This window comes from Zingiber officinale, chromosome 2A (assembly GCF_018446385.1).
Source record: "Zingiber officinale cultivar Zhangliang chromosome 2A, Zo_v1.1, whole genome shotgun sequence".
NCBI classification, from domain to species: Eukaryota; Viridiplantae; Streptophyta; class Magnoliopsida; order Zingiberales; family Zingiberaceae; genus Zingiber; species Zingiber officinale.
Genome location: NC_055988.1, coordinates 137763317 through 137835405, shown reverse-complemented (window position 1 = coordinate 137835405; position 72089 = coordinate 137763317). Strand labels below are relative to the sequence as shown.

General features: G+C 35.0%; 1 protein-coding gene and 1 long non-coding RNA gene across 4 annotated transcripts; one reads left to right on the top strand and one right to left on the bottom strand.

Moving 5' to 3' along the window:
- Positions 1-15780: 15780 nt before the first annotated feature.
- LOC122042420 (putative rRNA methyltransferase YlbH) lies at positions 15781-50444 on the top strand. Of its 3 annotated transcripts, XR_006129220.1 has the most exons (10): positions 15781-16018; positions 16118-16218; positions 16298-16408; positions 30348-30452; positions 30918-31022; positions 35103-35241; positions 36126-36241; positions 36313-36369; positions 46455-46643; positions 50376-50444. XR_006129220.1 is itself a non-coding variant. In XM_042602537.1 (9 exons), the coding sequence occupies exons 1-9, from the start codon at positions 15802-15804 to the stop codon at positions 50433-50435; spliced, it is 1011 nt and encodes a 336-aa protein (XP_042458471.1). In that variant the 5' UTR covers positions 15781-15801; the 3' UTR covers positions 50436-50444. The 3 variants fall into 3 exon arrangements, 2 of the variants coding, with proteins under 2 accessions (XP_042458471.1, XP_042458470.1); XM_042602537.1 differs by lacking the exon at positions 46455-46643; XM_042602536.1 differs by lacking the exon at positions 50376-50444 and having other exon boundaries at positions 46455-46868.
- Positions 43991-47599, bottom strand: LOC122042421. Its single transcript, XR_006129221.1, has 3 exons — positions 47377-47599; positions 45509-45679; positions 43991-44317 (listed from the first exon to the last, which is right to left on the bottom strand). It is a non-coding gene; the product is annotated as an uncharacterized LOC122042421 (long non-coding RNA).
- Positions 50445-72089: the final 21645 nt, after the last annotated feature.

Sequence of the window (72089 nt, the reverse complement as noted above, 5' to 3'; positions counted from 1 at the left end):
GCATGAAGGAACCAGCGACGCTAAGGTAACGAAACAAGATTTGTTATTGAATAGAATGTTTTAATATAAAAATGCAGGAAGGAGAAACGGCAAGTCAGCTGCACGCAAGGATCAAGGATGTCCTCAACGGACTTCACGCGATAGGCCACCAGATGGAAAATCAAGATCTGATAAGGTACGCGTTAAACGCATTTCCGCGCAATAATTTGTGGGCATCTATCGTGGATGCCCACAAAATTTCTAAAAATTTATCTAAGTTAAAATTAGACGAACTATTTTGTGAATTAGAACTACACAAACAGACTAACGCTGAAACCGAGAAAGGTATTGCCCTGTTTGTAGGTTCCTTCAAGGAAAAGACAAAGAACAAGTCTGAACCCGATGAAGATTCTAACCATGATTCTAAAGATGAGGAGCACCTAGTGAACCTGGTAAGGAAAATGTTCACCAGGAGGAAGAAGAGCTTCAACAAGAAGGACCTGCAAAAGATCAACTCTTCAACCGAACCAAGGAATGTGACGTGCTTCGGGTGCAACAAGAAGGGTCACTATAAGAACGAGTGCCCAAGATTGAAGAACGACAAACCAAAGACGACAAAAAAGAAGGCCCTCGAAGTGACGTGGGACGACTCTTCCTCAGATGAATCGGAGGCCGAAGATCAGAAGCACCAGAGTCACCTCGCGCTGATAGCCTGCGAAGCAGAGTCGGAGGACGAATCGGAAGACGAGTCCGAACCCGAATCGAGCCACGAGTCCGTACTCGTTTCCAAAGGTTCCGAAGAGGTATACCAAAATTTAAATCAAAAGTTCTTTAAAATTATTTCTTGTTTAAATAGGAAATTAGATAAATTAGAAGATGAAAACAAATTACTCCTTGAGGAAAACAAAAACCTCAAGGAACAAATTACAAAAAATAATCCAACTCGAAATCTAACACTTGAGGAGGAGAATTTATCACTAAAAATAGAAATTAATAAATTAAAAGAAATGTTAGAAAAATTTACAACAAGATTTAAAAATTTAGATTTAATCTTAAATAATCAAAAAGCAATTTACAACAAAACCGGACTTGGCTATAAGTCAAGTTCAAATAAAACATTTAAATCATTAATACCCAACATAAACCAACGAGTAAAGCTTGGGTTCCGAAAGCGTGCTTAACCACGCAAGTAGGACTTAACCAATACTACATACCTAAAGAAAAAATATACTATATAAAATCAGATAATTCAAATCAAAAACCTAAATACAAATCTAAATCAACAAATTCAAAAACCAAACATTTTAAAACCCACCAAAACTTAGAATATCATGAAGTTAAATATAATTACAAAAAGAACAGATATAAATCAAGAACCAAAAATTAAATAAAAGTCAATAATTCAGGGGAAGGCTCCAGAATAGCTGGCACCTCCAAAACTAACCTACCCGGTAGGGTAACCCAAACTAATCTACCCGGCAGGGTACTTAGGACTAATTAAGAAAAGGTTCAAGTTTAACTTGACCTATGGTACTGGTGAAGTTTTGGATGATAGTACGTTAGAGAAACTTAGTCTATGCATGTCTAGGAAGATATGACTTCTACCTGGTGCATTTAGCTAAGTGGAACTGACCGAAACTACCCTTTATGGATCCTAACCAGTTAGACCAAGGTTTTGTACTAAATTCAGTGGATAGGACTATTTGGAAAACCTCGAAGGCATGGTTACTCTAATGATGTCCAAGTGACTTATCATAGCCTAGAAGTTTATTCAAAGAATGCCTATTTGTTGTACCGAAAGCTAAATCTGAATCTAATACAAAGTTAAACTGGTATCAAAATTGAACTTAATTCATCTCACAAAAGTATAGGATTCCATGATTGAAAACGTAGATTTGGTGAGATGACTAAGGACTCAATTAAAATTAAAATTAAAATTAAGTTAAATTAAAATTAAATTAAATTAAATTAGATTAAAATTAAATTAAATTAAATTAAATTAAATTAAATCAAAAATCAAAAATCAAAAATCAAAAATCAAAAATAAAAAATAAAAAATAAAAAATTAAAAATTAAAAGTAAAAAAATAAAAAATAAAAAAATAAAAATTAAAACCAAGGGCATGAGGCAAAAATTTGTCCCTAACATCATTTCGCCGCGTGGAGTTTACTGATTGGCTCGGCTACGTCACAACCAGGGCGCCCTAATGGTTCCAGGCACCCCAAACCTCATATATAAGGAAGGTCAAGGCTGGAGTCAGAACATCAACTCAGAATCTACTCTCGTGTGCTCCTGCGACGCTGCGAAAAGATCTCCGACGAAGTTTTATTTTCTTTCCTGTCTTATTTTCTTAATTGTCGGTTTTCTTTCATTACATAATTACTATACGTAGTTTGTAATAAGTTTTAAATTATTAGTGATTGCCCATCAAAAGCACCCTTGTGTGCGGGCCTTAGAGTAGGAGTCGTCAAAGGCTCCGAACCAAGTAAAAAGAACTTGTGTTAGCCTTGCTCTTCTCTTGCTTATTCTTTTTCCGCTGCTTAACTCTTTACGAAAGTTTTTAAAATCATTATTCACCCCCCTCTAGCGAAACTCATGATCCAACATAGATGTCCAACTTCGCTTAGGAAATTTAACTAGGTCAGAGGAATATAGAATTTAAATCTTTATCTAAGAATTCAAAATTTAGAAGTAAAATAAATGTTAAATGGGATAAAAAAAAAAGAAAAAATAATTGGACCAAATGATATTCAAATAAGGGTTTGGAAAAACTTAGGAAAATAAAGCATGAATGACTTATGAACTTATTTAATTTGATATTGAAAATAAAGAAAATGTCTTATCAGTAGAGGGTAGTACTTTAGTCCCTTATATAAAATTAAAGGAGATTTACAAAATTGTATGAATTATAGGCGTATTAAGCTAATGAGTTATACCTTAAAGTTTTGAGAAAGTGTGATAGAAAAAGATTAAAAAAGAAGACCAAGATAACTAAAAATTAATTTATATTTATGCTTGAACAATATAAGCTTTAGAAATAATTAACTGAAAAATATCGAAAAAAGAAGCAAAACTTACGCATGATATTTATTGACAAAAAAAACTTATAACAATTCTAAAAGAAATTATGTGAAGAATTTTAAAAAAGGTTGTTAGCATATCCTAAAAAAATAATTAAGGATGTATATAAGAATATAATGATAAGAGTGAAGACTCCAAATAAATTAATTGAAGCATCTCCTATAAAAATAAGATTACGTCAAGAATCAACTCTAAATGATATAAAACTCAATAGACACATCCAAAATAAGTTATCATAGTGCATGTTATTTATTGATTGTTATTATTCATCAATTGACTGTTACTGCACCCAACTTGACTCAGAAACCTTTTCTTCGTTGTAACAATGTCATCAGTTGAGTCCCTCACTCGATTGATACAATACTTGAGTTAATGAATCAATTTCTAGATATTATGTTTGTTGCAATAGTGTCATGAGTCAAGTCCTTAACTTGATTAATAAACTCTATCAGTCAATTAATCAATCGCAAACCCCCCTCAAACTTTGAATTCGAGGTTTAAGGGTCACCAGTTGATTGCTACTCCATAGCAGTTGACTAATACATTTGATTTCAACTTTTACAAAGCTGAATTCTCATCTTGCCTAGTATATAATATCTTGCCTAGTATATAATTGACCTTAATCTACTAAGATTTCCTTTGCCCATCATCTAATCAAGCTTAACCTATCATGACTTTCTGTCGCCTAACATCTAATCCACATTGATCTATTGGGATTTTACCATTGTCTAACATTTAATTAACCTTGATCCGCTGGGATTTCATTGTTGTCTAGCATCTGATCAACCTTAACTTCCTAGAACTTCAACATTGTCTAACATCCGGTCAACCTTAATCTGTCAAGATTTCACCACTACTTAATATTTGATCCTCCTTGACATGTTTGAACCTTCTTTTCTCATATCTAATGTTCAGTCCTCCATAACCTATCAAGACTTCACTTCTTATACCTAATATATAGTTATCCTTAACTTGTTAGGATTTCTTTTATTACTAAGTGTTTCGTCAACCTTGATCCACTCAGATTTTACGTCTCATACTAAGTGTCATATCCTACAGACCCACTTAGACTTCACTCTTGCCAACTCCTTGTTGAACTTGTAGGATCAGATCAAGTGCTGGGAGGAGGGGGGGTGAATATCATACTTTTAAATTTTTTTTGATTTTTATGAAAACAAAACAGAGACGCAGCGGAAATATTAAAATGAATGAACTCAGGCAGTTACTTGGTTCACAATCCAACGATTACTTCTCTAAGACCTACCATCCCTTGGATCATTTTCAGATAGAAAATTCACTAATGCTCTCTTTTCTGAAAAGTTTTTAGACAAGCAGAAAAACTCATACAAAAGATGAAGAAAATAGTAACAAGCTAGTATCTCTTTAATTTAGATGCAAGTATTAAAACATATTGACAATGTAAAAGTAGAGTTTCGTCGTAAGTTGTCGAAGAGCCTCTCGATGTGTCAACAACAATACTTGCACGAATGGAGCAATAGATGAGAGATATGAAACATAGAGAATTGTTGTTCTGAGTCTTGTATCTGGAAGCTCTTTTGTACACTTTTTTGATTAACTGAACACTTGTTCGGTCGACTAAACTCAATCAGATCCTACTGTGTTCATGCTTGATTTCGAGATTTTTCGATCGACTGTACCTTCAGATCGGTCGATTAAACCTGATCTTTTCTCACTTGCTCTGATCTGATCAGATAAATCTCATGTAATCTGCTTGATTGATTGATTGATCCGTCGACTGAACCTCAAAAGATTCATTTATTGTTCGATCCGATCTCATCTGATCTCAAATTTAATATGTATTTGGTCAACTGATTCTCCTGATCAGTTGACTGAACCTTTATTTCCTTCTGAGCTTGGATCGACTTTGAGTTGTGCTTATCCTCTTTGGATCGGTCTAATAAACCACCCTGTTCGATCGATAGAACCCTTCAGTCATAAGAGATTTTGTTTTTCTACAAAATAAAGTTAGCACAACGATAATAATATTACAAAATAGTGTTGGAAATAGATATGTATGTATGAATTATTCTGACAGTTAAAACGGTGTAACCTTGACTTAAAAACCTCCATTGATTTCTTTAGTTTGATCAACTCTTAAAGTTGTTCTCAAAGTAAGAACACGTCCTCACACTTTTTTTTTAGGACTTCTCTTCTATAGATTCTTATGCTACTTATCTGCCAAATAACTAGTCTAGCTGACCTATTTGGACATCCTCTGCTTAGTATCCGATCGACATGATCCACTAAAACTTTCCTGCAATACTAAATTAGCACAATATAATAGAAGTAATAATGCAAAATAATACGTTTCTATCATTCAAATACATTAGTTCAGTCAACCGCGTACGGTTGATTAAAAACCTTGTTTCGATCACATTTGCTTGGAGTTTACTTCTCCAAAACTTCTTAGTACCTAGGATTTACTCTCCTTGGGATTTTTCTTTACTAAGCATCTATCACCCCTTGATCTGTTTTGATTTTTTCCTTGCTAGGCATTCAGTTAACCTTGACCTACTTAGATTTTATCTTGCCAGACATCTGGTCAACCTTGACTTGTCTAAACTTTATCCTTGCTAAACATCTGATCAACATTGATCTGTTTGAACTTTTTCTTTGCTAGTCATCTAGTCAACCTTAACCTGACTGAACTTCTCACTTACCTAGGTCAAGCTTGACCAATTAGGACTTCTCTCTTACCTAGGTCAACCTTGATCTATTAGGACTTCTTTCCAAATTACCAAGTATCTGACCCTACTTGGACTTTTCACTTACTTCAAGCAATTAGTCAATCGTGACTTGCTTGGACACTTTTACTAACTTGGTCAACTCATGTTGTTTGTCAAAAATCAAAACTCTAGAGGTTGATTATGCCAACAAGAATTTCAACTACCAAGTTTTTTATCAATCATGATTCACTTAAACCTCTCAACTGTCAAATATTCAGTAACCTTGACCTACTTGACTTTACGCTCAACCATCCACCTTGGTCAACCTAATCCAAGGACAATTGAATCGACAATCTCCTTCTCTAACAAACTCTTCTTCTATTTGACGTATCACTTTCATCAACAAACATATTGATCAAACATCAAAACCCAACTCGAGCTTGGTTAACCTTGATCAGAGGTCAATCACATCAATAATCTCTTCTTTTTTAATATTTGACAATATGTTTAAGTTATGCTAACTCATTAGTCCAATGTCCTACTTCTTATGTTAAAGTATAAATAAAGATTTCCTAACTTAAATCCTTTATTCTTTTCCTTTGGCATACAAAAAAAGTCTCCTCAAATTGCATATGCCAACATTTCAATAGAGGTTCCTTACTTTTCATTTTCTCCAATGTTCAACATTGGGCATACAATACTTCAAGATTACATATCTTCTTCTTTGTTCACCAATACTTGAAATATTTCATTCTCCCCCTTTCATGCCTAAGTCATTTCTCACACCTTTAGGGCTAGTGGACCTCCCCTCAAAGCAGGGACGGAGTCAAGAATTTCATATCAAGGGGGAGAAATATATGTGTTTATGTTGAGGGGAGGTGACCATGTCATTGCTTCCCATTCGCCTCTTTTTCACCCCCTATTCCTATACCTCATACACTTCTTATACTTAAAATTTGAGGGAGGTCGTCGCCATTACCTCAAAGCATGCTTTACTTAAATCATTGGATTTAAAGAACCTCTTAGTCATTTTCCCTTCAAAATATGATTCGCATACAAGTAGAAACTCTACCTTTAACTCACTTAAAGGATCATCCCTTATTGCCCTTTGAGTTTTATTAAGGTTGATATGACTTAGTCTCAAATTTCATATGATATGGGGTGTTAAATGTAGACCCTGGGCTGACATGAAAGATAGAGTCAAGGTGAGGTGATGGTCTAAGTTAAGGAAAGGTGGTAGTCAAGTGGTTCGCCTTTCAAGGGGTTTGATTTCTCGCTCATAGCAAAAGTCCCCAAGACAAGGTCGACCGATCCTTATGGTCGACTAACCCTTAAGATCGGTCGAGCCTAAGTAACCTAGTGTGTCGTGCTAATAACAGAACACTTGGCATATAGATGGTTGACCCTTGGGACACTCAAGTTTAGTAAGTTCATCCGGTAGTATACCAGTCTGCCATAAGACTGCCTGGGAATATATTTGTCAAAGTTTCAGTAGTCCAACTTTCCACTCAGAGCACAACTTAAAAAACAATATATGACAGGACAAGTATACGAGCTTTTACTATTTATTCCCCTATCCTCCTACATATGGGCAATCGGGCATAAAATTTACTAAGGTTAGTTTCATATTTTAGCCTCCACAAAGCATGCAGCGCAAATCTCAAAAGATATCTGACCAAGTTTTCGGACTTTGAGCTACCACCACGGGGATAAGTTCCCAAGCACAAGGACGATCGGCTAATAGTTCTGGCCAGGCCTTTCAAGGGTTTACATCCCGCCCTTCATGAACGATTATCCTTGTAAATGGTCGGTCGCTCATGGAACCGCCCGGACCTGGGAGACTTGGTCCTCCCTTACTATATCATCAGATCTTCGACCAGTTCCATTTATCACCCTCTACTAATATATGAACAGTCGAGCTAAACATCCGATAGAGATATATTCAGGAAATAACATTGTTAGAAAATCATAACAGTTTGTCAGAGAATATTCTTCTATGATAACATGAACATTAAATAAAATATTCCTAAATGTTACTCTACACTTTCCGTTATCCAACACTTTATTACAACATATTCCCCAACCACCCCATTAATGGCATCAGTTATAAAAAGGGTGCACACGGATAACAGAAGATTCCTCAGATGGTGATTATATGCCTTCCAAGACATATATATTCCTTTATGGGACAACTTCTGACACTTGACATCCCTTGTCATCTCATGATTATGGAGGTTACGGAAGTGATATATAAAGGGGAGTCCTCTCCGATGGCAAGGGGGTATGCAAAAAATATAAGTACTCCGTGGTAGTTTTGATGTGGTCAACCAAGTTAAGTTAGATCCTATTTGTGCTTGATGCCTTGTGTCTAAGTGTGTAGGAACTTAGGAGCATAGGAAGTCGAGTGGAAGACGTAGCTGATGAGAAGGATGACACGTGAAAGGAGTCGATAGGCTCGGTGCATCAGATGGACGAGAAACTATGGAAGAGTATACTAGCGGACAAGAAGGACGTACATAACACTTCTGAGGGACGAGAAGCTAGAGTGGAAGTCTACTCGAGGAGAAGGCCGAAAAATAGGTTTAGGTGGGCTAAATTTTGGATAGCCAAAATCACCCACACAAAGCTGCTGGAGTCTACCAACAACTGCTGGAGGAAGGGATCTTCAAGGTCATGGAAGGCGCTTTTGAGCCTTCATGGAAGGCCCCTTCAAGCATGTTGAAGGTGCCTTTAAATAATAGTTAGCCGAAGATAAAGTTTTATCTTTGGCGATAAAACTTTCCACGTTGAAGTCGCTTTGGACCATCTTAGATGCGCCTTCAAATCACGGATAAGATTTTTCAGGAGCTATAAAAATACCCCTAGAGCTAGGAATTAAAGAACAACTGGACTACAAATCTTGTATTCATTTTCCTAGTCTTTTGTAAGCAAAGAAGTATTTTCTAGTGGAGCTTTCTTCAATGTCTTATATTAACAACCACCTAAGTTGTAACCAAGTAAACAGTTGTCTTACTTTCTTTGGTTATTCAATTTATTTCTATTTTATTTAAATTGTGCTATCGAACTAAGTTGAAAGATCGAGAAAGGGGTTATTTCTATTTTTATAAGCAATTCATTCCCTTCTTGTCAGCCGCACCGGGACCTACAAAAAATACTCTTCATTATGCTCACACATGCTCTACTACTCATCTACTATTCTACTTCCCGCTCGAGCAAGACATTGACTTGAGTGTCGAAGGACCTTCACCAGGGACCCCTTCCCTAGTTATTGGCTCTGACGTTCTATTGGCTCTTTCAAGTGTGTGTAAGAAGCTTAGCGCACTAACCCGTAGTTTTTGATTCAATCCGGAGGTCTTAGCTAGGGTTGTAAATGAACTAAGTGTTTGTGAATAAGCTTGGTAAGAGCTTGTTTATGTTCGTTCAATACACAAGATTGATTAAACAGACAAGCTTGAATAACTAATTAAGCTAAACAAACAAGCTTGAACATATATGTGTTCAACTCGTTAACGTTAGCGAACAACGTTCGTGAATAATGTTCATGAACAATGTTCACGAACCATATTCATTAATAAAACTCTTTTCAATATGCTAAATAAACAATAAAATAAAATAAATAAATAAATTTAAATTGTCAAGCTCAATAACCAATCAAACAACTAAAAGTTTTAAACAATCAAATAAGCTTGAATTGAGAGCTCGATAACATCTAAACAAACCAAGCTTAAACCGAGCTTAAGCTAAGCTCGAACAAAGCTCAAGCCAAGTTTGAATTGAGAGCTCGATAATATCTAAATGAACAAAGTTCAAGCCAAACTTCAAATAAGCTCAAGCTCATAAAAAATAAATCAAACTAAGCTTGAACAATCATTTCAAAAGTTTGGTTCATTTTAAGCTTGGTTCGGCTCTGCTCGGTTACCTTATCAAATAAGCTTGAACACCCCAAAGTGTTGAAGTTGCAAAGTTACAAACATAGTCCCATATTAAAAACACATGGGAAAGATCATGGGTTTATAAGAAAAAGATATTTCTATTGGCAAGAGGCATTTTGGGTAGAACCCAAGAGTAAAACCATGAGGGTTTAGGCCCAAAGTGTACAATATCATACCATTGTGAAAATAACTAAATTTTTTTTCGATCCTTCAATTGGTATCAGAGTAAGGTCACTCTTCACCGAACTAACCGCTGGAAGAAGCATGAGCCAGAGCCATAATTCAAGATCGAACAATGTGGGTGAAACCTTAAATGAAGTAGGGGAGACCTTGAGTAGGTCAAGAGTGACCCGATACTCGAGGGGAGACATTGAGTAGGTCAAGAATGACCTGATGCTGGAGGAAAATCCTGAGATTGTTGGGGTTACAATGTTACAAATATAGTCTCATATTGAAAACAGATGGGAGAGATCATGGATTTATAAGAGAAAGGTATCTCTATTGGCAAGAGGCCTTTTGGAAATAGTCCAAGAGCAAAATCATAAAGGCTTAGACCTAAAATGGATAATATCATACCATTATGGAGATGTCTAAATTCTTTTCGATCCTTCATAAAACTCGGCTAGACTTATTTATAACCCTAGCTTAGTCAATATTACAGCTTAGTCAATATTACAACTACTTACCTAACACGCTATCTCAACTTTTAGATAGGAACATCATAAATAAATTTTATTAGTGGAAAACAACTTTATATATTTGTTAGATACAGTTAGATACAATAAATTGTCAACACATTTTAAGACATACAAATTATTACTTAAATATCTCTCTTACATATAGGAACTTTATTTAAGGTAATATCAATTGTCATTTATGAAAATAGACATAGTATCGTTGTCTAAATAATAAAGCAATAGAAATCAAATTTTAATATCTGGAAGATAATAACAGTGTCTTAAAAATATATTTTTTAAATAATAAAGATAAACATTTCCAATCACTCTCATAAATGTCATTGCTCTGGTGCTAACCCTTCGAGTTTGTTCTCTTCGTTGAGCAATTTGGTTATTTGGAGGTTCGACTATAACAAAATCTCTCAATAACTCCTTTAAATAAAAATTATAAAAAAATATTTTAATAATAAAAAAATAAACAATAAGTGGCTCAGTGCTTATACAGAGCCTCTCCTTAATTTGTTAAATTGAAAGAGCTCCCTCCCATTATGGGAGGGCTCTCTCTCCCCTCCCACTAATGTCCTAAAACTCAATAAAAGATAATCCCTATTACCTTGTTTTTTCAAAATTAGGTATTTTGAATACTTTCTCTTCTCGTGACCCTGCTATCTGCAATAAAAGCATGGCCCCTTGGGCTCGCCCTTTGTCTTGTCTTCCTTTGCCTGTGATGTAGCCCCTTCTCGTTCGACTTCTTCCTCTTATTGCTTCCCTTATACCTTTCAACTTGGAAGAGGATGGTCCAATAAAAGTAACAACAAGTGCATCCCCACTCCTAGTCTTAAGAACATTCTCAGTATTTTGGAGCTTCTTTATGAACTTGGTCAAGGACATATTCAACTTATTTATATTATACCTGGCCTTGAATTGTGAGAACAGAGTCTCCAAAGTTCTCAATCACGTCAAAGTTAGCAACCAGTGCAAACATGCGATGTCTCATGAGCATCCTAGCTTTCATGCGCACGTTCATTACATCAAAAAGGCGAAATCCTTGCCCCCGGGCTCCCACCGACCGGATCCACGGTCATTGTGAGGGAGATAAATCGTAGCACCCGAGTTAACATGGGATGGACCAGGTGGGATACAGGGATAGAAAATTTATTCCCCCGTTATCACTGAATTTCGATCTGATGACCTCATTGCAACAACTTCATGCGCACGTTCATGCTGCAAAGGTTGGAAACCGCCAACCCAGCGGCCTCCTCAACCCGGCCCCACAAGTATGAGAGGGAGTAAATCACGGTGAATACGGGCCCAGCTATGACATGGCGGTCTCAGGTTTTAGCACGGACAGATATTGATGTTATCGCATTTGCTGCCGCAGACCCTCGACCTCTTGACTCATACTGCAAGAATCCATGTCATAACCGGCTGATCCCGCCCGTGGGGGCTTCATGATAGACCTAATGGATGCTTGACATGCTTCACGTCCTTATGCTGGAACATTTGTTGAACGTTTTCCATAATCCTAGTGACATTCCAAATTTTTATGTTTATGCTGTAGTACATTTGAGATAGATTCCAAAATATAGTAGCAGACCATTACATCTAGATCCACTTGTCATAGGATTCTTTAGTAAGGATATAGCTCTCGGGGCTATGATGCAATAGTAAATATTTAATTGTCTCTTATGGTTAATTTACTTAGGAGAGCATAAATCAAAATTAAAAAAAAATTACAGTAAAAAAGTTTATGTAGTTCACTTCATTAAAATTTTTAGATAGAAAAGAAATGCAAACTATCAATGGATGATTTTAGAGTCAAAATTGATCATATCAAAATCGGATGAAAAATAGAGGATAAAAAAAATGATGTATGTACCTCTTTTCATTTACAAAATTATGATATATATCCAAAAAATGATGCATGTACTTTTTTTAATTCACAAAATTACACCATGCATGTACCTAAAAAAATGATGCATGTATCCTTTTTATTTATAAAATCATATTACATATATCCATCTTCCTCTATCAGGATAAACAAACATGTAAAGAAAGGAATTTTTTCACTTTTTCTCTTCTCTTCCTCTAAGGATAATTTTCTATTATAGATTTCTTTTCCTTCCTCATCCGTGTTTTAGAATAAACATAGCATTAAATATCTACGGTTTAATTCCTAACTAATGTATTTATAGAAATTTATCTACTCAGCATATACGTAAAAATAATTACTTAAATCATTTTTTTTTAAGTGAACTCCGTCATTGGCATCGCGTAACCAGATTTAGTTTTATATATATATATATAGTATTGATTTCCTACGCGATGTGCACATAACGTGACTATGTGCGTCGAGCAGGAGATCAATTAATAGTTTTTTTTAAAATATTTTAAATTAAAAAAATCAATTAAAAAATTAACATTTTCTTATGTAACACTATAACTTAATTGGAAAGCCTGAACCCTAGAGGTAAAATCTAAAAAAAAAAATAGCTTTGATACTATAACCCAAAACCTGAACCCTAAGATAAAATCTAAAAAAAATAGCTTTGATACTATAACCCAAAGCCTGAATCCTAGAGGTAAAATCTAAAAAAAAAAAATAGCTTTGATACTATAACCCCAAACCTGAACCCTAGAAATAAAATTTTTAAAAAATATTTTAATTATTTTTTTAATTAAAAAAAAAAACTAAAACCAGTGATATTCTCTGCGCACGCATAATCGCGCACTGTGCGGACGCACAAGATACCAAATTCTTTATATATATATATATATATAACAAATGAGAACCATCATTAAATTACATTTTCAATAAATACTCCAACCAATTGATTTTTGTCAAAACATAACGACCAATTTCAGACATTTTCCTTAAAAAATAAATTTATAATGAGTTTGCATGTAATAAGTAAATTATGTGTGTTATGCTTGAGTAGACCCAAAACTATAACATAGCTAAACTGAAAACCCTAAAATCATAAATATACTCCTATATAGGAGAAGTAAATGTGATTTTTTTAGTTTATCTCATGTCCAATTTATATTGACTAATACTATCAACTTAGTTTTATAGAAATTTTCTATTAATCATCAGGATAAATCGAAAAGTATTCATAGTGTGAGACCCATCAGCCAAATATTCTTAAATCAATCATCGATTAAGGGAAATTCATCCATTAATTCATCAAAATTGGGACTCAAACCTTAAATGTATGAAAAATTAAGAAGACATTCTACCATTTCACCATTGCCCCTGAAAATAGTAAATGTGATTTATATCTAGGGTTCTAAACGAAACAAGCGAGCTTTGAGGTGTTCAAGCTTGTTTGATAGGATAACTAAATCGAGCCGAGCCGAACTTAAAATGAACTAAACCTTTGGAATGACCGTTCAAGCTTAACATGGTTTATTTTTTATGAGTTTGAGTTTGTTTGAACCTTGTCTTGATCTTGATTCGTAGTTGACTTGAGTTTCGTTCGTTTAGATGTTATCGATTTCTCAATTCAAACTTGGCTTGAGCTTAGTTCGAACTTAGTTCATTTAGAATTTATCGAACTCTCAATTTATACTTGTTTGATTGTTTAAAATTTTTTACTTAGTTTGATTGGTTATTAGATTTGATAATTTAAACTTATTTGTTTATTTTATACATACATACATACATATATAAAAGTTTATTTATTTAGTTTAATGAGCTATTCAAAGTTATTTATTTAATTGGTCTTGTATATATTGAGTGAACATAAATAATTTCTTATAAATTGAATATCAAACTTGTTTATGAAACAAATGCTCTATAAGAAGTCCTCACAATCTCTTTAATTTAAATGTATCCCTTATATTGTTATATATATTTTAAACATATAATTAATTATGTTACCCAAGTAAACACAACTAATTAATACTTAAAATTTATCACCATTATGTGCCTATTCAAGTAATTGAAAATAATGCAACCCTACTATGAGAAGACCAATTAAATTGGCATTATAGATACATTTATTGTACTAACAAGCTAAACAGAAATTTGCAGAATCACTAAAATAATGCATCTTCTCTTACTTAATATTTTAATTAATTAATTGAGTTTTGAGTAAATTTTAAAATAATTTAATTGTTAATCATAATATTTTATTTTTTTACCTAATTAAAATTAAGAAAGAAAATATATATTAAAAATATGCATGACACTATACATCATAAATTAATTAAAGTAACAAAAGATAATAATTAAATAAGAATAAATTTATTATCCATATAAAATTATAAAAGGATATAATTGAGTTACAAGTTGGCATAATTCTTTAATCCTCATTTGTAATTGTCTAGGTTTTTAATTTTCTATTTTTTTTAGTGGTTCCGCTCTCTCCTCCGCGCGCCATTATTGATCAAATGTGTAGGGAGACCTTTTGGACATCACTACGGGTCCACGACTGAGGTGAGGTCATGCCTACTATTCAAATCTTGGTTTGCTTTTGGAAGAAGATACGTTTTTGATTCTGCAACTTCATTTATATACAAAATATATATTTCCAAGAACTTCTAAAAAAAATTTAAAATTCACAAGGAAAAATAATGGAGTCGTAGTCCATTCCCTTAATTACAAGATTGAAGAATGGAAACATGATTCAACGTAAAAATTCGAAGGCCATAAATCGCTCATTAAAATAAATCATCTATCCACATAATCACATATTTCTAACTATATTGTTAACTAACACACGCACAACTTAATTTAAAATACACAATTAATTTCAAAATCTATGCTTTGATATAAATTATTGGGCAAAATGAAAAAATTGATTAAAATTAATTTTTAATCTTGAATGATATCAAAGATTAAATGGACAGTAATACTTTTCTCTTACAATTAATAATTTTTTAATTGATATTAAACATTTAATTTTTTAAATCGACTTAAAGACATCTTAAATTCTTTCGTTATAAGATGGATAACAATAAGGGTAATAACATTATTTAAGAAGAATAATATATATAAAAAAATTTAAGAAAATAATAATAATCTTTTCATTGACTATCTCTGAGATGATCGATCTGATTCCATAAAAATTTCTCACGGATCATTAGGATAAATCAGAAAGCGCGCATGAAGATCAACCTAGAAATCTAATCCTTTGATTACACCATCTTATTTGGAAATTTTTTTTTTACAAATACATCATAATTAAAATTTGAATCATAAATATTTAATTTAATATCCTATCACGATATCATCATCCCGAAATCATCTAAGAAATATTTAAGAAAAAGTGAAATGGTGTCCATTAATTAATTTATACGTCTATCTCTCTGATTATTATTTTAAGATTTTTTTTATTTTTATTTTTTTTGGAAAACCACGAGATGGTGTGATCTTTAATCCAACGGCACATAATACCCTGCATATCTGGGAAGCGATGGCTTCTCCCGAGTGGCGTTGTAATGACGCCGATGATGGCGTCGTCTTCCTTCCTCGCTCCGCCGCTTCCTCTCTTATCCTCGCTTCGCCAACCTCAGATTCATCCCCGCTGCGATTCTCTCTGTCCTTCTTCTCTCACCGCCACTCTCCCCCCGCCCCCGGGTTCACCCAGATGCAACAGTTGTTGCCGCTGCCGCTGCCGCCGACGCCCCTCCCTTTCTATTCTCTGTTTCTCCCAAAGTAGGCACAATATCATCGCCTCCGCATTCTCTCCCCTAATTGCTAAACTAATTTACTCAAAATCTCTAACTGATGGAACCTTCCGCTGGTGTGGTGTAGATTCCAGAGCTACCTACGCGAGCGAGGAGGAGCGTAACAAGAAGTTACTCGAGAGCTATGGCCTCGACCCCTCAGACTTCTTATCTCGCTCCGATAACGAGGTTTCTGTTTTTTTTCCCCTTCTACTTGCGTTGCTTTAGTGCCCGTCGTGCTTGACTGAGCCATGGATGCATGCCGCAGCCCAGGAGGAGGAGGAGGAGCGATCAAGGAGAAGAGGTAGGAAAGGGTAAGCATGTGCCTCTATTTCAGGAGTCGAAGCCGCCTCTGCGTACTACACATAAACTGCTTCAGGTACTCAACAAAAGAAATACGTTTCTGTGATAAACTGTTCATTTTCAGAAATTTTGATCGAGCGTTAGGACATTACATAAATATCAGTTCCTATAGAGGAGATGGCTCTGCATAGCACACTTGCTATTAAGTGTCCGGAAAAGATAAAAACTAGGTGCTTTTTGATGCCTTCGACTAACACACAGTTTAGGAATTCATTTTAGGATTTCATTCTTGTCTTTCACGGCCTGATTTTGAAGTGTTGGGATCGAAGGAATTCACATATCTCCAAAATGGTATGATATTGTCCACTTTGGGCATAAATCCTCATGATTTTATTTTTGGGCTCTACTCAAAGGTTGCATACCAATGGAGATATTGTCATCCCTTTTAAACCCATGATCTTTTTCATATTTTTCCAATATGGAACATTGATTATATTCCCAACAATCTTTTCCTCAAAAGAAGGACCACCATTACTCGTATGGTTCGGGCCTCCCCGCAAGCATCTGGTCACTCTTGACCTGCTCCGGGCTTCCTGCAAATATCCGGTCACCCTAACCTGCTCCCCTCAAATGAAGGATCACCATTACTCTCATGGTTGAGGCCTCCCCACAAGCATCCGATCGCTCTTGACCTGCTCCAGCCTCCCTGTAAGCATCCAGTCACTCTTGACTTGCTTTGGGCCTCCCCGCAAACATCCGGTCACTCTTGATTTGCTCCAGGCCTCTCGCAAGAATTCGATCACCCTGACTTGCTTCGGGCCTCCCCGCAAGCATTCGATCACTCTTGACCTGCTCTGAGCCTCCCCTCAACTTCGTTCAAGGTCACCCCACATGACATCTGATATTTAGTCTGGACCATAACTCTGATACCATTTGTTGGGACCGAAGGAATTCACATATATCCACAATGCTATGATATTGTCCACTTTGGGTCTAAACCTTCGTGATTTTATTTTTAGGTTCTACCCAAAAGACCTCATATACCAATGGAGATATCTTCATCCCTTTTAAACCTATAATCTTTTCCATACATTTCCATTGATTGTATTCCCAACATGAAGGTACATGTTGCCACCCCTAGCCTTGAGCTACAATTCTTTTGCACACACTGTACCCTTTTCCTTTGGCGATTTCTTGTCCTTAGGTACTCAACAAGCTCGCCCATCCATTCAACATGTTCCTCTACTTCACACTCAAGAAACTCTTGCTTCTCAAGCTGTCAATCTGTATATTTATTTCCTTCCCTAATTCCTTTGATAGTCTGGTGGCTAACTTAAAATACTGTATCTTCTTTTGAGTTATCATCGTGAGTGGTCGGTTTGGTAGTAAAGGAGTCAAATTATTCTATCAACTCTTTAGCCCTGATTAAGTAAACTACCAAGGAAGCTTCTTTGACCTTGGACCCTTCACTGACCTGTCTCGCAGTTAATTGGGTGTCCCTAAACCCTTTGAGTTTCTCCATTAACGTCTAATGCTTCTAAGGACTAAGTTCCATCTTATGGTTGTTAAAATCAACTTATACTGATACCAACCACTTGAGTTAGATTGATATAGAACTTCCTGAGAAATGGATTCTCATGTAGATTGACTGAGAAGCACTGGATTCTCATGTAGATTGACTAAGAAGCACAAAAACTAGAAATTCATAGCTATTAGCCACAAATGTGTTTGATTCACTAGGAATTAGATTGAATCAAATGAAATTCATTTAAATCGATAGGGAAATGGGACAGGATTGATTGGAATTTTTTCATATTAAGTTGGTTTTGTTAAACATGATTGATCTAACTCGACTTTTAGCTGATCTCAGTTTGAATCCTAGTGAAAGCACACTGTTCCGAGGAGATAATCTTTGTAACTTGCTTGAATTTTAACTAAAATTACTAAACCTCATGGGATTCATATGAGCTTGAGCTTGATCATTCAATTTTGTCACTTTTAGTAGCCTTCCACTAGCTAGCCTATTTATATGCCTCATAGATTTCTCACGACCATCATGGAGGCCTTGCGAGGGTCTCGTGACCGCTGTAGAGGCATTGCGATGGCCTTGCGTTCATTAACAGCGCAGAGCATAGACAAAGGCGAAACAGGAACAATGCTTTTAATTAAAATACTTACGTTAATAAGTTAAATCAACTCCTAACCATAGTTGGTATAATTTAAATGATCTTAATTAAACTCTAATAAAACTATCATATTAATTCAATATATATTTTAAAAAATTTATTTTTATTTTTTAAATATATTGATTAATTTTTTATTTTTAGTATATATATCGCAAGGGCCTCGCGGCCACCGCGAAGGCCTCACTCAAGTCTCATGGCCACTGTGAAGGCCTCGCAAGGGTTTCGTAGTCGCTGTGGAGGCATTGCGATGACCTTGCGTTCGCTAGTAGCACGAAGTAGCGACAAAGGCGGAATATGAAAAATACTTAAAAAAACTTATGTTAATAAGTTCAATCAACTCCTAGTTATAGTTGATAGGGATGTAAACAAGCTGAGCCGAGCCGAGCCGAGCTTTGGGGTGTTCAAGCTTGTTTGATAAGGTAATTGAGCCAAGCCGAGCCGAGCTTAAAATGAACCAAGTCTTTGAAATGATTGTTCAAGTTTAGCTTAGTTTATTTTTTATGAGCTTGAGCTTGTTTGAAGTTTAGCTTGAGCTTGGTTCGTTTAGATGTTATCGAGCTCTCAATTTAAGCTTGGCTTGATCTTGATTTGAGCTTGGTTCGTTTAGATGTTATCGAACTCTAAATATAAGCTTGTTTGAAACTTTTAGTTGTTTAATTGATTATTGAGCTTGATAATTCAAACATATTTGTTTATTTTATTTTATTATATTATTTATTTAACATATTAATAAGAGTTTTATTAATGAATATGATTCGTGAACATTGTTCATGAATGTTAATGAACTAAACACATGTGTTCAAACTTATTTGTTTAGTTTAACGAGTTGTTCAGACTTGTTTGTTTAATTGATCTTGTGTATATTGAACGAACATAAACAAACTCTTATCAAGCCGAACACCAAGTTTGTTCACGAACGCTTGGTTCATTTACAGCTCAAATAGTTGGTATCATGTAAATAATCTTAATTAAACTCTAATAAAACTATCCTATTAATTCAATATATATTTTAAATTTTTATTTTTTAAATATTTAGATTAATTTTTTATTTTTAGTTTATATATTTTATATTTAAAAAATATCGAAACCATACATGATACGATACCGAAATCATATCGTTCCGGTCTAGGACCGAAATGAGTTTTTAAACCTTGCTAATGTATTATGATAACTTTATACCAATTGTGATTCATTATTGATTAATAATCTAATAGATATACATATGTTTTATCATTACTAACTAAGTCTTTTTTGGACTTCTTCCTCGTTTAATGTGCATATTTATCATAGTTTCACATCATCTAATTTGAGTATTTATTGATCATCTAAGTATGTATCCGTACCATCATAAACATGTCTCTTAGAGTTTGCCCTTGATAAGCGCAACTTCGACTTTCTCTCTAATGTTCTTATTTTTTTTTGTCTTTCATCGTATGCCAGCATATCCATCTTAATATCTTCATCTTTGTGACTTATTTTTTTGCTTGTGTGCTCGGGAATAAGTGTGGCGTAGCTAGGATTTTTACTCAGGAGGGGCAAAGCGACGGAGTCGGGGAACAAATGACGGTGATGCTGGCAGCAAACAACGACGTCGGCTAAGCAAAAGAAATCAATTAAGAAAATTTCACCTCAATTAAAAGGTTTTTTTATGGAGCATCGGCGAAATGATGACATTAGGCAAGTGAAGATGACGACCATGCAACAAATGACAGCGACAATGGTAGCAATTGATGTGCGGCGATAGCAATTTTGGCTATAACGGTAGCGACATGTCGTGGAAGATTTTGTGAGTAAAATTAGAGTTAGGAAAAAGAATATGAAAGAAATTAGAGGAAGAAAAAAAATGAAAAGAGGAAAATAAAAATTCGGAATTAGAGAAGGAAGAAGAAAAACGGGCAGAGAAAAAATATTGACTTGGGAAAAGAAGAAAATGGGTTCGGTTGAAAGGTTTTAATTGGAATTTTTTACTAAAAAATGAGAAAGTTTCAAAATTTATGACTATACTTTTTTTTAATTTTTTTCCCACCGTGTTAATATTTTCCTTGAATTTCAGGGGTGTGACCGCTCCTCTGAGCCTTATATAGTTACGCCTCTGGGAATAACCCAACATTCAACTCTATATAGCATACCAGGTCTAACAGTTGTCTTGTAGAACTTTCCTCTAATAGATATACATGTATAATAATAATAATCTAATATCAGTTAATAATTGGATTTTTATCAAATGATAGCAATAATTTGATATTGCTAATCTAGCAATGATGATAATGCGATATTTTTATAAGATTAGTTACTAAGGGCATCCACAGTGGTTAGAGCCCATTGAGAGCTCCTTCGTTGCCACGTCTGTGCCACATCAAAAGTTGAAAACCTTATATTTCTTTCTACTATCAAAAAACCTCTCAACAACTCCTTCATGGGTTCCACACTTTTCATGATATATAATTCTCATTTCTCCTTCATATTTTACATTATACACCATTAAATTTTTATAAAATTTAAATTTATAAATTGCTAACATGAAATAACATTAATAATTAAAAAAAATACATAAATATTATAGTGCATCAAATAAAAAAACATAAATTATAATAATATATAAAAATAAACATAAACTCATGTACACTAAACCATGTCTCTGTTTAATTTTTTCCTCCATTTTCTCATGTAAATAAAGTTGTCCTGGTGTCATTTCACTGGTATCCTTCATAAGAATTTCATAATTCTTATGAAAGATCTCGGCTTCCCGCAAAGTCATTTTTTGTATTTGATATTCTTTAATATCTTGCCATTCTTTGTCGATGCTATATTCCATTGTGTCACCCTCTATGGCTTTAGATTTGTCCTTTCTCTTCGTTGCCTTTTGCACTATCGGACGAATGCGGACTTCAGAGTCATCTAAATCAACACTTGTATCTGGATTTGATGTTGAAGTGTTTCCCCCTGATTCGGATGTCCTTGCCTTCTTGTTAGAGTAATGAGCAATTGATTGTGGAGTATATTTCTCATATTCTTTGAGAACCCTCCACACATGCATATACTTAAAATCCTTGCTTTTGTTGTTGGCTTTCCACATATTCAGTGCATTCTCCAACAATTCCACTAAGAATATTCGTCAAATAAAATTATTATAAGTTGCAAAAAATTCATTTACCATCGGTGCAAACCTATAATAATGTGATTTCAGCCGTTGATAACTTCTCGTCATAGATCCAGGGCGATGTTTGTTGTAGTAATCAGCTATACGTTTCCAAAAAACTTGATCCTTCTGGTCATTACCAATGATTGTATCAGTGCTTATAGTTGCCCATGACTTCGCAAGGACCACATCTTCATCGAGAGACCAAATCTTCGTTTTGATTCATTTTCCTCTGGCTCAACTTCACGCTCTTCTTGTGATGAGTGTGGTGGCAACTGAGTTGCTGGAACAGATGATGGTGTTAGAGATTCTTTGTCGTTGATAGATGGATCAATAGTTGCCCTTCTTGATTCATTCGAAAGTATGACAGGTAGTTGAGTAGGAGAAAATACGTAAGGATAAGGCATCCCAAGTTGGCTACCCATTGCTGACCAATCTTGGGATGGATACATACCAAATGGAGCTGGGGCGACGTTACTTGGATTCCACGTCTGCAAAAAGTTTTGAGAACTTTGGGAATTTGGGAAATTTGGAGAATATTGTGGAACATATGAAATATTTTGAACATTTGGAGGATATTGTGTATGAGAGAAAATATGAGGATATTGGATATTTGGAGGAGTGCGAGTATTTTGAGAAGATGTATTTCCTTCCGTATTTGAAGAATTCAAAAGATTCTTAAAAGAAGTATTGAGATTTTCATCCATCTCGAATACAAATAGGGAATGAAAGAAAGAAATGAGTTGAGAGCAAAGATGGCAATGGAATGAATGAAATAGATCTCATATTTATAGATTTTTTTTATATATTAAAAAATTAAATTAAAACGTTGAACAATGGTTAAAAATTAGCCTTGTTCAACGACATACAAGGGCTAATGTGTTAGCCGTTGTTCTCTCTTTTTTTTTTTTTACAATTATTAAAAAAAAAATAAAAACACGAAGAAGCGGCTCTGTACCCACAGAGCCACTTGTTCATGAAAAGGGAAAAACCTCCCTCCACTATGGGAGGGAGGTTCTTCCCTGCTGTCACGTCACAGTGGGTGCTCTGAAAGAGCTCCCACTGTGGATGCTCTAAAGCATCGTACTTAGCTTTATTGCTAGTAAGTAAGAATTTAAACTTCAGTGCTCTCTATATTACCCTTTAAACTAACCAATACTAGTTTTGCTCCTCTACTAAAAAAAAGAGCAGCTTGGTGCACAAAGTTCTCACTAATATGGGCTTCCGGGGAAGGATTTATTGTACGCAACCTTATCTTATATTGCAAGAAGCTGTTTCTGTGACTCGAACTCGTGAGCTCCAATACTAGTTTTGCTCCTCTATTCTATTACAATATTACCCTACACAAATATGTTTACTATCTTGGGAATGACTAAAGGAAAATTCCCCGTAGCTAATGCTTAGACCAACTTGCGGTGGATGAGCATGCATTTCATGACCCATTTTCTGATATCCCATTTGAGTCCACCTTAAGTTGGTCCAAGTATTAGCTATCAGAAATTTTCCTTCGTTCATTCCCTTGTTGGTAAAGGTGTTATCTACATTTCCTCATACCTAATATTGATTCAAGTATTAACTACTGAGAATTTCCTTCGGTCATGCTTGTCTTACTTGGTGTGAATTTTCATACCAAGTATTTGCTTAACACTAAAAATGGCTGATTTTTTTGCCTAACTAGGAGAGTAGAATCTGAGTGAATTAAAGAGGGCATACAAAATTTGAAAATGCACATACTTTTTGGCGTAAAAGCTTAATGTTCATTTTCTGGTTTTGACAAAAGTAGGATCATATTATATTTTTTAATTAACTCTCATAAATAAAATGGAGTTTTTTAATACCATGTTGAGATGAAAAGTATTCCATTTGAAATTACTAAGCAACTCTCTCTACCTATATATGATATTAGTGGGCATATGAGAGTTTACATGCACACTCCTAGTCTTACATATTTACAAGTGATTCAATGACATGCTCTCTAGAATTCTAGATGAAGTCGTTAGGAGAGCTTGCTCACAAGTTTCTAGTATGTGGTCTACATTCCTTAAGCTAAATGATGTAATCGTGTAATAGCACACACCTCTAGTAATAAGAAGGTCAACATTTCATATGTGGTTATGTTGACACCATTTGGTCAATCTAAGATAAAGGATAATAGTCCTTTGGACATGCTTTGTTTGATTTAGTAAAACTCCTCGTGCATTTCCACCTAATAATCTTTTCTATTATTACTACATTGGTCAATCAGGTTTGGGAATTCAATCTCCTTAATAAACTACTATTAGTAATCTTTGAACCTTTTTGTCTATAATGTGTACCTTTGTGCCTTGGCTAATTTATGGGATTTCTATTAAACTAGAGGGTGATTGGCCATGATGTGGTTGGTGATGCTTGAATATATTCTTGTTTATTCTCGACATGTCCTTGATTCACTAGGCAAAAACTTCTCAAAACTCCTTGAATGCGTCTAGTATATGGACATTGTGCACCTTTTCCTACTTGTTGCCCAAATGTTTTGTCTTATTCACTCAACTAGGGATAACTCCCTTTCCCAAGATTATTCCATGGGTTCAAGTTGCATTGGAACTTTTGGTAATGCACAATTAGAGATCTTTGTAGTGCATTGTGCAAGCTTTTATTGTGTGTTTCATACAACAACAACTAAGTCTTATCCCACTAGGTGGGGTCGGCTATATGGTTCTTTTTATGCCATTGGACTTTATCCCCTATTATATCATCATCTATAATTAAATAAATTTTATCTTATTTTATTATTGCTAACCATTTTTTTATCTTCCTCTTCCTCATTTGGTGTGCGTATTTGTCATAGTTTCACATCATTTAACTGGAGCAACATTTATTAGTCTTCTAAATACGTATTATCTTAAACGTGTCTCTCGGAGTTTTCCCTCAATAAATGCAACTCAGACTTTCTCTTTAATACTCTCATTTTTTATTCTGTCCATACTCGTATGTCCACACATCCACCTTAACATCTTTATCTCTGCACCTCTTATCTTCTGCGCATGTGCTCGAGTCATAGCCCAACATTCAGTGCCATATAACATAGCAGATCTAACCGTCGTTTTGTAGAACTTCCCTTTAAGTTTTAGAGGTATTTCACGATCATAGAAAACACCCGACGCTCTACTCCATTTTAATCATCCTATTTGTATTCTAAGTAAGACATCTTTCAATTCCTTCATCATTTTGCAAAATGATTCTAAATGCTTATAGCTCTCAATTTCAAACAACTATCATCTCCTACCCCAACAATTGTCTCATTATGTCTAATATTGCTAAACTTAAATTCTATATATTCTGTCTTTACACTACTAAGCCTAAAATCTTTCACTTCTTGTGTTTTCCGTCAAGATTCTAGTTTAACATTTACTCTTTCACACGTCTCATCTATCAAAACAATATTATCTGCAAATAATTTACAGTACTGTGTTTTGTGAGTTCGTCCATAATTAGTGTAAAAAAATAGGGACTTAAAATTGATCCTTGATGTAATCCTATCTTTATTGGAAATGTTTCAGTTAATTTGCTTGAAGTCTTCACTCTGGTCGTTACATCCTCATACATATTCTTAATTAGTTTAATATATGTTATGCTAACACCTCTCTTTTCTAGAATTCTCCATATAATTTGGGGACTTTATTATAAGCTTTTTCTAAGTTAATGAATACATATGTAGATCTTGTTTTTGCTCCGATATTTTTCAATTAGTTCTCTGAGAAGATGTATACCTTCTATTGTCGATCTTCCAAGCATTAACCCAAATTAATTTTCGGTCACCGTGGTCTCCTTCCTTAATCTTTTTTCTATTACTCTTTCCCAAAATTACTCGTATAGTTTGCACAATTTTGTACGTCTCCCTTATTCTTATATAAGGGAACTAGAGTACTTATCCACGATCATACATTTTTTTCATTTTTAATATCATGTTAAATAGTTTTGTAAACTATTTAATACTTTGTTTCTTTAAACACTTCCATACCTTTATCCGAATATCATCTGGTCCAACGACTTTTCCGTGCATCCCATTTAAAGCTTGTTAACTTCTAAATAAGGTTCAAAATTTTGTTCCGTGTCGGGCGGAACGAGTGAAACTTACTGTTTGTGCACCGAAATTGGCACTAAACTAGCGACGATTTCGTCGCATGCGTCACATGCCAGGAGGAATCGTGTGCGCCAGAAGGAAACACACTCATCGTCGGCAGACACTTCCGGTGCAGCTAGAAGTGTCGCAGGAGGTGTCCTGACGCGATGTTTCTGGCGGCGTCGAAAGCATCGCAGGACGCTTTCGGCACCATCAGAGGTGTTCGCGAGCCATCAGTGGCGTCGCGGGCGCACGGGCGGGCGGGCGAGGGCGGGCGTGACGCAACTATGCAAAATTAATATTTTAAATAAATCATACAATTCCTCCTTGTTTGTGATATTTTAAAGAAGCTTTCGTAAACCCTAATTAAATTATCTCAATAAAATATAAAAAGTATATTTAAAATTTTAAAAAAATTAATAAATTCTATTAAATAATATTCCGAATTATTTTTACTATTTTAAAAATTCTAAAAAAAATTAAAAATGTTTATAAAAATTCTAATAAATCAAATTTATATCTTATATATATATTTTAATTATTTTATATTTTTTTTACTATTTTAATGTTTTATTGATATTCTAATTTTTTTTACTATTTTAATTTTTAAATATATATTATTTAAATTATTAATTAAGTAAATAAATTTATATATATAATAGTATTTTGTATTAATTTATATAATTATAATTATTTAATTGGGATATTGGAAAACTATAAAGGTTATCTAAGTAAAATATTACACTAACCATTGCTTCTATTTGATTCACGTTAACATACTATGATATTATGATTTATCAATTTTAATTCAAGTTATTTATAGATCAATTGTTTTTTTAAAAAAATTATATTTGATTATTTTTTATAACAATATTAAGTTATTTAATAATGAAAACTTATATAAAATTAATATATAAATTATTTTTAAATTTACATAATAAATATAGTTATCTAATAATTACTATATATAAATAAAAAAATAACGAAATCGTATCGACACGACACGATACCGAAACCGTATCGTTTCGATCTGGGACTGAAACCTCACCATGGGTCGAAATTTTAAACCTTGCTTCTAAAGTTTGAATTCTATGATAAAATTTAAATTTTTATACCCATTTGACTAACTTAAATTACCTAAGTTAAGTTGGCCACCTAAACCTTTATTAAAAAATTGATGAAAATACTTTTTCCATCGCTCTTTTATTTCTTCATCATTTATTAGTACTCTATTGCATTCATCTTACTATAGCACATACGATGTACGTATGACATTTCTGGTGTAACAACTAGGCATCGAATCTCGTAGGAACTCATGACCTGGAATTCACCCTATCATGTGCCTCCCGCGTACTTGAATTTATCTCTCTCTATACTTGTGGGGTCTGCTCTAAGGGGTCGCTGAGGTGGCAGATCCGTCTATTGTATTCATTTTTAGTACATTTTATTTGGATAAGATCTCTTGTTTTCTTTTCTCTCACTTTAACTATTCTATAGATGTCTTTTTCCATCTTTTGTATTTAATTTTTGATATAATCGTTCAAAAATATCAATTTTTGCTTTATTCATTATTTTCTTAGTTTTTTTTTGGCTATTGTATATTTTTTTAATTTTTTCTCGTTCTTACAAATATATAATTCCTTATAAGCGGTTCGTTTTTCATTCACTTTATCTTGTACTTTCTCATGCCACCACCAAGATTCCTTATTTGATGGTACATGTCCTTTTGACTTATCGAGTACACTCTTAGCTACTATTTTCAACTTTAATATCATCTTATCCCATGTATTAGAGTCATTGTATATTTCACCTAATGCTTGTACTTTTACCATCTCCTTAAATATGTTTTGCTTTCCATTTTTGTTATTTCCATCACTAAATTCTAGGAGTCGTATATATTTTTATTTTATTGATACTATACTTGAGGCATATATCTAACACTATTAACCTATATTGGGTAGTTAAGCTTTTCTCCAGAGATGACTTTGCAATCTTTACAAATCTTTCTATCTCTCTTCTTAACCATAAGAAAGTCAATTTATGATTTATTATTTCCACTTTTGAACGTGACCAAGTGTTCTTCTCTTCTTTTAAAAAATGTATTAGATAATATAAGGTCATATACTATCGCAAAATCCAATATAGTTTTTCCTTTTTCATTTTTCGTTTCAAACCCATAATCCCATATGCCCTTTCATATTCTTTATTTTTCATTCAACATGCCCATTTAAATCGTCTCTTATTAAAATCATTTAATTTGGCGGAATGTTCTATAATACTTCATCTAGGTCGTCCCAAAATCTTGATTTGATAGCTTCATCTAGCATATATGTTAATTATGTTCATAGTTTCTTTTGCTACTACTCTGAGCTATAATTCTATCTCCTTTTTAAACTGCTTCTACAATTCATCCTTTAACGAACTATCTACAACAATACCCACTCCATTTCTTGTTTTACTATACCATAACTTAAACCCGAGTTTTCTATTATCTTTGCCTTCTTGCCTATCCATTTTGTCTCTTGTACACACAAAATACTAATTTTTCTCATAATCATCGCATATACTACCTCCATTGATTTACTAGTGAGAGTTCCTATATTCCATATTATAAATCTTAAACTATTAGTTTTCTTATAATATTTGTTCTTATTCAACATGTGGTACGTTAAAGTCGAATCTTGTAACGTGAACTCTTGCATATTTAGTACTACACTCGGGTTCTGGAGATGTAGCGGTCCTTGCCGAGATGTTATAGTCAGACCCTTGTAAGGCATTCTTGCTGGGGAACAACCTAGCATTAACACAATAGTTTAATGAATTCATTCATTGAATATTTGCCTTAATTTTAACACTATTTGGCAACCTAATGCAACCCTCCTCTTTTATCCAGGCTTGGGACCGACCATGACTAATTTGTCATGGGCAGAGTTGATATAAAACTAGGAAGAAGATAAGTTGATATAAAGGTTTCTTTAGTTGTACGTTTCCTCTATTCCTTTACTTGGATAAGCTAAGGGAACAAAAAGACGGGAGAAATCTTTCCCAGCTTCCTTTTATATTACTTCTGTCCAATTTGGGGGAAAACTTATTTTGGTGTGGAATGAAATTCAAATTGAGCTTAAAAAATTTATTTTTTTTCAAATATATTTTGATATATGATTTTCTTTTTCTTATTTTTACAAATGAAGCATAAATTTTTTCCCCTCCTTTCATCAAAGGATTTCAAATCAGAAGGCTTCGGCGGAAGATCATCTCCAATGTTTGCCAAACTGGTATCATGGCTGTTGGAAGCTAGAAAGAACGATAAGGAAAGGCAGCAGCAGGAGGGATGAAAGACATTCTCCCCTTCTTCACTCGTTTGGTGAAATAGTCATAGGCTTATAAAGGCCATGGGGGAGTAGAGCTTCTCAATGACACTAGTTAGAAGAGGTGCATGTCGACATATCTATCGCTGGTTTATATTAGCATGATTAGTCTATTAGGCACCTAGTCCCACTTGTTGACCTTTGATTGGTTAATATGTTTCATATCTATTCCACCCTCTAGAGGGGAGCGATCTCCTATCCAAGTGTCACTTGGTGACATGCAGGTACAAGGGGCGTGTAGCTTATTCCTGGGCCAAGTGCTGACCTGTATTTTATGTTTAGCTAAAAACTCAATATAGTTCTTTACTAGTTAATGTTTGTTTGAGTTTGGTTTCTAAATTGTCTTATCTAAATCCAAATCCTGAATTTTTTGGGCAAATCTAATTGATTAGGGAGTTGAATTATGTTGAATGCAAGATTGTGGCTAATCCCGATCCCAACCCCACATTCTATCTTCAAACTTTCACAAAACTAATGCCTAATACTGACAATGGTGGTATTATTGTATCAGAACTAGTAAATTCGTTTTCCTTTCACTATGGAAAGAAAGACCCCCCTTAAAAGCATCCTTTGTAAACATGCTTCAGTTAAGTATACACCATAGAATTTAGAAAAAAGGTAAAGATTGCACATTCATCAGGGTAAATAACTAAATGATTATACATAATCAAATAATATTCTTGTAGGGCTAGTGATTTTATGGACATTTTGTGCTCCTGATTAGTCTATAGAGAGGATCAAGAAATGGGAGGAAGGCTGACAGTCTTCCAGGGGTAATATTACTTTTGTAGAATCCTAACTCTAAAAAAGGTGCTGTGATTGATACCATGTACATTTGTTGGAAGGATTTTTTTATTGTTTATATTATTGAGATAACAATTATATATGTATATATAGACTCATAGTAAACCTCTAAACCTAGAAGTATTACTATGGAACTAAACGTACTACACTAATAAGCTTATTATTTTAATTCCTTTAACCACTGCAACTTGTGAACAATACTGACAGCTCGAATTTTAAATTTTGTCCTACTTCTGGGCTTGTCTACTGAATTCATCACCAAAGACCACTCATAATCTGGTGGGTCTCTGTGCTGATCAATGCTAGAACTGAAAAATATTAGCCATGCTGCCATTATGTTCCGAAATTTTAATGGATCTGGCACTTTACTTTCAAATTTGGCTTCTCTGGATATTGAAAAATAATTTTTGGCCTAGGTGTTAGGAGGAAAAGCTTGTAGGAAGAAGTTGCTTTCACCAAAAGGCATGGATGTACGTCCAATGATGGAAGTTGTAAAGGGGGCAGCCTTTGGCATTTTACAGGTAATGAGATTGATGCACTTCGTTGATACTCTCTTTAGTATGCAGTTCTCCGTTAGTACTTTTTCATATAAGAGTTCCAGTGCAACACATATATACCTGTTAAAAGTGTAATGGTAATTGTGAGATGTAGAAGCTTAAGCTTTTCAATCAAGTTGTTTTCTAAAGAAATGATTGGAATAGTTAGAACAGGTTACAAAATCTTGGTCTTCTATGTTATTTACATGTTTAAATGCTATGCATATGGGCTATTTTCATGACCATTCCATCATTGGCTTGCTATATCTTCTCTTTTGTTCCATCAGTCAATTTGAATTCAAATCCAAATTGCATATGTTGGGGGATGCCAAAATATAACATAATATTTGGATTGGTTCTATTAATTTAAGCTGTTACTCTAGTGGTTGCTCCCTCAAATTAGCCCTGTTCAACAATGAAATTGATTTCATAGTTTCTTTATGTTCTTAGGTGGCTGGTGGTTGCCCTGCATCACTAAGGCCAGGACGCTGGTTAGACTTATACAGTGGAACTGGAGCTGTTGGTATTGAAGCTATCAGTCGTGGATGTTCAGAGGTATACGTTTAAATAAGAAATATACATCTCAATATTACCTGCTCAGAGGTCCTTTCTCACCAATTGGCTGTTCCTTTAAAGAATGAGCTTAGGGCAAGACTGAATTAAACAATCTCTTTCAAACTTCAATTCACTTTTAAGCAAAAAAATCAAAAAAGTTTAACGGATTACTTTTAATATACACTATTCATCAATAATACATATAAAGGTAGAAAGGATTATCTAGATCTCTTAGAGGAGGAATCTAATTTGCCCTCTAACATGGTATTAAAATCATCCTTTTCTACATCAATCACATCTCTCGGTCGTTGCATGGACACCTTTTCTGTGTGCATCAACCACTCTCGTTATGTACGCTCACCTCTCTTGCTACGCATGTCCATTGCTCTTGCTGTGCACATCCAGTTCTCTCGTGGTGCTCATCCATTGCACTCGTTGTGTGTGTCTATTGTGCTTGTCTGCATACACCATGCTCACTGAGCATGTCCATCACGTTTGTCGCATGCATCCACATGCTTGCTGTGTGCTTCCATTGTGCTCGGCGAGTGCATCCTCTACCCAAGCATTATCTCCTCTATGTGCCATTTAGCATGGGCACCCTCGCTGCCTCCCTTATGTGATGACTGAGTCTTATGTCCTCCAAGTCACACGAGCATCCTCCTTTCCTTATGTGAGTCATTCCACAAATCTCAAATTGGCACTGAATCTCAAGCTGATGTTTCTTGACTCTTCGCATGTATTATTTTGTGGATCTCAAGCTGGATTCCTCCTTTCTTTGCTTGCATCACTTTGTTAAGATCTTAAGTTGCATCAGTCCAACTTTCTTCACATGCGTTATTTTACAAACATCTCAAGCTTTTTTGATCTTCTCTTTGTGAGTTATTTTGCGGACATAAAAGTTGAATATATTTATAACAAAATTGTCTCTACACTACATTTGAATTAGTTTGAGGGTAAGTGTGATGAAATTTTGTGTAATTATGTAAATCTTAAGGGAGTATTTATAATATCCCCTATTCATCAATGTGTATATATATATATATATATATAAGAAAGGAGGAACTTAATTTTCCCTCAAAACAAACAATTTAGTTGGTTTTTAGTCAATAAATTGCTAAAATCAAAATAGGATATTTTATTGTAATATTTGGATATATAATGGATTGACAATTAAGGTGGAGTAATTCATTAAAAGCATTCATTCAATCCAATCCATTTCATACTTTATGATGTGAAAGGTAAAAGATTCCTTTTACCACTATTAATATAATACTTATTATCAACACTTTATCATTTTAAAATTATAATTTAGATAAATAAAATGAGTGAATTGGTTAGATGGTGGGCTGGACAATAGATAGGTGGTTGGGGTGAGCTGGTCAAGTTAGGTGAGTCTAGTGAATTGAATAAGCATGCTGCGTTGCTGATAAAATACGCTAGATAGACTACATAGGTTCGGGAGGCCGAATTGATTTGGTGGGATGATTGATCTAATCGGGACATAGTTCAAAACCTTTATTTCTACTTCATGGCCTATGACTCGTAGTGAGTCATTCTTGAATACATTGCTAGATTTTCTTCTTCTCGAATTTCTTTCAAAGGTGGAGAAAAGCTCTTTGAAGAATTACAATTAAAGCTCAAATATTAAGGCTCAGATGATCACTAAAATATATCAGGAACGTTGGCCTTTAAATGCTTCCCTTTCATTATAGGTTTCATTCATCTTCACTTTCTCTTTGTCGTTCTACTATGCTAACACCAATTAGTTAATTTGAATCCACCATTAGTCAATTTATATATAGTAGTTGTTAGGCCCCTAGGGCTATTGTGCGATGGTAAGAGGTGGGACTGGCTCCCTTGTTGCCAAGGGTTCAAATCTCACTCAAGACACATTACACTTTGAGAGTTTGAAAAACTTAAGATGGTCAGCCATCCGCTAGGACCCATCTGCGCTTCTCGATTTGCCATGGCCGGTGGGAAACTTTCCATGGGTCGGGTTGGTCATCTCCAGGATTAGTAGGATCATAAGAGTTGGATACCTAGATTACCAAAAAAAAAAAGAAAAAAAAAAGAATTGTAGTCGTTAGGTCATTAGATCGTCGTCGCATAACTTTGTTAGTATAACTTCGCTCTCAAACTTTTTTACTATAGCATTAATTAATTGAAATTCTTCATCAGCCGACTGATACTATAGTCATTATATTATTCTATTTAGATACGTTGATAGGCCATGCTTGAGTCGAGCATGGCTTATGGCATGAGCTTGGTCAATCCACCTAGGTGTTATGTCGAGTTAAGTCATTCCTGGTCGGTTGATTGGGCTTGAGTTCAAGCTTGTGGGCTAGAAAATATATATTTTTTAAACATAATGGATCCATTCGTTGAACATTTGTCATAGTTTAACGCTATTTGGCAACCTAACGTAACCCTCCTCCTTTATTCGGGCTTGAGATAGGTCAATGACTAATTTGACAGGGCGGAGTATTTTTTTAAAATAATAAAATTCAAAATTAGAAAAAAAATAAAAAATAAGAAAAAAAATCAGAAAATATAAAACATTTAGAAATTGTAAAAAATTTCAAAAAAGGAAAAAGGAACAAAATCATCAAAATAGAAAAAAAAAATTAAAAATAGGGGAAAAAAATAAAAAATAGAATAAAAATTATTAAATTTTATTAATAATATGTTGGTCTACCAAATGTATAGTTGTACCGACTCATTTGGATTTCATTCGTCGCTTCTGCAATGATAATGTTAAATAATTTGCACCTACACATTTGGCACACAACATGAATAACATAATATGAATTTAACTTTAAACCTTTACCAAACACATCAAAACCATATAGTTAGACTCAATCATTTGGGAAACTTATTAGTGGTATTATCCCATGCACCATAATTATTTGTATTAGTAAAATATAATCAATTAGCCAAGATGGAACTGGTTGCTCCAAAATTTAATCAGTTACCTTCTAATTGTAATAGGATTATGTTTGGAGGCAAAGAAGCTAAGTAAAAACAACAATAATAGCAACCAAGCCTTATCTCACTAGGTGGGGTCGGCTATATGGATCCTTTTACGCTATTGAGCTCTATCTCCTACTATATCATCATCTATGCTTAAATAAATTTTATCTTATTTTATTGTTGCTAACCAAGTCTTTTTTACTCTTCCTTTTCCTCGTTTGATATTTGTTTTTGTCATATTTTCACATCGCCTAACTGGAACATTTATTGGTTGTCTAAGTACATGCCCGTACCATTTTAAATGTATTTATTTTCCCTCAATAGATGCAACTTCGGATTTCTCTCTAATGCTCTCATTTCTTATTTTGTCCATCCTCTGTCTACACATCCACCTTAACATTCTTATCTCCACAACTCGCATCTTCTGCTCATGTGCTTGAGTCATAGCCCAATATTCAGCTCCATACAGCATAGCAGGTCTAACTGCCGTTTTGTAGAACTTTCGTTTAAGTTTTAGATGTATTTTACGGTCTCATAAAACACCCGACGCTCTCATCTATTTCAACCCTCCTCCTTGTATTCTATGTAAGACATCTTTTTCAATGCCTCCATCGTTTTGCAAAAAAGATCCCAAATATTTGAACCTCTCGGTTCCGGGCAACTCGTCATCTCCTCCTATATTAACAATTGTTTTATTACGTCTAATATTGCTAAACATAAATTCCATATATTATGTATTTATTCTATTAAGCTAAAACATTTCCCTTCTAGTTTTTCCTGCCAAGCTAAGTAAAAAGGTTTCATAAAATTAAAGTTTATTTAAGGTGCCGTGTTGGCACAATACAATACAAGAATCATATCATTATTGTCATACAGTAAAACACTGGCACAAAATGATACTCTAAACCTTGATAATCAATCTGGTTCATGACAACTATTGCTTACTTGATATTTTACTTTGTGGAATCATGCTATAAGGGTGCTGAAGTATAATCTACATAACCTAAATGGTGTGTGTGATGCTAATTGACATGCATTTTACATACAGTGTTGTTTATTAACTTGTATTACTTATAGCAAATTCCTTCTTTTCCTATTCCTTTATATCAGGCACATTTTGTTGAGATGGATCCTTGGGTTGTCTCTAAAGTGCTACAGCCCAATTTAGAGTCGACTGGGTTTTCTGATGTTTCAGTTATACATACTGTTCGTGTAGAAAGATTCTTGGAACAAGCTGAACAATCTTTAGGTAGACATGCCTGTTTTTCTATACCACTAATTCACTGCAACCCTTGACAAACTTGATTGTGCACATTGGAATATTTAATATCTAGTTTGTCTTGATGGACTTCTTTTTGGGTGAAAAAGTTTCTTTTTTTCCTTTTTGATTATCTAAATTATGAACTTGCTTTGGTTTGCTTCTCTTAACCATTACTTCTTGATAGTTGCCAATTAGTAATCAGAGACTAAGCTAAAAATGTATATGTGCATGCTTAATTGTTCGTGACACTGACTGGATTTTGAACATTTCCAAGTGCATAAAGTTATCTTCCACTGTATAAGCATAATTTTACTAATTCTGCAGGATACAGGCACTACATTAGTATTGTGCCATTCACAAGGATGTCTTAGTCTTGCACGTGTGCACTATGCACTTTACATGTCTTCTTTGTAAAGTATACAATTGGGATGACAATGTGTCATTTAGTTTCGACTCTGTGAGTGCATTAATAATGGTAATATTTCAAGGAAATACTTTTGTGTTGAAATTGGCTGTCAAGGGCAAAAAGTTTTTCCATGGTTTCCTTGTTTATGCTGATTAACTAGTGATTAGTAACTACAGTAGGAGTTCAATACGTGCAACTTTGGATGCTTAAAAACAACTTTGACTTCTTGTTGACCTTACTGAAGTTTTGTTATTTGGAATATTTTTTGCAATAGAAAATGACTGCAAGGTAATTCTTACATGATGAATATTTTCATAAAATAATAAATATTTTCTGTAAAAACTATTTTAACTATATTTCAGTATTAAAATACACCTAGCTGGGATATTTTTGTGTTTGCTTGAATGGTAACCCTTCATTCTAACAGCTAGTTTCAATTGACAGCTTACAAAGTTGTACTTTGCAGATAATAACAGAACATTTGACTATATAAGTGTTACACCACCCTACACGGAAGTTGATTATTCTGTACTAATGGATCAGCTAGCAAAATCACCTTTGGTTGGAGAAGATTGTTTCATTGTGAGTTATGCTTGGTTCTTTTCTTTTTTACATTGATCCTGATTAATCATTACTTGTCTTTGCTTTGTTAGCTGGTGGAATATCCCTTGAAGACTTCCATGGCTGATTCTTGTGGTCATCTCATTAAAGTACTCCAATCAACTTTCTTTGTAATCAGTTCTTGAAATCAGATAAATTCATTTTTTCTATGGTTGCATCTCTCAAATAATGAAGCTACATAAACGTTACATTGACAAGCGCATACATGTTCTGAATCAGTTATTGTGTCAAATGTCAAAATTCAGGAGGTTCTTTTTCCTATTGTGCCGGTGACATTAACTAAATCTCAATATACAATGCCTATCTTGTTTATTAGATCAGGAAATATTTCTAATTTGTGCTAGCTATGCTTTCTGCTGCAAGTCCAATATTTTGCACCACTTTCCCACTTTTTTCTAAGTAGCAAAGTTTCAAATGCCTTACTTATGTGGCCACCAAGTCATTTTGGGGGAAGGGATAGCATCACACATTCAATATTTAGTGTCTATAGGCCTAATTTTTTGAATATGTGGGCTAGGCTGGTCATTAATATGGTGAAAAAACAGTGACTCGGTTCATTTGAAGTTTGGACCAATTTGCAAAGGAAAACTCTAACTTGAATCATTTTCACTTAAAAGATTATTTGAAATCAACTTTTTTTTTAAAAAAAATAAATTTTCTACTTCTGGAGATGACTAATATCTATAATGAATTTAATCCAAGTGTTGGGATTCAATCAAAGTCCCACGTTGGAAAGATTTGGAAAAAATCATGGGGTTAAAAGGATGTAGGATATCTCCATTAACATAAGGCCTTTTGGGTAGAGTCAAGAGCAAAGCTATAAGGGCCTAGGCATAAAGTGGACAATATCATGTCATTTTGGAGATATGTGGACATCCTTTGGGCACAACAAATGGTATCAGAGCCATGGTCCAGACCAGATGCATCGTGGGGAGGCCCGGAGTAGATCAAGGTGACCGGATACTTGTGTGGGGCTTAGAGCAGGTCAGAGTGACCGAATACTTGCAGGGGCGAGTAGGTCAGGGTGACCGGATGCTCATGGGGAGACCCGAAGTAGGTCAAGGTGACCAGATACTTACGGGGAGGCCTGGAGCAGGTCAGAGTGATACTTGCGGGGAGGTGAGTATGTTAGGGTGATCGGATGCTCATAGGGAGGCCTAGGTCAAGAGTGACTAGATGTGGATGCTTGCGGGGAGGCCCGGAGCAAGTCAGAGTGACTGGATGCTCGCGGGGAGGCCCAGACTATGAGAGTAATTGTGGTCCTTCGTTTGAGGGGAGGATTGTTGGGATTCAATCAAAGTCCCATGGAAAGATTTGGGAAAGATCATAGGGTTAAAAGGATGTAGGATATCTCCATTGACATGAGACTTTTTGGGTAGAGCCCAAGAGCAAAGCCATGAGGGCCTAGACCTAAAGTGGACAATATTATGCCATTATGGAGATATGTGGACATCCTTTGAGCACAACACCAAGTTTAGGGATCTTTGGGAGTGGTAGACTTTTTATATCTCCTTATTTGGGTGATCAACTCAGCAAAAAGGCTCCTTCTATTCATCATCCTATAATTTGTCTTTTTTGTTACATGTTGAAATAGAAAATTATTTGTTATATTATATGATAAATGAGATAGAAAAATGAGAACAAATTGTTTATTTATAGAGATAGAAACTTTTTACAAAAATAAAAAAGAAATTCCATTAAAAAATATTTTTATTGACCAATCATAATTACCTTGTCTCACATATAATTGTCAAAAGGTTGAATATATCTATACTATGAGAACTTTTGAGCAAGAGCCAAGATCTTGTGAGTATTGAATATTTTCAGATAGAAGATGTAAAAGAGTAGAAGGGGAGCTTTGCGCAACGGTAAAGTTGTTGCTTTGTGACCAAAAGGTCACGGGTTCAAATCTTGGAAATAGCCTATTGTAAAAAGCAGGGTAAGGTTGCGTACAATGGATCCTTCCCCGGAACCCCGCATGGCGAGAGCTTCGTGCATGTTGCCCTTTTTAGAAGATGTAAAAGAGATATGACACTTTACGGAAGCATGTCAAAATTGATTTACCCAAGAATAAGTTTTCATTTTTTAAAAAATCTAGTGTAATTATTTAATCTTTTTTCTAATATAGTAAATAATAAAAATGAAAAATAAAAAATAAAAATCAATTATATTTTTGATGTAACAGCATGAAACTTCGAATTGTTGCTTAACTATTAATTTGTAAATATAGACTTTAATATGTCCAATTTTACATTATATTATTATATTATTTGTGCCTACATTCACTATGAAAATTAACATCATTCTAGATAATTTGATTTTTGTTGTAAACACCTAATTTTGATTGGAGGTGTCGCGTCGCAATGAGTTCGTTTAGTTGTGAAAAAAACAAAGCAATATGATGACTTCTAGTCGTTGATATAGAATAGATTATATCTATTTGTAACATCACAAATTTGTCATTGAAGATCTTCTGTGGCAATTTTTCCATCATAAATTGTTGTAAAGGCTATAAAACATGAGAGATTTGTTTTTTTTTTTAAAATATAAAATTACATTTAGAAATTATAAAATCTCATATGCATTTTAAAGGGGATCCCAACTACTAATCACAACAGACATAAGTATATATGGATCCATTATTTTAAGATAAAAACATAACAAAAGCACATTCATTCTATTTTCATATCCAAACATGACTAATATATACAAACAAAGGTATGCATTGTAAATCTACCATGCCATATCTGGCCACATATATTACATATCCAATAAGGGCAACATGCTTGGAGTGTTTGGGATGACTCATAGAATGTACATGCCTACTTTTGAGGAGCTTGATGATGCATTGATAGACCCTTACACAAAGATATCCTATACAATGGTCTTGCATAAAATAGAGTATTTCAAGATAGTACCCGTGATAATCCATTGAAAGCATACTCTCAATCTTGAAGGCTAAAGCCCTATAAGGCAACATAGGCTCCAAATTGCTTGATCATTATTAGTTGGGTGTACTCCGTTTGTTTTAAAATCACCTCTACTCTTGGTAAGGAAAAATTGCTTATACTTCGATCATGCTAGTAGGAGTAATGTAACAACCTTGACAACATAGGGTCTCGATTCACCTCAGGTGCTTATAAACATATGCAAGGTAAGTAGAAAATTTAACTATAACAAGTACATATGTATTGTATAAGATATCCACTTATCATACATTCACAACTAAGGGCTACATATTCCCCTAGGGGCTTGGCACGTTGGCAGAAGGATTGGGTGGTCACCCATGCGGCGAGGGTTTGAGACCCAAGCAATGCATTTTCAGACGCTTGCAGCGTTGGAACTACTCGCGAGCTAGGACGCCATGTTCGGAGCCATGCGTTTCCTTGGATTAGTCGGATTATAAGAGTTGTATACCTGAATTATCACATACTTTAGACATGTGGACTTATGGGCACGACAAGCTAAGCATACAGACTCTCCGCTGATAAAGAAGATTTTGTAGATCAGAGACAACATCCTAGCTGCAGTTGGTTTCTCAGAGGTTGCAGGGTCGTGGCTAGCATCATGGTTTGGACATATAGGCAAGGGAACAAGGAAGGCTTATGATTTCTTCAAGGGGGTGAGTCCAAGAAAGCCATGGGCGATCACAATGTGGAAGAGCTACCTCCAACCGAGTCATGCATTTATAGTGTGGATGTTGGCACGTAAAAGGCTCCCCACTAGAGACAGATTGGATTACATGGAGTTGGAGGATAGAAGATGTACATTTTGTGGGTTGGTGGAGGAGACACAGGAGAATGACAGTGAGCTTTAGAGGAGGATCAGGTGGTGGCTACAGCTGAGTTTTGAGATGTCCACCTATTGGAGGATGCTTAGGACCTTCAGATAGCAGTACATGGGATCAACAACCTGACAAAAACCCGACACCTTGTCATGTCATCCATGATTCACTATGTACGGATGACCATGAACCAGAGTATGCTTGAGGGTATTAGGTTTGAGGTAGAGTTGATATTTAGAAAGATACAAGTGCATGTATACATGTCCTTAGATATTTACCTAGATCTGATACTTCATCAAACATAAGTAGCTATTCTAGGATGTCATTGTACATTTTGCTTAACATATATATATATATATATATATATATATATATATATATATATATATACCTTCATAAAAAAAACTAAGGGCTACATATGAGATCAATTGCAGCAAAAGGCGAAGCCCTCGCCCCCAGGGCCCCCACCGACCGGACCCACGGCCATCGTGAGGGAGGTAAATCGTAGCACCCGAGCTAGTATGGGACGGACCGGGTGGGATACAGGGATAGGGGATTTATTCCCCCGCTGCCACTGAGTTTCGACCCGGCGGCCTCATTGCAGCAACTCCCGTCCCATACCGTCTCGGATGACCCACGGGGTCTGGCTACATATGAGATCAAGCTCTTAATGTAAGTGGTGTGTTTAGGAACAACCCCATGTACTGTTTTTGTGCAGTTAGCCTTACCCATTTTTGATAGCTGTTGTTAGTCTCTTGTGGATGCAACTTCAGTAGTGTAGGATTTTGTCAACACTATATCTGATGATGGGATGCAAGTCGGTCAGTATGTTGCCTCTCAAGCATGGTTCCATCGGGAGCTAATGGTGTCATCATCACGTCTAAAGGTCACTTGCAAATATATGAAGTTTTAGGATACAAAATTGGTAATTTCTAAGTAATGTAAGTATATTGAGAAATAGTTGTTTATTTTGTTTTACAGTGAGCTCATGCATATTGCTTTTAGGACGTTGGAACTTGGAACCTCTTCTCATTCAGCCTAACAGCTTGTATGTGGAGTGCATGATATAAGCAGCCTTGATGTGAGCCACATAACTCTCATTTTTTATCAAAGCTGTGAAAATTGAAAATTTGGAGAACTGGTGGTATGGTGGTGGGGTAAATTAGTTAGCTTTTACCTTTCTCAAATCCGAGTAAGTCACCAAGCCATATCATGCCTAGTTGTGAATGTTAGGCCCTCATGGGTGAACCTGTTAGGCGATAGGGTGCCATGTGGATCAGTTGGGAGCAATTGAGGAATGCAGCACACCCTAATGTTCAGGTGCTTTTTCTGCAGTGATGCCCTGATATACGTCCTACACACAAATAGAGATTATAGAAAAAAAAGTGTTTATGTATAAAGAAATAACAGCTGGTATAAGTAATAAAAAAAAATACAAACATTATCACTTATGTAGGGGGTACAGGAAGGATGGCTAGTGAATGAGAAAGGTTAAACCTTTGTTTGACACCTCTTCACCTTGACTCTTTGTAATATGAAAGAATGACTCATTTATTTTACTCCTCACTTAGTGGCTACACTTGAATAAGTTCATCATCTTTGAAAAATCTTATTAGCGTCTCCTACTTTCATATTGTCAATGGCTTTTGCATCAAACCAAGTTCTTTCTTTAATTTTACATATAGTTCACCTATCAATTTGTCCTTTGTTTTTCCTTGGATGCATTCTTGGTGTGATATACCTGTACTCGGTATACAATATGAATGACTCAAAATATATAGTCCCATGATCACATCTGTAATGCTATACTTTTTGTTGAAATGAATATCATGATTGAGCTAATTATTGCACTAACAACATTTGAACATGACTATGAACACTCATTCCCACTAAAATAGTCTAATTCACTGACCTCCACACATGGTAAAGAAATCATCTTTTTGCCACTAGAAAATATCTATGAAATTTGTATCCATTTGCAAAATAAACTTTATGAGATTGAATACTATTTAATGAATTTATATTAAAATTGCACTATAAAAAACTCTGACAATTCAATTAAAAAAAATGAGAAATATTAATTGAAACATAATCTGATAGATGAGATCCCATCCCAATATAAACTCTCACAAACTTTTCTAAAAAATCTTAGCAACCTAGTTCACTTTTAGAAAATTATAATGAACTAAAAATTTAATGACTTAGATAACTTAATAATTTAAAGTAGGATTTAAAATTCAACTTGTGTTATTCTCTTCGACCAAGGATAACTAAAGTGTGAACAAGTTCATAGCAAATTTCTTCAGTTGTAGTATTGAAGAATTAGTAGTGTTTGCCTCACAATGTTTATTGAGCATGATTGAGGAATCAAAGTTCTCTCTCTTCGATTTTGATTCTCCCAAAATTAAACATTGGCTTTCTTTTCTTCTTTTGTGTTGCCCATTTCAATAAGTCAAGAAGCACTACCTTTGATCTAATGTTGGAAGTGCTCTTTGATCCTATGAAAAAGTTAATATGCAAATACGGAGGCTTGAAATAAAATGCAAAATAAAAATTGTCCAACATCTCGCTTATTAGATATGCATGGTGGGTTGGCTCTTTAACATGTGTATGATTCTTATTTTTCTCACTTTAGGGAAAACATGAACTTAGAAGATTAAAAGATAAATGACGCCATTGAAAATCATGTAAAATATCTTGCTATCTAAATAAAATAAGGAGTGAAATTTTTTTAACTCTCAAATTGATATATTTATCAAAAATGTACTACACCCTCTCTACTTTGTCCTTGTACAATATGTGCATGAGTTGAAGCTCTAAGGAATAAAATATTACTAGAAAATATTTTCTCTGGTTTTCATAATATAAGCCTGATGTTTTGATCAAGTTGTTTTGTTTATTCAACCTGCAAAAAATAGTGTAGAGAGTTTTTAAGAGAGTTCAATTATCGTATCTTTTATTGATCTAGGCAACACATCTTTAAATGCAAGTGAAAAAGTTTTCACATGAACTTACGATAGTTACAGTTTCGCAAAGCATGAAATTTACACTATTACGTTGACATGAGCCATATTCATTTGAGAATTTTAATTGTGGTACCCACTCAAAACAACCTTTTTCTATCTTTTAGTAAGAACATATACAACATGTGATTTCACTTTCATGTTGACATTCTAATGTTCTTGACATATACAACATATCCAATTTATTATTGGTGACTTTTTGATTCATGTTCTTGATTTCACGTCAATCCTTTAGTTGAGAGAATCATGATATATATATATATATATATATATATATATATATATATATATATATATATATATAGGTTTGTTACCCTGCGGTGTTCAGTGCACACTCCTGGGTGACCCTCACAGGTCCGAGCGTTCGGAGTTACTCCCGGGTGCCCTGATTTATTTTTGGGGGTCCGGGCGCCCAAACCTGTGAGGGTCGCCTAGGAATGTGCACCGAGGGTAAAATTATATATATATATATATATATATATATATATATATATATATATATTGGATTATTGGATTGTTAGTTTAGTGTGGGTGACAGGATGACCTAAGAATAAGATCTATTATTTGTCTTGTGTACCTATAATCTTGATGATTTATCTGAGATTTAATTTGTTGAATTTCCATTTGCACATTGGGGAGTTATTACATAATGCATTGTTACACATCAATATGAATTTATATAATGTACAATCTACTTGCAGATATCACCTCTTTCTAATGTCAGTTTATCAATCTAATGCATTATCTTGGCCACAATATTGAGAGCAAAGTCATTATAGTAGATTTTCTGTTTTTAGAATAGTTGATGTTGATAGACATTTCTGCAGTGCAAGTAGTAGTAGCTTACGATATTGGAGATTCATATGGATATAATGAAACATCCTAAAATCCTTTACATACCTTTCACCAAACATGCATTACCAACATTAAAGAGATCTGAATTAAACAACCAACTTCAAAGATTATGCATTACGAACTAGTCCAACATGAAACCAAAAAGAAAACAATTTGTTTTTGATATCATAATAGTAAATAGATTCTTATGAGAGCAGAAAGTGCAACCAACTAGTGAAAGGAACTTAAACCGACTATCAATCACATGACTCGACTCCGACGGGAGGACCCAACATCCTAACGCATGTAGAAACTTAGACAAATAAAAGAGGCCCTCGGGTATGCGCTGTCAGTACAAGAAAGCTCATCCATCAAGTCCTTCCGTTTCCTCATTACCTGCACCATATGGATCTAGTGAGTCTGAAGATACAAGTTCAACCTTTTATAGAAATAACATCCGTTCATATTTAAGAGAAATATTTTGATAAATTAACGGAAAATAAACATTAGTTTTATGAATTTCCACTACAAAGATTACAAGAATTCAGTTTATCAGGCGTAGGTACTTTGTACTTCAACATTTGATCGTTTGGCCAAACTTTTATTCTTGTACTAGGTTGGTAAGGTTCACCGGATTCCTAAACCCCTCTGCTTTGGTAAGGTTCACCAGTCCCTTCTTAAGTCGGATTCTCAAACCTCTTTTATTTTGGTAAGATTCACCGAACCCTTCTTAAGCTAGATTCTGAAACTTCTTTTATTTTGGTAAGATTCACCGGATCCTTCTTAAGTCGGATTCCCTTACTCATCACATTGTCACATACAGTTCACTTTATTAAACAAAACAATATTTCTTTTCATGTATAGAAAGACATTATTAAATAAATAAAATGGTTTACTTTGCATGTCAAAACAAATAGTTAACTTGCGTGCATCAACATCTTACTAATCGCTATAATGATAGAGTTCTAAGTGCTATTATATGGGAGGTAAATAAAAACAGAAATGCTGTGTTAAGAATCTTGCTCCGTGCTCTCCCATTCATTCTTCCCCGGACACTAAACTCCACCTCGCAACACCCACTTCGACCCCTTCTTCACCCAAACAACAGCATGAACCATCTCTAACAAATATATAAGGCCACCATTTTAATTTTAAAGAGTTGTGACGCATGTGCTTAGGTGAAATTTCCATTATTGCGTACAATGGATCCTTCGCCGAGACCCCACATGACGGGAGCTTCGTGCACCAAGCTGCCCTTTATATTAAACTTGTGGTAAAACACTTAGTCATCACCAATTTCATTTGAATGGATGCACAGTGAATTTGCATGTGTTGATGCATTTGTGATATATCATTTACATATTGATTCTATATGTAAGCTTGAAATTCTGCTTCCTAAGTGTTTTGTAAGTGTGAAAATTCAGCAACAAACATGATTTCTCTTCCCTAAGATTGCTGGTAATAGCATTTGTTTTATGGAAGTATAGTACATATTCCTTCAGAAGGCGAGCCTTGACGCAACGGTAAAGTTGTTGTCATGTGACCAAAAGGTCACGAGTTCGCAAAAAGCAGGGTAAGGTTGCGTACAATGGATTTTTCCCTGGGACCCCGCATGGCGGGAGTTTCGTGCACCGGGCTGTCTTTTCTTTTTTATAGTACATATTCCTTCAGATTATTTTCTTCTCTCTTTCTAACATCATCGAAGTGGCTTCTAAAGTGAGCATGAATATTGGTCATGTCGTGCTCCAAGCCATATGCCTATAAGAACAACAAATAAATGTATGACATTAATAACATACAAATCAGTCAGAGCACAAATAAATCTAATGGATCAAGAGTTAATAGTTCACTAAGCCCACTCCTGCCACCTACGGAGTTAATAGCATCCCGACTTTTTTTTTCAACCAAAATTGATAAAACTTTGTCAAATCTTCACAACCAAATTCCGGAATTATATGCAACATACATTAAAATATCACACTATGATCCATATGATGTAGTAAATGCAAAAAACAACAAAAGGAAACCCTGCCTTGGTGTTTTGTGTACTGAGATAACTAGCAAGACGTAGGGAAAAACTACCTTGACCGTTCCAATGAGGTTCTTCCTCTATCTCCTCCAAAGTTGCTAGCAAAAAAATATAAGACATGTAATTAAAATGGTAAGCCGGGTCGGGTTTGCTAGCAAATCGGGCTGGTTCGTTAACCTATTAATATATTAATTACTTAAACCCTCTAGTATCAATCCATAACCTAACTCTTGATTTATTTAAGTGAACCTTTTATTCTTTTACATGTTTAAGTAGCTCTAAGTTGCAATGGCTTATTAAGATGCTACTCGTTCTCACATGAGAATACTAAAAAACGTGCCTTTGGTTATACTTCTGTTGTCATCCACTTTCTGGTAAATTTTCCTATGAATCATTCTTTTGTTTTCTCCTTAGTTGGGCATATATATATAAATCTCACTATAGTCTCTGGACAATGTTTCATATTATCAGTTAAGTCTTGACCATCGACCATAAACGCTGCAGATATCTGATAGAAGATTTGGCAGAACAAATTTAGTAATATACGGACCTTCTTGGGCAGAAAAGAAGAGGACAAGCAGGAAGCACATTCAATGATTTAGCTCATCCAATAATTTTGGAGTGGTTTTATCAACTTTATAAGTTCCATAGCCATTTTGAATTGAGACTGAAACATTACAGGCAAATCAAGAGGTTGAGCCTTTCAGTTAGTATCCTACAAGTAAATTATGTTCTTCTACAATTGAGATTATTTTCTTCACATACAAAATTAGGATATAAGTTTTTTAATTTCATGTACTTGACAAAGGATTCTTTTCAAATTTGGGAATTTAACACTTCTCTGTGACTCTTATTTCCATTGTAGAAACTTTCTATGCATAAATAGAAAAAAGAAAAAATTGTACAAGTTGATCTTAATATTGAAGGTATCTTGGTTCAGTTCCCTGAATGGTCGACTGGTTTGCCTAGTGGTTTAGCATGTCGATGATCAGCTCCATATCAAATCATGTAATTGTACCTTTTTATTCTCAAAGGATGCTGGACAAAACCTGTCAACCATAAGTTTAATGCAAATGCTAGAACAGTCTTGAACTTGTCTATAAATGTTGCAAATTAGCCAGTGGCAAATTAGCCTGAGTTTTACCATAGTTCGCTGAAAATTGAGCATGACCAATCAAAATCTAGTCAAAGCAATGGTCTCAGCAGTTTGGGACCAAGTTTAGGCCAAGTCCATCCTAATTGTGCCTAATGATCCAAATTATCTAGGAACCTGCAAATCATGCATGTATGATCTGTTGCATCTATGGTTTGAAATCTCATGGCATTTTGATCAGCATGTGAAAAATTTACTGTTTATCTACTGATCGAAACTGACACAACCTCAACACGAAGAATTGGGATGATGTCAATTGTTAACAGGCATTACCTGCCTTTTGTGTCTGGTACTAGATGAGACGGACTCAGATTAGGAAGAGGTGCACAGGAGATGTCTTCAGCTGTGACGATGCTTTGGCTTCAAGAGGTGGGGAACATGAGCATGGGACGTGGGAGATTTGCATCTAAATGCCAATGGGAAATTTTCTACTTGGAGACTTCCCAGTTCCTATGTCTCATGTGAGGGAAAAGCAAAGAGGGTGATCTGTCTCTTGGGGGTGAAATGGGGTGGGTGGTGGTAGTTTATAAATTGTTTTTTTTATTGAACAAATTATAATTAAACTTGGTAAATTTTATGTAGGTTTTTTTAATTAAAAATGCCACTATATGTATAACTTGTACATGTTAATTAAACATATAAATATTAATATGTTACCTTATTAATTATATTTTAATATTAATTTATTTGAATATTTACTTGAATTATTTATATTATGGCATTGATTATTTTTAGTTATATATAATTAATATTAGCAGATATTAATTATTAATTAATCATTAGTGTATATGGACAAGGTCGGTTATGGTAATTTATAAATTTTCATTAATCAAATAGATTAACATTAATGTATTAATTATTTATTTGATGTTATAATTAGTTTTTGAGATTTTAGAAATGTTGTTATAGTTTATTATCTGATATAGTGGAGCCTAAAGACACAAATGACATCAAATGATTAAGTCTAGAGCACCTATGGAAATTGAAATGCTTGTTATATTCTTTAAACATAGTGCTCCAGAACTTTTAATGATTATCTAATTATTATAGTTTCATTTTTTGAAGTAAGCAAATCAAGTGGTAGCTATAGATTTTTATTAACTTAAATACGCACAGTATATATAATTTTGCATTATATATTAATATTGGTTAAAATTAAATTTATAATTAGTTATTAATTTAATTAGTTTTTGGGAGGAAGATTTAGAAAACTTTTATCCTTATTGATATGTTGCTGTCTAAAAATGACGACAAATCAAGATTCTAAATCTTTTAGCTTGTCAACATGCATGACGACTGAGACGCTTGTTAGATATTTTAACTCTAAAATTTTGTAAGTATCCGATTATTATAGTTCATCTAGTGGATAAGATTTGATGATTATTATTATTGTATCTAATTATTATAGTTGATTTTAGATGTAATACGTTGAATGTCGAGTATTAATGAGGTAAAAAGTGTTTGAATTCATGTTGGCAACTGCGACACTTGTTGAGTGTCTAAATGCTTTGCTACGTGCCAAGTGTTTCAATGTTTGGTCAAGTGCTTTAAGTGTTTAGATTTGATAATTTCCCTTGAGTGAGCAAGATTACTCTATTGATTTAGGAAATTAAGCTTTAAGCATGATTTAAATTTTTGACACGTATCCAAGTTCGGTTTATGAATGGAATGATACGATTTCGGTATCGTATCATATTGTGCTGATATGTTTTCAATATTCTTAAATATAAAATATATTAATTAAAATTAAAAATTGTAACCTAAATTTTAAAAAATTAATAAAAAAAGAAAAGAAATGTGAGATCGCGGAGGCGTCGCGGTGCCATACGGCCAGCAAAATAACAACTTTCATCTATTTCGCCCGGCATAGTACAATTTTTTTTTGCTGGTAATCCAGGTATCCAACTCTTCGAATCGACTAATCATGGAGGTGACCGGCCAACCCTACGGAAGTTTCCTACCGGTGATTAGCGTAAATTGAGAAGTGCTTATGGAGGCTCATCCAGATGACCAGCATTCTTAGGCTCGCTTGGAGAGAAAAATCTCGTGCGCCGTAGCTAAGATTCGAACCTTAGATCCCTTGGTTAACCATGGGAGGACCTAACCATTACACCGTTGTCCCGGGGGCCAATATGAAATTTTAAACCATGAAATTTTGCTTGTTGTAGGTCAACAACCTAAAGTATATGTTGGCTTTCTAATAGTTACATTCCTTGAGATAGGTCGACTTGTAGGTTTTGGTAGGTTGACCTAGAATATGAATGTTGGGGCAATGCTTAAAAGTGGTTTTGATGGTTCTTTTGGCATTAGAGCTCAATGAAAATATTTTGATTCTTTGCCTAATATTATTAAAGTGCCAACAGATCACCAAAGAACTTGGGAAGTAAAATTCAAGCTTTTACCTTTCTTTTGAAAGCTCTCTTAGTAAGTTTCTTCTCACACAATGTTTTTGGTAACTCTCTTCTCAAGGGTTAGATCTTTATCTATAATGTAAAGTAGAAACTTTACTTATTTAGTTAATTTATCCTTATTACATATTATCTTGAGGGCGTAATTGCTTCTTGAAGGTTATGGGTTATAGAAGCAAATAGTATATCTTTTATCATTCTCTAGAAGGCCTTTAGCAACGATGACTTGCCTGGAATGATCAAGGAGGGTTATAGGTGGGTTGAGTGGTTTGCTCAACTAGGGGAAGTCCAGACTGCAGTTGTGTCTTGATCTAGGGAAAGTGTAGATGAGGGAGATATCAACTAGGAAAAGTCTAGGCAAGGGAAGTTCGACCGAGTATCCTGGTAGCTCGATTGTTGTGAGAAAATTATCATACTCATTGAATATGCTCACTTTATTGCCTCATTTAAAGGAATGATTAGGGCTTGTTGTTGGGGTGTCACACCGAATCCTACTCGTCTTTGGATGATGTTATATCATTTTTCTTAGTGTGCGCATTTATTTATTATTTATTTATGCCTCTTATATCTCTTTGATACTATTCACATACATGCACTTGTGATGTTAATTGTTTTGAGTTTTGTTTATTGCGAGAATTGAGTGTTGTCTACTTATCCCTCAGCTGGGCCATGATTTTTATAATGTTGATATGATATGGTACCAAAATTTCACTGTTGCGATAGGAGACTTAATTTAATGGAACGGTACTCGAATCTTTGTTTGCATGATTATGAATTTTTGTCTGCATACTTTGTTGGTGTTTTTCGATTGTTGCTTCTTGATGTTCTTATGGTTCGATAACACAATTTATATACGATGAGCAGCTGGTGCACATAGTGACTAGGCTGAAACATGGCAGAATCATCGAAGAGCTGACCACTTAGTCCAGGTAATGTTGCATAGCTATGATGTGTTAAGAATGCCAGTGAGTTTGGCAAGGTTGTTAGCCCAACATTCTAATTTTTTCAATAGCAAAAAGTGTGATGAACACTATTTAACATTCAAAATTATACTTTAAGAATTTTGATTTTTCTATGGTATATTCAACTTAGGGAACTTTTTTCATTTTGGAATTTACTTTGATTTTTTGTGTCATCAGCATACTACTTTTCTTGTTTGTTTAGTTCATGGAATAGATTTGATAGAGAATAAAATCTTAGAATTGATCAACAATAATAAGAGCATGATTTTCTTATTTTGATTTTGGTTCATTTAGTTTATTCAACTTGTTAGATACAATGAGTGGCACCTAGAGGAAAAAACCTTGGATGGTCGGTCCGATCTTATAAATTTTTTTCACCGATTACTAGGTAAATCATGAAGTACTCGTGACAGACAACCCGGAAGTTCAACATTCTTTGGTTGCTTGTCCCATTTGAAGGAAAATTTTTACAAATACATCATAGCTGAGGATTAAATCATGAATGTTTGGATGACAACTTGAATGTCCTATTACTGCACCATAGTCTCGGGGGTCACTGAGTGACACCAAGAAAAAAAAATGATGAACTCAATTAGCCTCATTGACTAGTCCTGGGGTGACCGACCTGACTTTATGGAAAATTTTCACCTACCACTATGATAAATCGGGAAGTGCATGTGGTAGGTAATTCAGGAGCCCAACATCATTTTGGTTGTGTGCCCTATTTGGAGGAAAAATTTCTATAAATATGTCATAATCGGGGATTGAACCGTGGGTGTCTGGGTGATAATATGAATGTTTTATCGTGATATCATAGCTCCGGGGACAATGAGTGGCACCAAGAAAAAAAAATGATAATCTCAGTTAGTCTCATTGACTATCTCTGGAGGTGATCGGTCTGATCCTACGGAAGTTTCCTATTGGCCACCAGGACAAATAAGGAAGCACACGCGGTGGTCAGCCAGAAGCTCAGCATCCTTTGGTTGCACTCCCCTCTCCATATTTTGGAGGAAAAATTATTACAAACACGCTATACCTAGAGATCGAACCGTGAATATCTGGATGATAATCTGAATATCCTACTGCGGCATCGTAGTATCGGGACACTAAGAATACCTTAATCACCTTGTTAATCTTACATTAAAAATGTAATTATTAATTTAGGATGTTGCGGGTGTATTTATACAACGTAGTGGATGGGATTGAGATCCATTTTGTTTTTATAATTTCTTTTACTATATGTCTAGTTAAATTAGATGACTTTTGTAAATTTGAAAATTATAAACATGTTGATTAAAATGATTGGCATAAAAATTATTTTAAGTAAAAAAGATTTTAAAGTGGAAAAGTTAAAAAAATGTCAATTTTTGTAAGTAACTCAAGGTGTTCATATTTTAGAATTTTTATTAAGGACGTTTAATTTACTCATCTATTAAGCAAATCATGGTGGTATCATACGAGTTTGTCGTGTGGTTGTGCATTGTGTGAGAAGAGCAAGCAGCAAGGTGCTTCGAGAGTAAATTTAAAACTTTAAAAATGAAAAGTAAATCTTAGTTTGTTCGAAATAAATGACCATCATGCAGATTGGGTTAGTTCAACCTTGGCGTGAACTAAAGTCATGACCCAATCACACGCACACTACATCCACTATCAAAATACATCTAATTATAAATTACTTGACAATTCAATTTTATGTAACTCTTCTTTGTTTCTCATATAGTAACTTTTGTAAAAAAAAGTATTCACAACAAATAACTAGTCATAGATTTCTATTAATTAATTAATTGAGAATTATTCTCTAACTAATTAATGACCAAAACTAAGCGAAGCCACCATAAGTTGTAAGAGGATATGACTTGTTAACGGCTTTGAGAACCATACAAACCTTGTATTGTTTTGTTAGGGTAATCTATTGATGTATGATTAGTTAACTAGAAAATATGAATACCAACGGTTTTTTTATTTTTTATAATTCAGGTATCTAATTGAAATGATTAATTTTGGAGACAATTGGTCTAATCTTACATAAATTTTCTATTAGCCATCAGGATAAATCAGGAAATATAAATAACTCATAGTTTCATAGTCAACATTCTAGGGTTGTCTTCCTATTAAAAGAAATTAGTTTTGCAGTGCGCTATAGTGGGGAATCAACCTATGGATGCTTGATTAACTGCGGAAGCACCTTATTGTTGCATCGTAGTCCCGAGGGCCTATTTTATTTTTCATGTGACAAAAGGTGACTTGCTCAAGTTAAAACCCCCTCATCGTTGGCCTCACATCGAGATGAAGGGAGTAAATCACGGTGATTGAACTACCTCTTTAGGTGGGAGAGATTTTATTGCTCAAGGGTTTGTTCTCTCGAGAATTCGATCTCTGTTCTCATGTGACAATCTACTATTGGTGCAATCAGTCTTTAATATTTCGATGTTTGACAATGTACCAAATTCTAAGCAGTTTGACCAAGGGTGGATACAAACAAAACTTAATGTTTGGGAGAAAAAAGTATAATTATAACTAGATGGCTAGTAAGGGTAAGTTCTAACTAGAAGTTAGGCAGGTGAAAAGTATACTAAGTGACTAGTCTTAACTGAAGGCTAGGTAAGGTAAAGTCCTAGTGATTGAAGCTAGGTCCTAGTGAGTGAAATTTGGTGGTAGAAGTTCTGGTGAGTGAAACCAGCCAGTGGAAGCTATAGTGAGCAATGTTATCAAACTCGTGAGTTGACTCGTAAACTCGTATAAATCGCGAGTTTTCTTATGAAAATCAAGTGAAATCATGATAAAATCATGTATTAAAGTAAAATCGGATCAAAATCGTAAAATCAAGTCAAAATCATAAAATCAGATCAAAATCGTAAAATCGCATTTAAACTCGTAAAAATATAATTTTTGAAATAATTTTATCGATTTTATGTCCTTAATAAGAGAGGACCATTTTGGACAAAATAATATCGTTTTGGGACGATTTTAGATTTGTATTTATCTATGAATGATTTATATTAATTTGTTATCTTGTGTTTTATTTATCTTTGGACTTAAGCTTTAGACTTGAATTTATATTTATATTGTATTTTGATGACAAGTATTTAGTTGTTTAAAAGTTTAAAATTATGAGTAGTTTATGATTATATGAATTAAAATGTTCTATATATAGATTTATGTTATAATTTAGATTAAAATATTTAATGATCAATTAAAAAGAATATATCATGTTTCTTTTAAAATTGATTTAAAGTATGATATAAAATCTTACGATTTTACGATCCGATTTTATGACTGTTTTAACGATTTTATCTAAACTCTCGATTTTGACAACACTGATAGTGAGTGAAGCTAAGTAGTGGAAGTCCTGGTGAGTGAAACCAGTAATGGAAGCCCTAATGAGTAAAGCTAGATCTTAATGAGTGAAGCCAAGTGGTGGAGGTCTTGGTGAGTGAAACTAGATAGTGGAAGTCCTAGAGAGTGAAGCTAGACCCTAGTAAGTGAAGCTAGTCAGTGGAAAACTCTAGGGGAAAGTAACCCTAGATAATGTGAAGTCTTAGAGGAGTAAACGCCAAACATATGTAATCGAATAGTTTCCGATCGACTATACGCGATCGACGGGACCAACGAATCTTAAAAGCTGCTAACACTGATTTACTTTAATATTTATATATATTGTACTAACTTGGCGTTGTAAGAAAGTCTTGGTTGATCATGTTGATCAGATACTGAGCAGGACCGGAGAAAGTCCAAACAGGTCTGGAGGACCGGATGTTTGGCAGGTAAGGTCAGGTACGCAACTGGAGGAGAGATATGTGAGAACGCATTCCCAATTAAGGGGACAGTAAATGTCGGTCTGACCTAGGGTTTCAACAAAATCCAAAGTTAGGATCGGACAGTTCTAAGACTGTCAAAATATTTAATACTTATTTTTCATATTATGTTTGTTGTGCTAACTCTATGGTGCAAGAAATTGAAGCTGCAAGTTGGTTGAAAAAAGGACTCCTAAGCACCTTGAAAGGGTCCAAGCGCTCAGAGGTTCGAGCGCCCCGACTAGGTCTAGGTACTTGGATTGGGTCGAACCCAACCACATGTACAGTTGAGTTGGTGCGCTCCGTTTAGTCAGCACACGTCAGAGTCTAAGCACCGGGAGCTGGTCTAGGTGCTCGGGATTGGATAGAGGCAACACGAATAGAGCTTCGCCGAGGTACAACTACATTAGCAGTTTAGGTGTTTAGAGTTAGATAACTCAGTGTCGAAGCAGGATCGGATAGGCTCCAATAGAGGCACCCAAGGTGGTCCAAGTGCATGGAAAGACCTATATAAGAAGCTTCAATCAACAGCTTCAATACATCATTCACAACACTTTGTTGCTGTGTTATAGTGCTACTTCACCCGATTATTGCAGAAGGACAAACTCCAACACCCGAGCTAACGATTTCTTCATCTTCGTGTTGGTAACGAATTTATTATTGTACATACTTAATACACTTGAACAAGGAAAGTGTAGAATGTTACACTTTCCTCATACTTTGTATTCGATATTTGAATTTAGTGGATTACCCATCATAAATGTCCAAAGGGTTTGGGTCTTAGAGTAGGAGTCACCGAACACTCAGAACCAAATAAATCAATGTGTCTTGCTCTTTCTTATTGCTTACCTAACTATTTTGATTTTCGCTGTGCACTTGTTTTTAAAGTTCTAAAAAGAAATATTTTTAAATACACGTGATTCACCTCCTCCCTCCTCTCATGTACCTACGATCCTACAAGTGGTATCAAAGCCAAGGTTGCTCTAAATTGGTGCAATCACCTCTTCGGATAAGCTTTCGTTTTGGCTTCTTCGAATTTCTTGAAATTGGTGCAACACCACTCGAGCTTTCTTCTGTTCATTTTTCTCTCCTCCCACACTACTTATCCTAAGATAATGTCTTAGAAACCTTGTTGAGTCTTTTCTGTTTCAGAACTAAATGACCCAAAGCAAAGATTACAACATTGATCATCCTCCACTCTTCAGTGGGGATGATTTCCCTTATTGGAAGTGAAGAATAGAGGTGTGCCTGAAGATAGACAACGACCAGTGGTTTTTTTATTCAACAAGGATATAAGGTGCCAATAGGTGATGTAACAAAAGAACCTCTTGACCCGGAGAACTAGAACCCAGAAATGAAGAAAAATGCCCAAGTTGATTCAAAGGCGCTCAACACTCTTCAATGTGGATTGACGAAGGAGGAACTTAATCGGGTCGGACCATTCCAAAACGTAAAAAAACTTTGGGATAAGTTAATTCCAAAACGTAATTAATTAGATTTTGAAGTTAAATAAACTTTTGAAATTAATTAGATTTTAAATGAGTTAGCTTTAATTTAATTAATTTAGGGTTGATTAACTACTTTAAACCTAAGTCTATCTCACCCTTTTCTAGATTTTAAATCAGGGAAGCTTAATAGTTTTATGAGATATTTTAATTTAATCTACAATTTAAATTCTAATTTAAGGATTGATCAACATTTGAGTTAGACTAAGGTTTAACAGTTAGTCAATTAAATATTTATTTCAATAATTGACTTCCAAATTATGGCGAGGCACTAGGTCTTCTTGGGTATTAGGTCATCAACCACTTCTAGACAAAGTCTTTTAAAGAAATTGAATATGTAATTTCCTTTTTGAAAATCCTGGGTCTAACTAATCAAGTGTGAATCAAGCCTAAGCCTTATCTACCCTAATCTAAGCATGTATAATGAAAAATAGTAAAATAAACATCAAACAATTCTATTTTATGATAATGACGGTCTTTTTATTGGCTCCCCCTGGATCATAGCCTCGATAAGGTCTATCAAGGTAATGAATTTGATCCTTGGGGATCCAATATTGACCAAGTCCAACTTGATTAGTTAGATTTGATTTTGGGACCCATGTTTGAACTGTTCTTCTATGTGTTCGATTAACAAGCGATAGATAAGATCTAAACTTACGGTTAGCCTTATATCCAAGTCCAAATCAATTGTATACGACTCTTTGTTTTCCAAGAATCATATCCAGATTCTTGGAACCCAAGGTGAACTATTCCTTGACTTGACTTTTCAGGCTAGAATTTTCTTCCTTAAACTTTTGGACTTGAGTTGAAGTTCCAATCTGACTCGATTCAGTCAAGGAGTTTGAGTTAGTTACTTCCTTATGGTCTTTGACCTCCTCTTGGAGTGACTTGACCCGGAGATTGGACTTAGCTAGCTTTCTCGAAAAATAAGAAATTAAGTTGTGCGATCTAATTAAAGAGATACTCACATTGGTTTGGGAGCCTTTTGAATCGGATGCATATCTGTGGCTTCCTTTAGACTCGGTTTCAGATTCAACTCCAATTTCGGACTCGGACTCGGTTTCGGTAATGTAAGCTTCTACCGGTAGGGTAAGGAAGCTCGCTTCTTTGTGTCCTTCTTTGTCTGACTCTTCTAATGACTCGGACCACGTTGTCTTCAACGCCTTCCTTTTTCCTTGCTTCTGGTTTGGACAGTCTGGCTTGCAGTGTCCATTCTTGTTGCAGCCATAGCAGGTAACTCCAGACTTGACCTTCGTGTTCGATTGAGTCACTTTCTTCTTCTTAAGTTCTTTCCAAACTAGTTTGACAAGTTCGGTGGTGATATCGTCTTCATCTGAGTCCAATTTATCTCCAGACTCGGGTTTGATTTGGTACTTCTTCCTAGTTTCCTTCGTCTTGCTTGTACCTGCAACCCACACAATACTTTTCTCAGTCGAGCATGCATTAATTTGTTCGTGTTACTCAAAATCAGAAAATAATTCATCTAATCTAATAATTGAAAGAACCTTGGATACTTTGTAAGCATAGATGCCCACAAGGTATTCCTCGGAAAAGCATTTAGCGCGTACCTGATGACATCGCGATTCTCTAATTTTTGTCCGATTGCGTGGAGGCCATTCAACAAATCTTGGATCTGGGCGTGTAGTTGACTTGTTGATTCTCCGTTCTGCATTTTGATGTTATGTAATTTATTTAACAACAAATCTTCTTACATACCTTAGCATCAGAGGTTCCTTCATGAAGTTTGATCAACTTTTGTCAGAGATCCTTTACACTGCTGAATGTTCCAACTCGATTCAGCTCATCTTTGGTTAGTCCGCATTATAGGGCTCGAGTTGCCTTTGCATCAGCTTTTATCTTTTTCATCAGGTGTGTGCTCCAGTTTTCGCATGACACAAGTGGTAGGGAGAATCTTGTTTGAATGATGATCCACATCTCTACCTCTATCTTCCGATAGTACTCCGTTTGACCCTTCCAGTAGCCGAAGTCTTCATCGGAGAAAAGAGGCAGATGAGTAGTGATGTAGCCTTCTTGGTGGACCATTAAAAAGGAATCTCACACAAAAAAATAATAACAAATGTTTCAAGACTTGGTCTTGGATTAGTAGTGCGGGAGAAAAATAAAAATAGCAATTCATTAATTTCGAGAAAAAAATAATAAAATATTAAAAAATATTAAAAATAAAAATGATATATGATTTTCTTTCAAAAAGAACCCCCTCTGCTCGATTAATGGTTTCACCAATTCAGAGCGGTTTCGCTCTGATACCAATTGTAGGATTGATGACGTGCTAGAGGGAGAGTGAATAACACTTGTGACTAATTCCTTCGTTTCGGAAAACTTAAAGTAACACAGTGGAATAAAGAAAAGAAACAAACACAATTGCTAATAGGTTTCTTTTACTTGGTTCGGAGCCTGTGACGACTCCTACTCCAAGGCTCACGATCGTTGATCACTTATGTTGGGCAATCACTAATAGTTCGGAAATTCTTTACAAGTAAATAATTACAAGTACAAAACTAAACAAAGTATACTGACAATATAAGGACGAGTAAAAGAGTTGTCAATTGTCAGAGCAGCAGTTGAGCGTTGTTGAAGAATTTCAGAGCAGCATACAAGAGCGCAAGTAGTCTGATTTTCAGTTTCCCTAAAGTACTGGCCGTGACCCCTTTTTATAGCCTCTTCAAACCTGATCCAGATCCCCTGATCTAGGGATCAAGTTTTGACTTGACCCGGATTAGTCGATCGATCCCCTGGTTTGGTTGACCGAACCTGCTAAACCTGCTCGACCTTCCGTCCAGATGCAGCCTCTCCGGATAGAGCCTTCGCTCGGTCGACTAATCCCGTCATTCGGTCGACCAATCAGCTGATGATCTTCGCCTCATCCAATCCGATCAACTTGGCTCGACTGAGTCTTTGTCTATCCTTGGTTCGGTCGACCGATCTCGAGGTTTGGTTGACCGATCCCTCGATCGAACCCGGTTTGATCTCTGGAAATTTGATTTTGCTATACTGGGGTTCGGTCAACCGATCCGGCTATTCGATCGACCGATCAAGGCTAAGTCTGACCCTGCAAAATTTGTTAGTCTCTTGTAAAGTAGAGTTAGACAAATAGCAATTAATATATAAATAAATAACTTGACAACCTTCGAACAATCCGGTTCTGACTTCATATTTCCTCCGGAAACCCTAGGTCGAATCGACGTTTACTGTTCCCTCACCGAGGAACGCATCATCACCTATTCCTCTCAGGAGAAGTTACCTGTTACCAGATCGGTCCTCCAGACCGACTAGACTTTTGCTCAGCGCCTGAGACTTCAGGTCTTCATGCAAGATGTCCGCTCCATGATCCGTCCAGACTTCCATCTGGTTCGCGACCACCAGAGTTTTAACCTAGAGTCCCCAACTCTAGGATTTTGCTCAAATCGCTCGACTAACCAAGACTTTCCGCCTAACCCCCTAGGGTTTTCCACCTGCTTAACCGCAGTTAGGACTTTCCATCACCTAGGGTTACCGCCCCCTAGGACCTAAGATTACCACTCATTAGGGTTTTCCATCTACCTAACCACAGCTAGGACTTTCCATTACCTAGGATTACTACCCCCTAGGACTTAGGGTTACCACCTCCTAGGGTTTTCCATCTGCCTAGAATCCATTAGGACTTTTGCCTAAGACAACTTAGAACTTTCCTGTAAACTCAATCAACCTTGTTAGATCACAAGAAAACTTAACTTTGAACCCTTGACATAATCAAAACGCAGGTTCGATCGTCTGGTGCTTCCTGCACCAACACCCTCAGGCACCTGGACCGCTTATGTTGGTCGGCCAGTCATTGTACTCTAACTCAACATGATGATGAGATTTTGCTTGTCTGAGCGCCTACTATTCCCTCTTTGAGGAACACGTTCTCACCTACTCATCTCAAGAGAGATTATCTTTTGCTAGACCTGTCATCCAAATTGTCTGAACTTTTGCTCAGCATCTGAGACTTTAGGTCTTTCACCAGTGCCCTCGACCTTAGGATTTCCCGTCTAGTGTCCGCGACCCCCAGGACTTTCATCTAGTATCTTCAACCTTAGGATTTCGCCCGACGTCCTCAACCTGTTGAGTTTTTGCCTAATCCCATGGACCAGGACTTCGTTGCCTAACCACAGCTAGACTTTCCACCTTTTGCCTAGTCTCAACTAGGATTTTCCACCTTTTGCCTAGTCTCAATTAGGACTTTCACTTTACCTAAGATCACTTAGGGTTTTCCTGCACACTTAGTTCACTTGTTAGAACAATAATAATACTTAATTTATGCAATGCCCCAAATTTCCTCAATTAGAGTCCTAAAAGTAATTTAAAAATATTTAAAAATAATATAGAAATATTCTAGGGATTTTTAGAAATTTTTAGAGTATTTTTATGTAATTTTTGGAGGTCGTTTGGTATTTTTACTAAACGAAAGAAGTTTCGACAAAAAAATGTTCAAGCCGAGAATTGAACCCACGACCTTTGACTCGGTCAAAATCGGGCTGACCAGGTGTGCAAACGGATTTTTCTATTTAGAAAAGTTAGAAAAATTTATTTAAGATAGTTAATAGAATATTATAAAAGGGATAAGTTGATATTGGATTTGTCTGTTTAGAAAAGGTATCGAATTTATTTAAGATAGTTAACAGAATATTATAAAAGGGATAAGTTGATGTTGGATTTGTTTGTTTAGAAAAGGTAGCGAATTTATTTAAGATAGTTAACAGAATATTGGATTATAAAAGGGATAAGTTGATGTTGAATTTGTCTATTTAGAAAAGATAGCAAATTTATTTAAGGAGTTAACAGAAATATTAAGTTATAAAAAGGGATAAGTTGATGTTCTGTTTTCCCGTAACTTAAACCATTCTCTCCTTCTCTTCTGCGTACGATGGCGGAGCTTGGGCAGAAAACGAAAGGGAGTTAGGGCATCATCTCCGGCGGTCGGCCAAGGTCCTAGAAGCCCTTTTTGTTCGGTTGTGAGTCCAAGAAGCAAGGTAAGTGCTTCTCACCTGCAGTAGGAGTAGTTTCAGACCTTTGTTCTTCTTGAATTCGAAACATGAGAAGCGCTTATAGTGCAGATTTTTAAGTAAGCCTATAGTGCATCTTTTAATTAAGCTTATAGTGCAGATTTTTATGTAGGCTTATAGTGCAGATTTTAATTAAACTTGTAGTGCAGATTTTTAATTAAGCCTATAGTGCAGATTTTAATTAAGCTTATAGTACAGATTTTTTAATTAAGCCTATAGTGCAGATTTTAATTAAACTTATAATGCAGATTTTTATGTAAGCTTATAGTGCAGATTTTAATTAAGCCAATAGTGCAGATTTTAATTAAGCTTATAGTGCAGATTTTTAATTAAGCTTATAGTGGAGATTTTAATTAAGCCTATAGTGCAGATTTTAATTAAGCTTATAGTGCAGATTTTTATGTAAGCTTATAGTGCAGATTTTAATTAAGCTTGTAGTGCAGATTTCTTAGAGCTTAAAATGCAGATTTCTTTAGAGCAGATTTCTTTAGAGCTTGTAGTGCAGATTTCTTAAGAGCTTATGGTGCAGATTTCTTTAAAGTTTATAGTGCAGATTTTTTTGGTGGAACTTGTAGTGCAGATTTTTGGTGGAATTTATAGTGCAGATTTTTTGTGGAACTTGTAGTGCAGATTTTTGGTGGAACTTATAGTGCAATTTTAAAGAAAAAGATTATAGTGCAGTTTGGTTAAGTATTATAGTGCAAAATTTATGTTTGCATAGTATGCAGAAATAGTGTAGCATAGAATGCAGAATCTTGATTAGCATAGTATGCAGAATTTTAATTAGCATAGTATGCAGATTTTTGTTTATGCATTTCAAAGTTAGAATTTGTTTAAACATTTCAGTTTCTTTTTAAAGAAGCATTCTTTTATTAGAGGTATTAACAAGTATAAGAAAGATAAAGAAAAGAAAGAAAAAGGCCAAGGCCTTAAGTAGATCCCAAAGTCAAGACTTTAGAGATTTTGGCACACAAGGTGCTTGTTAAAATGCCGAGGCATTTAAAGAAGAAGTAATTAAGATAATAAGATATTTTACTTTGAAGAGGCTAGTATCCGACTTCCGAGGTTGTCGTTAAACAAATCCAGGTGTCCAATTCCGAGGTCTTGGCCCTGGTAGACCGAGGTCTGCTCTTTTAGGATTGGTGACTCGCTACCCCAACCTATTAGGGAACGCGCATAAGATGGTACTATGCCTGGGCCCAAGAGAAGTTGATTACTATTTTGAAGTATTATAAGTATAAGCTTTTGAACAAGTAAAATAAGTTTTTAAGCAAGTGAAAAAAAAAGTTTCAGAAAGTGTTTAGAATTCAGCAAGTTTGAGTTTCCCTTCTGCTAGCATGTTATTCTGATTAGCTTTACATGTTTAACATTCCAGTATGCATTATTCTTTTGCTATTAGATGAGCATGTGTAATAGTTTTCTTAGAGTTTTCAGTTCTTAGATTTCAGTATGTTTACATGCATATTCGAGTTTTGTGAGTTAGATAGCGCTTACTAAGCAATTTTGCTTATAGTTGCATTTCCTCTTACTGCAGATAAAGAAAAGAAAAAGTTATAGCAAAGGAAGACGACAAGAAGATGCGGATGGATGTGTGATGCCTGGACTATAGAAGCCTTGGGACCTAGCATAAGAATTTATTAAGATTGCCATTTATTAAGAATGTATTAGATGAGTCATTTAGTTTTCCGCTGCTAGTTAATTGTATGTTTTGAGTTCTCCGAGAGTTTTAGGAATTACTATCAATATGTGAGCAAGGATAGTTAAGTAAAGTTAGTAGTCCAGTAGCGCTCCGCCCTTACAGTCCAGTAGCGAGGAGGGTGGGGTGTTATAATTTAGAACCCTTTGTCATTATCAAAATTCAGGTTCGATCGTCTGATGCTCCCTACACCAACAATCTCTCTTTTTTTGATTATGACAACACAGTTCATAGTTAACTAAGTATTTTCACAAGAAAAAAGTTTTTCAAAAGATAAGTTTCTAAGTGTTGAAATAGAACTAAGAAATCCTTAAGGGTGTGTTTGACTGGGGGTTATTCTTGATAACCTTGATTTTCCATCTAAAGTTATCAACGAAAATCCTATTTGGTTTAGGTAATCGGTGATTTCCGAGTAATGATCCATGTCTGACACGTCAGCAAAAGAGACATGCAACCTGAAATCGAAAAACTTCGGAAAAGTATGATTTCTCTTGATTATGGGATTAATGAAATTTTTTAAACAAAAATGCTTCTAAAATTTTTTATAGCGAAAATTTCATTTTAAATTATAAAAATTAAATAAAAATAAAAATATATGATATTTTATTTAAAAAATAAAGTTGTATTTTTTTGAAAAAAAGAAACGTAAAATCAAAAAAGAGAAAGAAAAGAAAATGTGAAAAAAAAAACGTAAAAAAAAAAGAAAAACATAAAAACGTAAAAAAAAACAAAAAATAAAAACGTAAAAAAAGAAAGAAAATGTAAAAAATAAAATAAAAAAGAAAAGCATAAAAAAACATTAACAAAAAAGAAAAAACGTAAAAAAAAAAGAAAGAAAACGTGAAAAAAACGTAAAAAGAATAAAAAATAAAACGTAGAAAACATTAAAAAAACAAAAAAGAAAAACATAAAAAATATAAAGTTCAAAAAGAAAAATAAATAGTGTAGGGTTGGTTTTGTAATTGAAGATAATATGATAAAATATTAAACTAGGTTATACATTAAAATTTTTAAATAAATAAATTTTCGTTACATTACTTATGTTGAAATAAACAATATTAGATTATTATATAACTAAGGTTATACATAATAACTTCAACCAAACGCATTCTAAAAATTCAAAACTCCTCCAAAATATAGCACTTTCGCTTAAAAAGACTTAATTTTTTCTTTCAAAATACTTAACTAAAAATACTTTGTTAAAACACTTTTTCAAAAAATACTTCAACTTTAAACTTTACTTTTCAAAAATACTTAAAATTTAAGAAATACTTAAACTTTAAATTTTACTTTTCAAAAATACTTAAACTTCTTTTCAAAAAAATACTTAATTTACATTTTTTTAAATACTTAACTTACTTTTTGAGAAATACTTAAACTTTAAACTTTACTTTTCAAAAATATTTTTTAAAAAATATTTAATTTGTTTTTTCAAAAATACTTAACTTGCTTGTTGAGAGATACTTAAACTTTAAATTTTACTTTTAAAAAATACTTAAACTTATTTTTTTGAAAAATACTTAACTTGTTTTTTAAGAAATAGTTAAACTTTAAACTTTGCATTTAAAAAATATTTTTTGAAAAATACTTAACTTGCTTTTTCAAAAATACTTAACTTAGATTTTGAAAAAAAATACTTTAACTTTAAAAAAATACTTAACTTTGAAAAAATATTTAATTTTGAATAAAAATATTTCACTTAACTTCTTTTACTCCCCTTTTTATGTATATCAAAAAGAAATTAAGTAGAGAGAAGAAACTATTAATTTAAAAAATATAGTACTTTCATTTAAAAATTGTACTTGATTTTTTTTAAAAGCTAACTTTTAATCTTTTAATCTTCCCCTTGATTAATGCCTTAAAAACTCTTTAATTTGAAGGGTGGTTAACTTTAAGATTATTATGATCCTAGAGTCCAACCATAAAAAAATCAAAGTAAAAAATCTTGTAGAAAAAATATTAAAAATAACCATATACTTTCTTTAAAAGAAATGTCTAACCTTTAGTTACTAGCTATTTATTATAAGATAATAACGTTCACTTGGTTAGTCAAGTTAAGTAAGTGATCTAGTTAGTTTTACTAAAAAGGAAGACTTGATCAATTTGAATTAATATTTATAGCTCAGACTTATGTTGATGTATAGACATAGACATTTTGAAGTCCAAGCAAAGTCCTAAGCATCCCACATCTTTCTAGGTATTTTTAATCACAAGTAAGGTAGTCCTAGTCTGTTTGTGAGATGTTGGCTCCTAAAAACTATAAGATCATGCTTTCTAAGGGTAAAGTCTAGTCTAAATCCATAGTATAACTTGAAAACATTTATTTTGAAAAGGATAGGGGTTAAAGTTAAAAACATATATTAACTTTTAAAAACCAAAAGTTTTGAAAATAGATTTTTAAATCAGAAACTTGAAACTTAACGAAAGTAAGCAATCTATTCTACTATGCACATACTTAATTATTTTCTAAGTGTACTAAACTCAAGTTCAAGTAAGGGTTTTGTAAAAATATCTACTAGGTTTGACTTGGACTCAACATAGTCAAGTACAATATGACCCCTAGCTACACGATCTCTTACAAAGTAGTGTTTAACTTCTATATGTTTAGTCCTTGAGTGGTGTATTAGATTTTTGGTTAAATTGATTAAGCTTATGTTATTAATTGAAACTTTTATATTTTTATATTTTACTTGATAATCTTTTAAGGCGTGCATCATCCATAAAAGTTGATATACACATTCCCCTATAGCTATGCACTCTGTTTCAGTAGTGGACAATGCAATGAGTGTTTGCTTTCTATTGGACCCACCTTACTAGGCACTGAACCTATAAATTAATAGTTTTCACTTGTACTTTTTCTATCTAGTTTGCACCCAGCATAGTTTGACTTAGAGTACATAACTAAGTCAAATGTGCTAGTCCTAGGGTACCAAAGTCCTACACTTAGTGTCCCTTTAATATATCTAAGTATTCTTTTTTATATTTATTAAGTGTGTCTTTTACACATTATTAGTGCTAGGACCAAAACAAATTTAAATATCTCCATAATGACATGATATTGTTCACTTTGGGACTAAGCACTCATGATTTTATTTTTGAACTTTATCCAAAAGGCATCATACCAATAGAGATATCTTTCCCTTATAAACTCATGATCTTTCCCATATATTTTCAATGTGGGATTTATTTGGAACCTTGCAACCCAACAATCCTCCCTTAAACGAATGATCACAAGCTTTCCACGTTCGATCCTCGACCCACCAAGTCTTTCTGCCCCTCGTTCCACCCAACCTACTAGGACTTTCTTGCTTAGTCGCAACTAGGACTTCCTACCTAATGTCTAGTCCTCTTGATCTGAACACGAGAGCCCCAACTTCCTTTGTTTGAGGTTAATATTATACTCATATGGGTCAATTAGACCATAACTCTTGTGCACAATAGGCAATTAGACCTTCTAGCAGTCTGGGTTCTAATACCACTTGTTAGGACCAAAAGGGATTTAAATATCCTCACAATAGCATGATATTGTCTATTTTAGGCCTAAACCCTCATGATTTTATTTTTAAGCTCTATCTAAAATGTTTCATACCAATGGAGATATCTTTCCCTTATAAATCCATGATCTTTCCCATGTATTTTCAATGTGGGACTTTATTTGCAACCTTGCAACCCAACAATTGATACCTAGCACATATACCAACTGTAAATAAAATATTAGGTTGACTTGCAGTTAAGTACAGTAGGCTCCTTATTTCACTTTTATAGTACTTTAAGTCTACTGGTTTGTCTGATAAGTCAGAATCAATTTTTACATTGGTTGCCATTGAGGTATTAATATTTTTAGAATTTTTCATTCTAATTTTTTTAATTAAATCTTTAGCGTATTTTGTTTGGCAGACATAAATGTCGTCTGTAGTTTGTTTTATTTGTAATCCTAAGAAAAAATTAAGTTCTCCCACTAGGTTTATTTCAAATTCATTTTCCATTAATTTAATATTTTTTTTAAAAAAAATAGTATTAGTTGAGCTAAAAATTATGTTGTCTACGTAGATTTTGACTATAAAGATATCTTTTTCTAGGGTTTTAACAAATATGGTTGAGTCTATTTGGCCTTTAGTCATTCATACCAAGCCTTAGGTACTTGTTTTAATCCATATAATGTCTTTTTTAATCTAAGGACATGGTTTGGGTGATTTAAGTCCTCAAATCCTGGGGGTTGATTTACATAAGCCTCTTCTTTGATGAATCCATTAAGGAATGTGGACTTTACGTTTATTTGAAATAACTTAAATCCTTTATGTGTTGCATAAGCTAGCAACATCCTAATGGATTCAAGTCAGGCTACAAGTGCATAGGTTTCATCATAATCTAACCATTCTACTTGGCTGAACTCCTTAACTACTAGTCTAGCTTTATTTCTTACTATTTTTCCTTTATCATCTAGTTTATTCCTAAACATCCACTTGATATCAATTATGGTTTTATTTGTTGGTTTAAGTACCAGTTCCCAGACTTAGTTTCTTTCAAATTGGCCTAGTTCTTCTTGTTGGTGCAACTTTAGGTCAAAGTTGACCTGGTTGACCTGACTCGAGTTGACTTGACTCGAGTTATGTTTTGATGTTTGACGATGTTTGACGAGAAGAGAGTTGTATTCTTGATGTTTGACAAGAATAGGTGTTTGGGAGATTGTAGGTGCAACCTGGTTGACCTGATTCGGGAAAAGTCCAAGCAGGGAGCTTGGCACGCGAAAAGTCCAAGTATGGAGACTTGGCACTGGAAAAGTCCAAGTACGGAGACTTGGCACGGGGAAAAGTCCAAGCAGGTAGCTTGGCACGTGGAAAGTCCTGGTGAGTGAAGTCAGGCAGTGGGAAAGTCCTAACTGGGATGTTAGGCAGTTGGAAAGTCCTGGTGAGTGAAGCCAGGCAGTGAGAAAGTCCTAACTGGGATGTTAGGCAGTCGAGAAATCCCGGTGAGTGAAGCCAGGTGAAAATCCTAGTAAGTGAAGCTAGGTAAAGTCCTGGTGAGTGAAGCCGGGCAAGGGAAAAGTCTAAGTGGGTCAAAAGGATTGACCGGACACTTAGCGGGGAGTGCTAGCAGGTCAAGGGAGTGACCAGATGCTAGGGATGATGTACCAACAGGTCAAAGTTGACTGGATGTTGGTGTGGAAGCCTTAGGTTTAGGGCTGAGAAGTTTGGATCGGTCTGGTGACCGATCCAGTGATACTGCGGTTACCCTGATCGGTCTGGTGACCGATCGTAATTAGATTAGTGGCTCGCGGTTGTAATCGATCGGTGCGGAGACCGATCGAGGCAACGCAACCTCGCGAGAAGAAAGCCGTGGATCGGTCTCGGAACCGATGTTATCGGCGGCAGCGAGGGGATTCAGAGAAGGGGCGATCGGTCTATGGACCGATCGAGATCCTCCCGATCGGTCCACGACCGATCGAACTATAGCGAGACCCATACATGTCTTGGACCGATCAGAGGTTCCCGATCGGTCCATGGACCGATCAGAATCTAGCCGTTGCGACGCAACGGTTAGTCTTCTTCTTCGCGGTGGATGCGGTGGTGAGGGCTTCTACTGTGAAGTGTCTTCTTCTTGCTCTTCTTCTTGCTGCTGCAAGTTCTACTGCTGTGATTTGAGTTTGCTGAGCTCGATTCTGCTTGAAGCTTCGCGTGAGCTTCCTTTCGGCTGGGTTCCTGCTGTTGTAGGCGTCGCTTGAAGCTGTTGCTTCATCCAGTCGAAGAGAAGGCAAGTAAGCGAAGGTGTTTCATACATTTGTATTGTACTTTGCTTCTTGCTGCTTTCTACTCCTGTATTGCTGTTGCAAAGTTTGTGGCGAGGTTTCTCCACCCACAAGGAGTATTTATTAACCGGTTATCCGGGGACTCATCCACCGACGGATTGATAGGCTTCGTCCACCTTACGGACACGCCGAGGAGTAGGAGTATCATCTCCGAACCTCGTTACATCTTCGTGTTGAGGTTTGCTTCTTCTTTTGCGTTTCTATTTAGTTATTTCCGCTGCGCTAACCCTAGTTTGTAGAAAGAAACGCGAGAATTTGGGGCGGCTATTCACACCCCCCTCTCTAGCCGTGTCCATCGATCCTAACAAGTGGTATCAGAGCGAGGTCGCTCTTCGCCGGATTAACACCCGAGGGAGCACAAGCTAGAGATGGATCAACTCGGAGACGACATCACCATTCCACCCTTCTACGATCGAGACGACTTCGCATTTTGGAAGGTAAGAATGAAATATTTTCTTATGACTAATCTTGAGAATTGGAGTTGTGTCCAATTAGGTTTCAAGCCTCCGACGGACAAGAAAGGAGAAACCCTAGAGAAGAAGGAGTGGACCAACGAACAAGTCCACCAATCCCTAGTCAACGATGAGGTATTGAAGATTTTTGAATTTTCTTTACCTAATGATGTTTTGTGTAGGATAGGTGGATACAACAATGCCAAGGAGTTGTGGAACAACTTGGCTAAGTTCCATGAGGGGAACTCCACTTCAAGCCATGAAGAGGAGTCAAGTGAGCCAAGTAGCTCACCTCATGGAGATGTGGATTTAGAAGTTGAGGGACACTCAACATCTAAAGAAGAAGAGGAGGAGAGTTCTTCTTCAAGTTCGGAGCAAGAAGAAGCTTCTACCTCCGGAAGGGATGAAGGAGAGAGCGTTCATCCATCCTCACCTCTAGGTAACTCAAGCCATTTAGTTTCTAGCAAATTACACATAATGTGCTTTGATTGTAGGGAATTTGGGCACTACAAGAGTAAGTGTCCAAAGAGGATTAGAAAGACTCCACCGGCGCTAAAGGTCAAGAAAGTCGGAGTCCCGATACGCAAAGGCAAAGAGCACGTGGTGTGCTTTCAATGCAATCAAAGGGGACACTATAGGAGTCAATGTCCGAGGGGGAGACAATCTCACAAGGACAAGAGACCGAGCACGTCTATAGGGGGAGCTAAGGTAAACCCTAAGGTAATCGCTAAGGCTCATTTTTGCAATTCAAATAGAACACATTCTAGTAGTTTGATTGCAATTGTTAACAATAATGATAAGCATGATAATTATAGAAATCGATACACATGCTTAGGTGCCAAACATGTGAGCCTAGATAAGGATAACACTAGGAAAGCCAACCCTAGGATCAACTCATCTAAGGTTAAGGATAACCTAGGTAGAAATCCCAAATCATCTAGACATATGCCTAGGAATACCTCAAAGACAAATGACAAGTTAAAACTTGAGGTATTAGAGAAGGAAAATCAAGTCTTGAGGTCAAGACTTGATACTTTGGAAAAGGCTCTTAAGAACTTGGAGAAGTCATCTCTAGGGTTTAAGGGTCAAAAACCAAAGTCCAAGGACAAGAAAGGTTTGGGTCACAAACCTAAGTCCCAAATGGTCAAGCCCACTTATCACAATGTTCCATTCGATTATGGAACAAAATCTAGGGCTAGGAAGACCATCACCAAGGTCACAAGGGGAGTCACCCCTAGAGTTGATCTTGATGAGTCCCAAATGACCAAGGCTTTAAAGTCTAGGAGGGTCATTAGGAGGGTTGCTAGGGAAGTCATCCCTAGTGAATATTTAGTGAACCCAATGAGCTCCAATAGGTATTGGGTTCCTAGGAGTGTGATTCCATCACGCTAGATGGATTAGAGTGTGCCAACCTTATTTGGATAGATAGTTAATCTATTCATAGAAAAAGGTGGCATTTGAGGAATTTTCAAGGGGTAATCAAGCCTTGAAAATGAAATTAACAATTATTCCTAAGGTGATTAGAATGTGTCAATCAAATTTGAGGAGTTTTCTAGAATCAATCTAGTTGGCACGTAGTGATCTAAACATCTTTGGTATATGATTTGAGGTCTATCACACTTAGGAATATAGAATTTATGGCAAAATGATCAAAATTATCAAAAATGGCAACTAAAGCTAGAATTAGGTATTTTCTATACCTTTATGTGCTATTTACCATATATTGTTTGCCATATGCCATGTCATGACATCATATTTATTTTATGGTCATTTGAAATGTCATGATAATGCTTAGGTTAGTTATATGTCATGCTTTATTTAAGTTTCATACTTTATGCCATGACATCATGGCATTGGCACATGTTTTCATTTATGATATCATTTTATGTCATGTCATCATTTCTTGCATTTATAATCAATGAAATTGATCTAAGGATAAACAACACAATTTGATATGGAGATCAAGTTGTTGTTTTAGAAAATGCATGAAAACTTAGCCTAAGATAACCTAAACCCATATCTCACATCAAAATTGACTTGGATGTGTTTGATACACCTTAGATGTGTGTGAGATATTAGGATGATGAGTTAGGATCAAGGTGCATAGTTCTTGTACCTAGATGAGCCTAATTCAAAATTGGGGATCATAGGGAAAGCTTATGTACAAGTCATGTACATATAGCCCTAAGATTGTGGTCCTAAATTAAAAGGTTTAAAATCATTTTAAAATTGATTTGAAAACCTTGATGAAGCTTTTCTAGTGATAGCATTCATCATTGAACATTGTGATACAAAGTTTAGTTAAACTTGAACTATTTCAAAGTTTTGAACTTTGTATCAAGATTGAAAAATGGAAGTTATTTTCATAGAAAACTATTTTTCCATTATAGTGTATGATATGAGGAATGTATCCTCAAAGTTTCGTAATTTTTGGAATTTTCTTGAATTTATTAGGAGTTTCTGATCTTCCGGAAGGGGAAATCGAAATCTGCCTATCAGAGTCTGGATCGGTCTGGGGACCGATCCAGGGAAGCGTGGATCGGTCTGCAGACCGATCCAGTGAGTTCCAGTAGCACGAGTGCGATCTGGTGAAGGGCTGATCGGTCTGGGGACCGATCAGGGCGTGCCGAATTTCTGATTTTTTAGCTGTTGTCTGAAATTTCAGTTATGGAAGTGGTGTTTTTGGATTTCTAAAGGTTTGGAACTCTCAAAGACATTGTTGGTGCAATGGTCAAAGGGGGAGTTGACCTTTAGGGGGAGTTTTACCTAATTGTCAAGGGGGAGTTGATTTTTAGGGGGAGTTTTTACTCCTTAAGACTTTTGAGGATTAGTGATATGAGATTATCACTAAGTTGATTGTTGACTTTAGTATCAAGGGGAAAATTAAGAGTTTCAATGAAAGGTATGAGACTTTCATTAGGAATAAACTCTTGACCTTGATACCCTCCTTTTTCTTTTTGATGTGTGTCAAAAAGGAGAGAGTGTTCATTGGAGAATTATTGGAGAACCCAAGTTAGGTTATCGGGTTAACCTAAGCTAGGGGAAGAATGTCAAGGAATGTTCAAGGAAGAACATTGGAATTCTTTTTGATGTGTGTCAAAAAGGGGGAGAATTATTGGAGAACCCAAGTTAGGTTATCGGGTTAACCTAAGGGGAGAATGTCCAGAGAATATTCAAGGAAAGAACATTGGACATTGGAAGATGGTTGGAAAACCTAAGTTAGGTTATCAGGTTAACCTAACTTGATTATGGGTTTTGTCAAACATCAAAAAGGGGGAGATTGTTGGTGCAACTTTAGGTCAAGGTTGACCTGGTTGA

Excerpts from the sequence above, each read along its gene's own strand:
- LOC122042420 (XM_042602536.1), top strand. The coding sequence starts at position 15,802 with ATGACGCCGATGATGGCGTCGTCTTCCTTCCTCGCTCCGCCGCTTCCT. Across the intron at positions 16,019-16,117 it reads TATTCTCTGTTTCTCCCAAA|ATTCCAGAGCTACCTACGCG; the intron begins GTAGGCACAATA and ends GGTGTGGTGTAG. Across the intron at positions 30,453-30,917 it reads CAGCCTTTGGCATTTTACAG|GTGGCTGGTGGTTGCCCTGC; the intron begins GTAATGAGATTG and ends TTATGTTCTTAG.